The sequence below is a fragment of the Physella acuta genome, unplaced genomic scaffold, assembly GCF_028476545.2.
Source record: "Physella acuta isolate Inbredline_101_S28 unplaced genomic scaffold, ASM2847654v3 ptg000176l, whole genome shotgun sequence".
Taxonomy (NCBI): Eukaryota; Metazoa; Mollusca; class Gastropoda; family Physidae; genus Physella; species Physella acuta.
The window spans coordinates 206887-278975 of record NW_026731695.1 but is presented as its reverse complement, the minus strand read 5'-3'; the positions used below and the strand labels follow the sequence as shown (position 1 = coordinate 278975).

General features: G+C 33.7%; 1 protein-coding gene across 1 annotated transcript; it reads right to left on the bottom strand.

Moving 5' to 3' along the window:
- Nucleotides 1-32560: 32560 nt before the first annotated feature.
- LOC131936355 (cAMP-specific 3',5'-cyclic phosphodiesterase-like) lies at nt 32561-57018 on the bottom strand. The gene is given in 18 exon segments (XM_059293291.1): nt 32561-33551; nt 33623-33805; nt 33913-34035; nt 34345-34499; nt 34672-34771; nt 34849-35013; nt 35109-35207; nt 35321-35395; nt 35398-35510; nt 35595-35688; nt 36602-36675; nt 36678-36713; nt 38320-38420; nt 40285-40332; nt 40334-40384; nt 41519-41707; nt 45706-47097; nt 55868-57018. Coding segments are annotated over 17 exon segments (3348 nt in total). The 5' UTR covers nt 47070-47097; nt 55868-57018; the 3' UTR covers nt 32561-33173.
- Between the last annotated feature and the right edge of the window lie 15071 nt (nt 57019-72089).

Sequence of the window (72089 nt, the reverse complement as noted above, 5' to 3'; positions counted from 1 at the left end):
ATGATTACGGTTGTGGCTAAAAAATATTGAAACAGAATGCGATATTTATATAAAATGTAAAATTTTGAAACTTGTCATCACATTTACAAAAATTAACAAAAAAATCAATTCACTTATTAATTATCTATGTAATTAGGTTCTGAATGAAATTTGTTCATTTCATATTGCTTTTGGTACATTTAAAGCATATGTCGAAGGAAATGTTTCATACATTTTTAATGGTAATGTAGGGCATTTTTTCCAAAAAAAATAAAAATAAAATAAAAAATAAAAAAACAGGAACAAACAATACAATTGATTTAATAACATGGCAATCATTTTTCTTTTGTAATTTTCACAAATAAACACAAAACACAAGTATATTTTCTATCGGATCCAAATGTGCTATTACAATGAGCCAAATAAAATAATATTTTGAAAACGAAAGCTTAGTCATTCATTTCACTACTACTAGATTCTAGTAGTGAAATGAATGACTCGTATAATTGTAGCCTACTAGAATGTAATGACAAATCTGCGCTACTTTGTAAAGTTCATAAAATGTGTTTAGGTTAGTAGTAGTTGCCTACTGTTTTATGTTTACTGATTAAAATTCACCACAGAGATCTATATTATATGAAGAAGTGGACAATTACTAATCTAGTCTAGAGGTATACATTACGTACATGCTAGTTATTGTCGATAGTTTTTTTTACAGTAAATATAAGTAACAAATCTTACTTTAATAACTACTTTGGTATTATATACTAAACCTAGTAAACGAGCCTACAAGTGCTGCTTTATTCTTGTTATTCTTTTACTACTAGAAATATGCATTTAATTACATATGCATCTCTGTTTGAGTACATTTCGATAGTTAGTTAACAAAATAATATTTATCGAAAAATTTACAAGGAATCATTAAAAAATGACCGTGTGCCCTGCCCTGATGGTACTTACAAGTACTTATATATATATATATATATATATATATATATATATATATATATATATATATATATATATATATATATATATATATATATATATATATATATATATATATATATATATATATATATATATATATATATATATATATATATATATATATATATATATATATATATATATATATATATATAGGGTAAGCCGGGGTAATTCCACACACTTTATACTGAATACTCTCTATTTTTAGTGGGAGTAAAGTTTAATTAAAAGTTTCTATTCCCTGTTTTTAGAGGTAATTTCTTGTACTTTTTGATACTGTTAAAGAAGCATTCATCTACAATCAGAGCAATAATTTTAATTATATTTGCATCTATCTTCAAACATCCTACCGTAAGTACAACTCCTGCACTTTTTAAAAAAAATAATTCATTTTGTCTTATTTTTAATTGTTGTCAATTATTTATTGATTTTATGAAAGCTTAATCATTTTTGTTAATAGTAACAGTTAATGATGCTAGATTCAGCCTTTAATTTAGAACAGGAAAGCATATTTTTTCAATAGGATGTGTGGGCTATTCCACACATGGTATGGGGCAATTCCATACACTATAGTTTGCTTTTTATACTCTTAAGAGGGTTTTGCTATTATTTTAAACCATTTAAAATGGTTGTGGCTAATTCTGTAATTCACAACTCATGATTTAATCTAAAAAATAATTAAATAGTACTACATCTTGGACTATTTTTTTTAAAAAGACTGCTATTAAAGTTAAGTAAAATTGTCACAGACTTCTTTTATTTCTATATATCTATTTTTATTTTTACTGTACCTATATTTTTTATTATAAATTATGCAATATTTAGAGCTAAACATTCCCATACACACATTAGTAATTAGACTTTTTAACATTTAATTTTGTTTTTTATTTCAGAATGGTCCACAATTATAAACGAATACCTACGGCCTATGACAGATGAGAGCAGAATTCAGGAGGAAAAAATTGAGGCTTTCCAGTGATGAAGAGTGGTTGCCCACAAGCAAAATAGTTTCCAATGGGAAAAATGTTTTTTTTACACATTTTTCAACTCATGAATTTTAAAATTTTCATAATGTGTAAAATTGCCCCACATGCCATGTTTTTGCAATAAAAGTGAAATATTTAAAAATTGTATTTTATTTTGAGAATTATCTATATTTGTTTGCCATCAAATAAGTAATGCATGTCTAGTTATACCCTCAATATTATATAGAGTCCTTTCATATGACGTCACGTCCGTTCGTGATACCTACGCCCGCCGCCACAGTGTCTACTTAAACTCTAAACGCAAACAGTATTACTAACAGAATATTTATTTAGAAATTTCGGCCACATATTTATATTATCCACGAAACTGTCAAACAGTATAAGGATCTTCAATTCCTAAGAATTCAAGTTTTTTAACGTATTTTTCCTTTTCCGCGGGTGCCGTTCTTTTCATACAGTGAACGCGTCCAGCGCTGGTGAACGCGTCCAGCGCTGGTGAACACGTCCAGCGCTGGTGAACAGCTGATTGTATTTACGTCCGATGTACACCACTGTGGCGGCGGACGCAGGTATCACGTGATTTAGGTCACGTGTTTGCAAGGACTCTATTGTGGTAGTGGTCTCGGTCGCAAACCGTCTAACTCCGAAAATGTAAATTTTAAAGGAGAGACAAAAAAAAAAACTGATTATTACATTGTTGATCGCTCTAATACTTTTAAAATAGGACATGTGCGAAGAATTTCTCTACCGAGTTTTGTTGATATTTACAAAATTATAGCAGGTTTTAAAAGATAGCCGGTTTGCTCGGTCTAAAACTATAGCTGCCGTCAATCTGTGCGCGCGCAGATTTGGCCGCGTTCGTTCGTTTTTACCAATGAACATGATTTAGTTATGTTTATGTTTTTAAGTTATAATTAACACTTCATAATATTTAGATTATAGTTTTGGGCTCATGTTTTTTTTATTTTAGTGTATTCTACTTTATGGGGTCAGTTTAATTTTATTAGAGATGTTTTTAAGTATGGCTTAATCGCTTTCGACTGTTTATTCATTATGGCTTTATTTAGCAATACTTCTTAACTATTGAAGGTTTTGCTTTATTTATTAAATCTTTTTATTCTAACAGTTTATTTTACTAAATCTGATTGGTGCTGGGTTTTTCGAACGATAATATAAATTTTATTGTCAGATCTATTCTGACTTAATGTTTACTTATTTTACAAAATGTAACTAAAATGTGTCTTTCTCATATATACGAAATGTAGAGAAAGTCTTGCAATCGTGCAAAAATAAATCGAGATTTTTGCAAATTTCTAAGTTTTAGGGCTCCCTGAGTCGGAAAAACATAGTTTTGCAATCGTGTGTATATGTGTATTTGTGTATGTGTAAACACGATAACTGGAGTACCGTTATAGCTAGGTTGATGAAATTTGATAACTATGAATTATATTAAAATCGTAGATCGGTATAAATTTTTGAGCGATTTCCGTTAACCGGAAGTGGAACTTTTTCTACTTGGAATTTTTCAAACTTGAGTACTATTTCAGATAAAGTAATGAAATTTCACATGTAAGTAAAGGTGCCTTGTCAAAACGGCCCGGGCCATCAAAGCGGCCCCGTTAATATGATGTCGTCAAATCAACCCTCGACAAAACGACCCAGTCAAAATAGCCCCGTCAAAAGGGCCCCGACTTATTGGCTCCCGACAAATAGGCTCAGGATATAGTGGCTCCCGACAAAGTGGCTCTTGACATATTGGCTCCCGATCATTTTGTCCTACCTTCACTACTACTATAACTAGCGGTTGTCATATTCAACGAGACCGCTTTGCCGGGAGACTTAGTCTCTACAGAAACGGTATTGTCTGGAACCAAATTGACAGGAGCCTTTTTGTCGTGAGCCAAAATGGCGCTAGCCTATATTTCTGGAGCCAAAATGACGGGAGCCTATTTGTAAGGAGCTTTATTGACTGGAGCCCTTTTGTCGGGATCCTATATAACATGAGCCTATTTGTCTGGAGCCTAAATGACGGGAGCCTATTTATGAGTGAGAAATAATTCAGTTTAACATTATTATTATATATTTTATATTTTACATTTTACATATTTTTGTTACCACCGCGTGACGCGATCGGATGCGATCTGACGAAATGTTAATTGTTAATCACAATTCGTCTGCTGTTTGTGTTTTTAACGCTAACATTTTAGTTTTTAGTTTTTTTTATTTTAGTTTTTATAGTGAAAACCAACAATTATGCGGTAAATTATTTTACTACAAAAAAAATCACTAGTAGTCCCAGCAGCTAATGTCATGGTCATACAGTTGCATAATGTATCAAAATTGCTACATGTCGTATATTATCAGCACAAAAATAACAAAACTTATTTTTAGGTAAAATTACCTGAGATTAGTACATTTTTTCAAGAAGATTACATATGTTTTTGTCCTAAGGGGTCGTCCATAAATGACGACACTCTTAGGGGGGAGGGGGTCCGTAATTTGGTGACGGTTTGTGATGAGGGGGAGGGGGGGTTCAGATGGTGCGACGTCACCCTTTTGCATTATAAAAAAGGCTATGTTAGAAAACGAATTTTTAATGATAAATTATTATTAATAATAAATTTTGCTTTATTTTGTTTTTATATTGAAGTTATTCAGTTTGCCAGCAAGATTGTAATTTTTATCTTTAACAGGTAAACACAGTTTACGGAATAAGCCATTTATTTGGCGTTACCAAAAATAAGTAATAATGTAATTGCATAATCCTGATCCAAAAAGATTCTTTGGGTTTAAAAAATAAAAAAAAAATAAAAGGTCAACTAAAATACACTATAGTAAAAAAAAAAAACAAGTATATTGTAGATGCAACTTCGATGGACATATCTAAGCAATGTACTTTTTTTTTACTGTTACAATAAATCAGGGATAGTCAAGTTATTATTTTAAAAGACATTTATTTAAAAATTAAAAGAAATAAGTAATAGCACGTAGGGCTTGCAGAAATGTCGGCGACTATACTAATTACACACAGCGTCATGATACGGACAGATGAGATATGTGCTGGATTTGATGTACTCCAAAATGAAAACAAGATGTGCGCGAAAAAATAACAAGCGAATTTTAATAAAATAAGAAAAACAACTTACATTATGCCTGCTATAATTTTGTAAATATTAACACATTTCAATAAGCCATAGTATAGTCGGTAATTTCTTTGCATATAAAAGAATTTTTAATTAGAGTGAAAGAGTCTCCGCTGAAAAAAATTTACAGTTTGGAGATGCGGGTTTGCCATCGATATTTTCTATAGGACATATTGTTACAAAATGAATGGTAGGACAACCATGGTTGTCTGAATATAATAATTAAAAAATGTTTTTGATGAATATAATCTGTAGCCTAGTTTTAAAATAAAGAGCCTAAACCATAGGTAGGTTAAATCTACTAGATCTAGATTTACATTTAGATTTACATTTAACTCTAGAAATCTACATTGACTAGAGAATTTCTTTTAGTATCATTAGAAATCTAGAGTAATAAATAGTAAATAAGTTGGCCTGAAAAAAAAAGTCTGAAAATACTGTCCTGACTGCTGTGTGTAGTCACCGCTATTGTTGATCGTACCCTGTTTCCGATTTCGGTTCTTCGTGCTGCGGCTGTTGAGCTCGAATGATTACCAATGACACTGCTGTAGATACAAATTGCAATGGTATGAGTACTCAGTGATGCAATAGTGGGTACTGAGTTTTGAAGCCAAGTGTACTGAGTGCTGAAGCTGAGGGTACTGCAGTTGGTTCTTGATGTCACTACTGTGGGTACTCAGCGCTGGAGCTGTTGGTAATCGATACCTAAGTATTAAGCCGCTAATGTGGGCATTCAATAGCCCTACAGTGTATTTTTGTCAGTATTCAACCGTACTGTAGTTATTATTGTAAAGGTCACTGGTCCTTTCTTTAGTTGTATTCAGGATACTGGTCCACCATCTCAATTCCTGTTGTCCACTTATTTTTTGTTCTTCTTATGCTATTTAAAAGCTAAATTCGTTATATCCTACACAGCAACATGATCACATTATTCCAGCATCGCACTCCCCATACGCAAACCGTAACTTTCTAAAGTGCCTAAGATCATATTGTAAATCCTTTACTTATTTATGATTATACTTAAATGACCTGCTTGGCACCCAAGTACCAATTTATGACATTGCCGGATGTCGCGAAAAATTGTTCTTATGTGATTTATACTGTTGATATACATAAAAGAGTGAATTTAGTAATAATAATCGATGTAAAAAGGCTGAATTCAAGAAGTAAAAAAATTACGTTGCGCGTGAGTCAAGAGAGTGTGTTATAAATTCCAACTTGAGAAAGTAAACATTGGTACAGATACAACCGTCTTGATGTACCCAAGACTGTCAAGACACAACGACCGGCAGGAGTAGAATAAATGTACCTATGCGCATATGCTATGCGCTAAATCGGTATGTAACGAAAACGCAACAGTCGGCGTTCAGGGGTTAATTTTCGTGACAGCTTTTCTCTCCTTTTTTAGTTTCCTAAATTTTAGTTTTTAAAATAAAACTAGTTTAGCAAATTAGTTTCTTTCTTTCATAATATTGTAAATATAACAGAAGACAAGTATTATTAAAATTAAACAGCTGCAATCAATAATCAGTTGTGAAACTAAAAGCCACATGATATCTCAAATTTTACTCGCCTCAAAGCAAAATATTATGCTCGTATTTTAAAAATCTCGTATGTCGAGGCAATAAAATGTAACACGATCTACAATGTATTGAAAGAAAATATAATCTATTTTAGAAAAGTCAATCAATTTTACGTATGGGTATGAATGGTGGAATCATTCTGCAAATCAAAGAATTCATCTTGCAATTCATCAAGGGAAGTAGAGAATGGGTAATGCGTCAATCAGATTCATCTACCACACTGCATAGTTTCTTAAATTTTCAATATTTCCAAGATTTTTTTTTCTTCGCCAATTTTGCAGGTTTGATAAAAATGCCTCGAGATTATGTGATAATATTCGTTAATTTTCCTTGAAGCTTCAGGTTAAGCGTATGTTGATGTTCGAATATATCTGCTAGGTATGTCGTTTTAAGTAGGGCCTATACCAAAAGATCTTGTTTTCTTTTGCACTTCCAAGAATAACTTGATTTCAGATTTCAATTCAAAAACACGATTCACAACTTTTCGTTTGACAGCCAGCGTACTGTAGTGTAGAAAAAGCAGACCCTCGTGTTCTAGATTTATCTATATTAATGTCGTTGCTCAGTTTTTTTAAGGCTCCGGATTAAATTTAATTTACGACTTTTACTAGCAATGGAGTCTTGATACTGATGAATAACTTTTCTGTTTTCTGAAAGCCCGATTTTGACCTAAACAGAGATGACGCTGCCACAGCCGTTTTAACCCATTTTAATCATCCCGTTTAAAAAAAAAGTATTTATTTTCTCCATGCTATCTTCACAAAATAGCAACTCTTCTTTGCTATCATCTGAATGAATATAGAAAAAGACAAGCATCTGCGAATATTGAATTTTACGTCTGTTGATTTATCATGGTGACAGCTTGAGTTAATTAAAAATGTGTTATTTAACATCTACGGACGTGTCTGCTGTAAGCCGCTGAATAGTATTATTAGGCTGAGATATTTGTTGCATCATTACTGCACTGGAGTCCTCAAAATGTAAATTCACCATCTTTAACATGCAGGATTTGATGAGATTTTCTCCTATTGTGTTTTTTTTTAAATTTAAATTGTTTAAATTTTTTTTTTGCTTGGTGTTTCCTTAGTGAAAACTGCCTGTTTAAACAAATCTCTGAGGTTTGCAATTAGCTTCACGAGGACGAAAGAACTCCTTATCTTTTTTGGTGTGTTCCGAATGACTCGTCTCAAATGACGTTTTAGTTTTGAAGATTTCATAGACTCATGACTGAGAACAACTGAACAGTACGCATTGCTTCTTCTCTATTCCATTTCCAGTGATGTCAGTAAAGCCGAATATTAGATATTCTTCAAAATATTTATGTTTTGTTTCTCATTGCTAAGGTTTAGTATACCAGTTGGTATAGGCCTATAAACTCATAATCTGTTTAGTAAATTTGGTTAACACTATTTCGTTACAAATCGTCATATAATTTCCACACGTCCGCAATAATGGCGAAGTCAATATAAAATCATCAACGACGACTCACTCTTCAGACGATTTTGCACCCAACCACCCTTCTCTAATTGTAACACATTTTCAAAAAAAAAGCCACTTCCCCCCCCCCCCCCACCCCTCACCCTCCCTTTAAAAAAAAAACATACCTCAACATATAACCCCATTCGCCTTCTGCATTTTCTGTTTTAAAGATTCCTTTCTATAATAATGTAATAAACATTTAGTTAATCAGTGAATTAATACAATCAGCAGTCTTTTCTATCATAAATTTGCAAAAAAATGCGTTACACTTTCTGATCACCGATTCCCATCAATCAAAAAAGTCTGAACTCCTTCCTACAAAAGGGTGTCAGACTGCATTCAACTTTTATTTTTAGGTACCGTATATTGAGAAAAGCAGTTTCATGGCAATCGTATGAATTTTTTTTTCCGCAGAAACCTACTCGGGGGTATTCTGATCAAGTACCCAAAGTTTCATTGCTCGATGACCGTATGTAGAGAAACAGCGTTTTTCGAAATGAAAAAAAAAGACTTATGCAGAAAACTCCCCTGGAGGCGATCAGATGAACGATTTGAATCCGCATATCGTTTTTAATTTTATATACTGGATATAGATAGGAATCGAATACCTGAGAATTAGAAATATTTTTTCCACAATATACCTCAACAATTTCCCAAAGTTTCATGCCAATCGGATGACAGACAGACATACAGACAGACATACAGACAGACATATAGACAGATATACAGACAGACAGACAGACAGACAGACAGACAGACAGACAGACAGACAGACAGACAGACAGACAGACAGACAGACAGACAGACAGACAGACAGACAGACAGACAGACAGACAGACAGACAGACAGACAGACAGACAGACAGACAGACAGACAGACAGACAGACAGACAGACAGACAGACAGACAGACAGACAGACAGACAGACAGACAGACAGACAGACAGACAGACAGACAGACAGACAGACAGACAGACAGACAGACAGACAGACAGACAGACAGACAGACAGACAGACAGACAGACAGACAGACAGACAGACAGACAGACAGACAGACAGACAGACAGACAGACAGACAGACAGACAGACAGACAGACAGACAGACAGACAGACAGACAGACAGACAGAAAGACATATGTAGATTTATAAAGTAAAGTAATTTTGTGATGGTGATTTTTATTTAACAATCATAGTTTAGGAATACAACAATTTGCAAGTACACAGTCTTTATGTGTTTATTTTCTATGATTACATTACAGTGTTAAGTAACAATCATTATTTATAAGCTAATGAGATCTATTGTTTCAGTACTTAACAGCGTAATTTAGTTCTAAGGCGGTTGAAGTTTTATTAATTGTTTGATTGGATTGCATTAGTAATTTATTTTTGGGGTTATTGAAAAAGTTTTAGTCGTTGTTACTTATTAGTAGTCATAACTTCAAAGTTAATAGGACAGAAATAATTTATTTAAAAACAAAATTAGTAGTTAAAATACAATTATTAAGGAAACAAAAATTAAACATTTCGTAAAATTGTATTTGTGTCTACAAAAGGTTTTATTGGAAAATCACGACTTATTAGCGAGATAAAAGCTGATAATTTTTAAAGTTATATTTTGTGCTATGCTATGCTATGCTATGCTATGCTATGCTATGCTATGCTATGCTATGCTATGCTATGCTATGCTATGCTATGCTATGCTATGCTATGCTATGCTATGCTATGCTATGCTATGCTATGCTATGCTATGCTATGCTCTGCTATGCTCTGCTATGCTATGCTATGCTATGCTATGCTATGCTATGCTATGCTATGCTATGCTATGCTATGCTATGCTATGCTATGCTATGCTATGCTATGCTATGCTATGCTATGCTATGCTATGCTATGCTATGCTATGTTATGTTATGTTATGTTATGTTATGTTATGTTTTTTCTGGAGCCTAAATAACGGAATCCTATTTGTTTGTCGTCTATTTTACCGTTTTGTCGCTGGCAGTTATGATTGTATGTATGAGTGTGAGTATGTATGATTATGTGTATGTAATTCTGAATATGCTCGTGGTTCATTAGCAACTATGTATGACTGGCTGTATGGCTGGGTGGCTGACATTAAATGTTTAATTTAATTATTTTTTTTATCACAGCCAGTGCAACTACATGATTTGAATAACACTACGGTATTTGCAGTTATAAAAAATATAACAACTTAAATTTTTACATAACTCGTTTTTTGTTTTTAATTTTCAATTTTGTTTTGTCATACAAATTAAAAAAAAAACTTTTCCAAAAAGAATAAGCGTATTCTTATCAACGAATATGCAAATCTCATCACATGCTACAGTTCAATTGTTTCAGAGATCTCCGCATATGAATGGATAGTATTTCCTGATCTTAAGTAATCATTAGTTCATTAGAAAACTCAGGGACGTCGAATTCTGGGATTTACCCTTAACCACTCAATAACACCGTAAAAAGCTCGAATTCATATAAAAAATTTAAATATCGTCCTACACCAGTAGTCGGCAACCTGCGGCACGCGAGCCGCATGCGGCTCTTTTGATGTCAAGGTGCGGCTCTCCAGCTCCTTGCACAAATATTGTTATATTATTTCATTTTCGCAGAAAATATTATACTGTAAATAAACTCAACTTTAAACAGGATAAAAAAAACCCTTCAGTGAACAGTGAGAATAGATGCAGTAGAAAGTATACGGACAGCTGAGAGTCACTTGGATATCAGGACGTCCCACAATCGTGTTGCGGCCAGCTCCGTAACGTAGTGTTTTAGTTATTAGCTTCCCACTGGACGGTGGGGTTCGAGTTTACCATGCGTTCAGTGGGGTGGTAGATAAGCCTTGTGAGAATCAAAAGGACAGAAGCGGCCAATGCACGATAATCAAACCAAGACAGTCGGTGTTTGTCGTGTTGAGGCCACCTGACTAATGGGAGACACCTCCTGAACCGGGAATATCGGTCAAGAAAGAAAAAAAAAGTTAACAGCTTCAATAGTGGATTGGGAGAGTCCTGTAGATTATTTGATTAATAAGGTTATTATTCTAGCAAAACATGTGTAGGTTTTTATATGAACAAATATTATTTCATATTAAAGGGTACTTATTTTAAATTACAAATACAATTATTTACCTAATCAAAATCAAATAGTAAATATTGAAAGAAAATTCTAGTGTCTCTTTAAAAACTGGGAAATTTTGAAAATTCTTCCATCTCAAAAGGTTGCCCCTGTCCTACACCATTTTAAGATATTCATTTTAAAAAAATTAACGTGAAAATTTGACCTTTTTACACGACCTCATAATAATGAAATTAAAATTAGCCACACTTTTAGGTAGCCACATGGAGGGGGGGGGGGCCGGGTAAATGGTGTTCTAGACGTTTTAGACGCTTCTGAAATGTAAATATGTTCAGGAACTCTTATGATTACGGTTGTGGCTAAAAAATATTGAAACAGAATGCGATATTTATATAAAATGTAAAATTTTGAAACTTGTCATCACATTTACAAAAATTAACAAAAAAATCAATTCACTTATTAATTATCTATGTAATTAGGTTCTGAATGAAATTTGTTCATTTCATATTGCTTTTGGTACATTTAAAGCATATGTCGAAGGAAATGTTTCATACATTTTTAATGGTAATGTAGGGCATTTTTTCCAAAAAAAATAAAAATAAAATAAAAAATAAAAAAACAGGAACAAACAATACAATTGATTTAATAACATGGCAATCATTTTTCTTTTGTAATTTTCACAAATAAACACAAAACACAAGTATATTTTCTATCGGATCCAAATGTGCTATTACAATGAGCCAAATAAAATAATATTTTGAAAACGAAAGCTTAGTCATTCATTTCACTACTACTAGATTCTAGTAGTGAAATGAATGACTCGTATAATTGTAGCCTACTAGAATGTAATGACAAATCTGCGCTACTTTGTAAAGTTCATAAAATGTGTTTAGGTTAGTAGTAGTTGCCTACTGTTTTATGTTTACTGATTAAAATTCACCACAGAGATCTATATTATATGAAGAAGTGGACAATTACTAATCTAGTCTAGAGGTATACATTACGTACATGCTAGTTATTGTCGATAGTTTTTTTTACAGTAAATATAAGTAACAAATCTTACTTTAATAACTACTTTGGTATTATATACTAAACCTAGTAAACGAGCCTACAAGTGCTGCTTTATTCTTGTTATTCTTTTACTACTAGAAATATGCATTTAATTACATATGCATCTCTGTTTGAGTACATTTCGATAGTTAGTTAACAAAATAATATTTATCGAAAAATTTACAAGGAATCATTAAAAAATGACCGTGTGCCCTGATGGTACTTACAAGTACTTATATATATATATATATATATATATATATATATATATATATATATATATATATATATATATATATATATATATATATATATATATATATATATATATATATATATATATATATATATATATATATATATATATATATATATATATATATATATATATATATATATATATATATATAGGGTAAGCCGGGGTAATTCCACACACTTTATACTGAATACTCTCTATTTTTAGTGGGAGTAAAGTTTAATTAAAAGTTTCTATTCCCTGTTTTTAGAGGTAATTTCTTGTACTTTTTGATACTGTTAAAGAAGCATTCATCTACAATCAGAGCAATAATTTTAATTATATTTGCATCTATCTTCAAACATCCTACCGTAAGTACAACTCCTGCACTTTTTAAAAAAAATAATTCATTTTGTCTTATTTTTAATTGTTGTCAATTATTTATTGATTTTATGAAAGCTTAATCATTTTTGTTAATAGTAACAGTTAATGATGCTAGATTCAGCCTTTAATTTAGAACAGGAAAGCATATTTTTTCAATAGGATGTGTGGGCTATTCCACACATGGTATGGGGCAATTCCATACACTATAGTTTGCTTTTTATACTCTTAAGAGGGTTTTGCTATTATTTTAAACCATTTAAAATGGTTGTGGCTAATTCTGTAATTCACAACTCATGATTTAATCTAAAAAATAATTAAATAGTACTACATCTTGGACTATTTTTTTTAAAAAGACTGCTATTAAAGTTAAGTAAAATTGTCACAGACTTCTTTTATTTCTATATATCTATTTTTATTTTTACTGTACCTATATTTTTTATTATAAATTATGCAATATTTAGAGCTAAACATTCCCATACACACATTAGTAATTAGACTTTTTAACATTTAATTTTGTTTTTTATTTCAGAATGGTCCACAATTATAAACGAATACCTACGGCCTATGACAGATGAGAGCAGAATTCAGGAGGAAAAAATTGAGGCTTTCCAGTGATGAAGAGTGGTTGCCCCCAAGCAAAATAGTTTCCAATGGGAAAAATGTTTTTTTTACACATTTTTCAACTCATGAATTTTAAAATTTTCATAATGTGTAAAATTGCCCCACATGCCATGTTTTTGCAATAAAAGTGAAATATTTAAAAATTGTATTTTATTTTGAGAATTATCTATATTTGTTTGCCATCAAATAAGTAATGCATGTCTAGTTATACCCTCAATATTATATAGAGTCCTTTCATATGACGTCACGTCCGTTCGTGATACCTACGCCCGCCGCCACAGTGTCTACTTAAACTCTAAACGCAAACAGTATTACTAACAGAATATTTATTTAGAAATTTCGGCCACATATTTATATTATCCACGAAACTGTCAAACAGTATAAGGATCTTCAATTCCTAAGAATTCAAGTTTTTTAACGTATTTTTCCTTTTCCGCGGGTGCCGTTCTTTTCATACAGTGAACGCGTCCAGCGCTGGTGAACGCGTCCAGCGCTGGTGAACACGTCCAGCGCTGGTGAACAGCTGATTGTATTTACGTCCGATGTACACCACTGTGGCGGCGGACGCAGGTATCACGTGATTTAGGTCACGTGTTTGCAAGGACTCTATTGTGGTAGTGGTCTCGGTCGCAAACCGTCTAACTCCGAAAATGTAAATTTTAAAGGAGAGACAAAAAAAAAAACTGATTATTACATTGTTGATCGCTCTAATACTTTTAAAATAGGACATGTGCGAAGAATTTCTCTACCGAGTTTTGTTGATATTTACAAAATTATAGCAGGTTTTAAAAGATAGCCGGTTTGCTCGGTCTAAAACTATAGCTGCCGTCAATCTGTGCGCGCGCAGATTTGGCCGCGTTCGTTCGTTTTTACCAATGAACATGATTTAGTTATGTTTATGTTTTTAAGTTATAATTAACACTTCATAATATTTAGATTATAGTTTTGGGCTCATGTTTTTTTTATTTTAGTGTATTCTACTTTATGGGGTCAGTTTAATTTTATTAGAGATGTTTTTAAGTATGGCTTAATCGCTTTCGACTGTTTATTCATTATGGCTTTATTTAGCAATACTTCTTAACTATTGAAGGTTTTGCTTTATTTATTAAATCTTTTTATTCTAACAGTTTATTTTACTAAATCTGATTGGTGCTGGGTTTTTCGAACGATAATATAAATTTTATTGTCAGATCTATTCTGACTTAATGTTTACTTATTTTACAAAATGTAACTAAAATGTGTCTTTCTCATATATACGAAATGTAGAGAAAGTCTTGCAATCGTGCAAAAATAAATCGAGATTTTTGCAAATTTCTAAGTTTTAGGGCTCCCTGAGTCGGAAAAACATAGTTTTGCAATCGTGTGTATATGTGTATTTGTGTATGTGTGTAAACACGATAACTGGAGTACCGTTATAGCTAGGTTGATGAAATTTGATAACTATGAATTATATTAAAATCGTAGATCGGTATAAATTTTTGAGCGATTTCCGTTAACCGGAAGTGGAACTTTTTCTACTTGGAATTTTTCAAACTTGAGTACTATTTCAGATAAAGTAATGAAATTTCACATGTAAGTAAAGGTGCCTTGTCAAAACGGCCCGGGCCATCAAAGCGGCCCCGTTAATATGATGTCGTCAAATCAACCCTCGACAAAACGACCCAGTCAAAATAGCCCCGTCAAAAGGGCCCCGACTTATTGGCTCCCGACAAATAGGCTCAGGATATAGTGGCTCCCGACAAAGTGGCTCTTGACATATTGGCTCCCGATCATTTTGTCCTACCTTCACTACTACTATAACTAGCGGTTGTCATATTCAACGAGACCGCTTTGCCGGGAGACTTAGTCTCTACAGAAACGGTATTGTCTGGAACCAAATTGACAGGAGCCTTTTTGTCGTGAGCCAAAATGGCGCTAGCCTATATTTCTGGAGCCAAAATGACGGGAGCCTATTTGTAAGGAGCTTTATTGACTGGAGCCCTTTTGTCGGGATCCTATATAACATGAGCCTATTTGTCTGGAGCCTAAATGACGGGAGCCTATTTATGAGTGAGAAATAATTCAGTTTAACATTATTATTATATATTTTATATTTTACATTTTACATATTTTTGTTACCACCGCGTGACGCGATCGGATGCGATCTGACGAAATGTTAATTGTTAATCACAATTCGTCTGCTGTTTGTGTTTTTAACGCTAACATTTTAGTTTTTAGTTTTTTTTATTTTAGTTTTTATAGTGAAAACCAACAATTATGCGGTAAATTATTTTACTACAAAAAAAATCACTAGTAGTCCCAGCAGCTAATGTCATGGTCATACAGTTGCATAATGTATCAAAATTGCTACATGTCGTATATTATCAGCACAAAAATAACAAAACTTATTTTTAGGTAAAATTACCTGAGATTAGTACATTTTTTCAAGAAGATTACATATGTTTTTGTCCTAAGGGGTCGTCCATAAATGACGACACTCTTAGGGGGGAGGGGGTCCGTAATTTGGTGACGGTTTGTGATGAGGGGGAGGGGGGGTTCAGATGGTGCGACGTCACCCTTTTGCATTATAAAAAAGGCTATGTTAGAAAACGAATTTTTAATGATAAATTATTATTAATAATAAATTTTGCTTTATTTTGTTTTTATATTGAAGTTATTCAGTTTGCCAGCAAGATTGTAATTTTTATCTTTAACAGGTAAACACAGTTTACGGAATAAGCCATTTATTTGGCGTTACCAAAAATAAGTAATAATGTAATTGCATAATCCTGATCCAAAAAGATTCTTTGGGTTTAAAAAATAAAAACAAAATAAAAGGTCAACTAAAATACACTATAGTAAAAAAAAAAAACAAGTATATTGTAGATGCAACTTCGATGGACATATCTAAGCAATGTACTTTTTTTTTACTGTTACAATAAATCAGGGATAGTCAAGTTATTATTTTAAAAGACATTTATTTAAAAATTAAAAGAAATAAGTAATAGCACGTAGGGCTTGCAGAAATGTCGGCGACTATACTAATTACACACAGCGTCATGATACGGACAGATGAGATATGTGCTGGATTTGATGTACTCCAAAATGAAAACAAGATGTGCGCGAAAAAATAACAAGCGAATTTTAATAAAATAAGAAAAACAACTTACATTATGCCTGCTATAATTTTGTAAATATTAACACATTTCAATAAGCCATAGTATAGTCGGTAATTTCTTTGCATATAAAAGAATTTTTAATTAGAGTGAAAGAGTCTCCGCTGAAAAAAATTTACAGTTTGGAGATGCGGGTTTGCCATCGATATTTTCTATAGGACATATTGTTACAAAATGAATGGTAGGACAACCATGGTTGTCTGAATATAATAATTAAAAAATGTTTTTGATGAATATAATCTGTAGCCTAGTTTTAAAATAAAGAGCCTAAACCATAGGTAGGTTAAATCTACTAGATCTAGATTTACATTTAGATTTACATTTAACTCTAGAAATCTACATTGACTAGAGAATTTCTTTTAGTATCATTAGAAATCTAGAGTAATAAATAGTAAATAAGTTGGCCTGAAAAAAAAAGTCTGAAAATACTGTCCTGACTGCTGTGTGTAGTCACCGCTATTGTTGATCGTACCCTGTTTCCGATTTCGGTTCTTCGTGCTGCGGCTGTTGAGCTCGAATGATTACCAATGACACTGCTGTAGATACAAATTGCAATGGTATGAGTACTCAGTGATGCAATAGTGGGTACTGAGTTTTGAAGCCAAGTGTACTGAGTGCTGAAGCTGAGGGTACTGCAGTTGGTTCTTGATGTCACTACTGTGGGTACTCAGCGCTGGAGCTGTTGGTAATCGATACCTAAGTATTAAGCCGCTAATGTGGGCATTCAATAGCCCTACAGTGTATTTTTGTCAGTATTCAACCGTACTGTAGTTATTATTGTAAAGGTCACTGGTCCTTTCTTTAGTTGTATTCAGGATACTGGTCCACCATCTCAATTCCTGTTGTCCACTTATTTTTTGTTCTTCTTATGCTATTTAAAAGCTAAATTCGTTATATCCTACACAGCAACATGATCACATTATTCCAGCATCGCACTCCCCATACGCAAACCGTAACTTTCTAAAGTGCCTAAGATCATATTGTAAATCCTTTACTTATTTATGATTATACTTAAATGACCTGCTTGGCACCCAAGTACCAATTTATGACATTGCCGGATGTCGCGAAAAATTGTTCTTATGTGATTTATACTGTTGATATACATAAAAGAGTGAATTTAGTAATAATAATCGATGTAAAAAGGCTGAATTCAAGAAGTAAAAAAATTACGTTGCGCGTGAGTCAAGAGAGTGTGTTATAAATTCCAACTTGAGAAAGTAAACATTGGTACAGATACAACCGTCTTGATGTACCCAAGACTGTCAAGACACAACGACCGGCAGGAGTAGAATAAATGTACCTATGCGCATATGCTATGCGCTAAATCGGTATGTAACGAAAACGCAACAGTCGGCGTTCAGGGGTTAATTTTCGTGACAGCTTTTCTCTCCTTTTTTAGTTTCCTAAATTTTAGTTTTTAAAATAAAACTAGTTTAGCAAATTAGTTTCTTTCTTTCATAATATTGTAAATATAACAGAAGACAAGTATTATTAAAATTAAACAGCTGCAATCAATAATCAGTTGTGAAACTAAAAGCCACATGATATCTCAAATTTTACTCGCCTCAAAGCAAAATATTATGCTCGTATTTTAAAAATCTCGTATGTCGAGGCAATAAAATGTAACACGATCTACAATGTATTGAAAGAAAATATAATCTATTTTAGAAAAGTCAATCAATTTTACGTATGGGTATGAATGGTGGAATCATTCTGCAAATCAAAGAATTCATCTTGCAATTCATCAAGGGAAGTAGAGAATGGGTAATGCGTCAATCAGATTCATCTACCACACTGCATAGTTTCTTAAATTTTCAATATTTCCAAGATTTTTTTTTCTTCGCCAATTTTGCAGGTTTGATAAAAATGCCTCGAGATTATGTGATAATATTCGTTAATTTTCCTTGAAGCTTCAGGTTAAGCGTATGTTGATGTTCGAATATATCTGCTAGGTATGTCGTTTTAAGTAGGGCCTATACCAAAAGATCTTGTTTTCTTTTGCACTTCCAAGAATAACTTGATTTCAGATTTCAATTCAAAAACACGATTCACAACTTTTCGTTTGACAGCCAGCGTACTGTAGTGTAGAAAAAGCAGACCCTCGTGTTCTAGATTTATCTATATTAATGTCGTTGCTCAGTTTTTTTAAGGCTCCGGATTAAATTTAATTTACGACTTTTACTAGCAATGGAGTCTTGATACTGATGAATAACTTTTCTGTTTTCTGAAAGCCCGATTTTGACCTAAACAGAGATGACGCTGCCACAGCCGTTTTAACCCATTTTAATCATCCCGTTTAAAAAAAAAGTATTTATTTTCTCCATGCTATCTTCACAAAATAGCAACTCTTCTTTGCTATCATCTGAATGAATATAGAAAAAGACAAGCATCTGCGAATATTGAATTTTACGTCTGTTGATTTATCATGGTGACAGCTTGAGTTAATTAAAAATGTGTTATTTAACATCTACGGACGTGTCTGCTGTAAGCCGCTGAATAGTATTATTAGGCTGAGATATTTGTTGCATCATTACTGCACTGGAGTCCTCAAAATGTAAATTCACCATCTTTAACATGCAGGATTTGATGAGATTTTCTCCTATTGTGTTTTTTTTTAAATTTAAATTGTTTAAATTTTTTTTTTGCTTGGTGTTTCCTTAGTGAAAACTGCCTGTTTAAACAAATCTCTGAGGTTTGCAATTAGCTTCACGAGGACGAAAGAACTCCTTATCTTTTTTGGTGTGTTCCGAATGACTCGTCTCAAATGACGTTTTAGTTTTGAAGATTTCATAGACTCATGACTGAGAACAACTGAACAGTACGCATTGCTTCTTCTCTATTCCATTTCCAGTGATGTCAGTAAAGCCGAATATTAGATATTCTTCAAAATATTTATGTTTTGTTTCTCATTGCTAAGGTTTAGTATACCAGTTGGTATAGGCCTATAAACTCATAATCTGTTTAGTAAATTTGGTTAACACTATTTCGTTACAAATCGTCATATAATTTCCACACGTCCGCAATAATGGCGAAGTCAATATAAAATCATCAACGACGACTCACTCTTCAGACGATTTTGCACCCAACCACCCTTCTCTAATTGTAACACATTTTCAAAAAAAAAGCCACTTCCCCCCCCCCCCCCCACCCCTCACCCTCCCTTTAAAAAAAAAACATACCTCAACATATAACCCCATTCGCCTTCTGCATTTTCTGTTTTAAAGATTCCTTTCTATAATAATGTAATAAACATTTAGTTAATCAGTGAATTAATACAATCAGCAGTCTTTTCTATCATAAATTTGCAAAAAAATGCGTTACACTTTCTGATCACCGATTCCCATCAATCAAAAAAGTCTGAACTCCTTCCTACAAAAGGGTGTCAGACTGCATTCAACTTTTATTTTTAGGTACCGTATATTGAGAAAAGCAGTTTCATGGCAATCGTATGAATTTTTTTTTCCGCAGAAACCTACTCGGGGGTATTCTGATCAAGTACCCAAAGTTTCATTGCTCGATGACCGTATGTAGAGAAACAGCGTTTTTCGAAATGAAAAAAAAAGACTTATGCAGAAAACTCCCCTGGAGGCGATCAGATGAACGATTTGAATCCGCATATCGTTTTTAATTTTATATACTGGATATAGATAGGAATCGAATACCTGAGAATTAGAAATATTTTTTCCACAATATACCTCAACAATTTCCCAAAGTTTCATGCCAATCGGATGACAGACAGACATACAGACAGACATACAGACAGACATATAGACAGATATACAGACAGACAGACAGACAGACAGACAGACAGACAGACAGACAGACAGACAGACAGACAGACAGACAGACAGACAGACAGACAGACAGACAGACAGACAGACAGACAGACAGACAGACAGACAGACAGACAGACAGACAGACAGACAGACAGACAGACAGACAGACAGACAGACAGACAGACAGACAGACAGACAGACAGACAGACAGACAGACAGACAGACAGACAGACAGACAGACAGACAGACAGACAGACAGACAGACAGACAGACAGACAGACAGACAGACAGACAGACAGACAGACAGACAGACAGACAGACAGACAGACAGACAGACAGACAGACAGACAGACAGACAGACAGACAGACAGAAAGACATATGTAGATTTATAAAGTAAAGTAATTTTGTGATGGTGATTTTTATTTAACAATCATAGTTTAGGAATACAACAATTTGCAAGTACACAGTCTTTATGTGTTTATTTTCTATGATTACATTACAGTGTTAAGTAACAATCATTATTTATAAGCTAATGAGATCTATTGTTTCAGTACTTAACAGCGTAATTTAGTTCTAAGGCGGTTGAAGTTTTATTAATTGTTTGATTGGATTGCATTAGTAATTTATTTTTGGGGTTATTGAAAAAGTTTTAGTCGTTGTTACTTATTAGTAGTCATAACTTCAAAGTTAATAGGACAGAAATAATTTATTTAAAAACAAAATTAGTAGTTAAAATACAATTATTAAGGAAACAAAAATTAAACATTTCGTAAAATTGTATTTGTGTCTACAAAAGGTTTTATTGGAAAATCACGACTTATTAGCGAGATAAAAGCTGATAATTTTTAAAGTTATATTTTGTGCTATGCTATGCTATGCTATGCTATGCTATGCTATGCTATGCTATGCTATGCTATGCTATGCTATGCTATGCTATGCTATGCTATGCTATGCTATGCTATGCTATGCTATGCTATGCTATGCTATGCTATGCTCTGCTATGCTCTGCTATGCTATGCTATGCTATGCTATGCTATGCTATGCTATGCTATGCTATGCTATGCTATGCTATGCTATGCTATGCTATGCTATGCTATGCTATGCTATGCTATGCTATGCTATGCTATGCTATGCTATGTTATGTTATGTTATGTTATGTTATGTTATGTTTTTTCTGGAGCCTAAATAACGGAATCCTATTTGTTTGTCGTCTATTTTACCGTTTTGTCGCTGGCAGTTATGATTGTATGTATGAGTGTGAGTATGTATGATTATGTGTATGTAATTCTGAATATGCTCGTGGTTCATTAGCAACTATGTATGACTGGCTGTATGGCTGGGTGGCTGACATTAAATGTTTAATTTAATTATTTTTTTTATCACAGCCAGTGCAACTACATGATTTGAATAACACTACGGTATTTGCAGTTATAAAAAATATAACAACTTAAATTTTTACATAACTCGTTTTTTGTTTTTAATTTTCAATTTTGTTTTGTCATACAAATTAAAAAAAAAACTTTTCCAAAAAGAATAAGCGTATTCTTATCAACGAATATGCAAATCTCATCACATGCTACAGTTCAATTGTTTCAGAGATCTCCGCATATGAATGGATAGTATTTCCTGATCTTAAGTAATCATTAGTTCATTAGAAAACTCAGGGACGTCGAATTCTGGGATTTACCCTTAACCACTCAATAACACCGTAAAAAGCTCGAATTCATATAAAAAATTTAAATATCGTCCTACACCAGTAGTCGGCAACCTGCGGCACGCGAGCCGCATGCGGCTCTTTTGATGTCAAGGTGCGGCTCTCCAGCTCCTTGCACAAATATTGTTATATTATTTCATTTTCGCAGAAAATATTATACTGTAAATAAACTCAACTTTAAACAGGATAAAAAAAACCCTTCAGTGAACAGTGAGAATAGATGCAGTAGAAAGTATACGGACAGCTGAGAGTCACTTGGATATCAGGACGTCCCACAATCGTGTTGCGGCCAGCTCCGTAACGTAGTGTTTTAGTTATTAGCTTCCCACTGGACGGTGGGGTTCGAGTTTACCATGCGTTCAGTGGGGTGGTAGATAAGCCTTGTGAGAATCAAAAGGACAGAAGCGGCCAATGCACGATAATCAAACCAAGACAGTCGGTGTTTGTCGTGTTGAGGCCACCTGACTAATGGGAGACACCTCCTGAACCGGGAATATCGGTCAAGAAAGAAAAAAAAAGTTAACAGCTTCAATAGTGGATTGGGAGAGTCCTGTAGATTATTTGATTAATAAGGTTATTATTCTAGCAAAACATGTGTAGGTTTTTATATGAACAAATATTATTTCATATTAAAGGGTACTTATTTTAAATTACAAATACAATTATTTACCTAATCAAAATCAAATAGTAAATATTGAAAGAAAATTCTAGTGTCTCTTTAAAAACTGGGAAATTTTGAAAATTCTTCCATCTCAAAAGGTTGCCCCTGTCCTACACCATTTTAAGATATTCATTTTAAAAAAATTAACGTGAAAATTTGACCTTTTTACACGACCTCATAATAATGAAATTAAAATTAGCCACACTTTTAGGTAGCCACATGGAGGGGGGGGGGGCCGGGTAAATGGTGTTCTAGACGTTTTAGACGCTTCTGAAATGTAAATATGTTCAGGAACTCTTATGATTACGGTTGTGGCTAAAAAATATTGAAACAGAATGCGATATTTATATAAAATGTAAAATTTTGAAACTTGTCATCACATTTACAAAAATTAACAAAAAAATCAATTCACTTATTAATTATCTATGTAATTAGGTTCTGAATGAAATTTGTTCATTTCATATTGCTTTTGGTACATTTAAAGCATATGTCGAAGGAAATGTTTCATACATTTTTAATGGTAATGTAGGGCATTTTTTCCAAAAAAAATAAAAATAAAATAAAAAATAAAAAAACAGGAACAAACAATACAATTGATTTAATAACATGGCAATCATTTTTCTTTTGTAATTTTCACAAATAAACACAAAACACAAGTATATTTTCTATCGGATCCAAATGTGCTATTACAATGAGCCAAATAAAATAATATTTTGAAAACGAAAGCTTAGTCATTCATTTCACTACTACTAGATTCTAGTAGTGAAATGAATGACTCGTATAATTGTAGCCTACTAGAATGTAATGACAAATCTGCGCTACTTTGTAAAGTTCATAAAATGTGTTTAGGTTAGTAGTAGTTGCCTACTGTTTTATGTTTACTGATTAAAATTCACCACAGAGATCTATATTATATGAAGAAGTGGACAATTACTAATCTAGTCTAGAGGTATACATTACGTACATGCTAGTTATTGTCGATAGTTTTTTTTACAGTAAATATAAGTAACAAATCTTACTTTAATAACTACTTTGGTATTATATACTAAACCTAGTAAACGAGCCTACAAGTGCTGCTTTATTCTTGTTATTCTTTTACTACTAGAAATATGCATTTAATTACATATGCATCTCTGTTTGAGTACATTTCGATAGTTAGTTAACAAAATAATATTTATCGAAAAATTTACAAGGAATCATTAAAAAATGACCGTGTGCCCTGATGGTACTTACAAGTACTTATATATATATATATATATATATATATATATATATATATATATATATATATATATATATATATATATATATATATATATATATATATATATATATATATATATATATATATATATATATATATATATATATATATATATATATATATATATATATATATATATATATATATATATATATAGGGTAAGCCGGGGTAATTCCACACACTTTATACTCTCTATTTTTAGTGGGAGTAAAGTTTAATTAAAAGTTTCTATTCCCTGTTTTTAGAGGTAATTTCTTGTACTTTTTGATACTGTTAAAGAAGCATTCATCTACAATCAGAGCAATAATTTTAATTATATTTGCATCTATCTTCAAACATCCTACCGTAAGTACAACTCCTGCACTTTTTAAAAAAAATAATTCATTTTGTCTTATTTTTAATTGTTGTCAATTATTTATTGATTTTATGAAAGCTTAATCATTTTTGTTAATAGTAACAGTTAATGATGCTAGATTCAGCCTTTAATTTAGAACAGGAAAGCATATTTTTTCAATAGGATGTGTGGGCTATTCCACACATGGTATGGGGCAATTCCATACACTATAGTTTGCTTTTTATACTCTTAAGAGGGTTTTGCTATTATTTTAAACCATTTAAAATGGTTGTGGCTAATTCTGTAATTCACAACTCATGATTTAATCTAAAAAATAATTAAATAGTACTACATCTTGGACTATTTTTTTTAAAAAGACTGCTATTAAAGTTAAGTAAAATTGTCACAGACTTCTTTTATTTCTATATATCTATTTTTATTTTTACTGTACCTATATTTTTTATTATAAATTATGCAATATTTAGAGCTAAACATTCCCATACACACATTAGTAATTAGACTTTTTAACATTTAATTTTGTTTTTTATTTCAGAATGGTCCACAATTATAAACGAATACCTACGGCCTATGACAGATGAGAGCAGAATTCAGGAGGAAAAAATTGAGGCTTTCCAGTGATGAAGAGTGGTTGCCCCCAAGCAAAATAGTTTCCAATGGGAAAAATGTTTTTTTTACACATTTTTCAACTCATGAATTTTAAAATTTTCATAATGTGTAAAATTGCCCCACATGCCATGTTTTTGCAATAAAAGTGAAATATTTAAAAATTGTATTTTATTTTGAGAATTATCTATATTTGTTTGCCATCAAATAAGTAATGCATGTCTAGTTATACCCTCAATATTATATAGAGTCCTTTCATATGACGTCACGTCCGTTCGTGATACCTACGCCCGCCGCCACAGTGTCTACTTAAACTCTAAACGCAAACAGTATTACTAACAGAATATTTATTTAGAAATTTCGGCCACATATTTATATTATCCACGAAACTGTCAAACAGTATAAGGATCTTCAATTCCTAAGAATTCAAGTTTTTTAACGTATTTTTCCTTTTCCGCGGGTGCCGTTCTTTTCATACAGTGAACGCGTCCAGCGCTGGTGAACGCGTCCAGCGCTGGCGCTGGTGAACAGCTGATTGTATTTACGTCCGATGTACACCACTGTGGCGGCGGACGCAGGTATCACGTGATTTAGGTCACGTGTTTGCAAGGACTCTATTGTGGTAGTGGTCTCGGTCGCAAACCGTCTAACTCCGAAAATGTAAATTTTAAAGGAGAGACAAAAAAAAAAACTGATTATTACATTGTTGATCGCTCTAATACTTTTAAAATAGGACATGTGCGAAGAATTTCTCTACCGAGTTTTGTTGATATTTACAAAATTATAGCAGGTTTTAAAAGATAGCCGGTTTGCTCGGTCTAAAACTATAGCTGCCGTCAATCTGTGCGCGCGCAGATTTGGCCGCGTTCGTTCGTTTTTACCAATGAACATGATTTAGTTATGTTTATGTTTTTAAGTTATAATTAACACTTCATAATATTTAGATTATAGTTTTGGGCTCATGTTTTTTTTATTTTAGTGTATTCTACTTTATGGGGTCAGTTTAATTTTATTAGAGATGTTTTTAAGTATGGCTTAATCGCTTTCGACTGTTTATTCATTATGGCTTTATTTAGCAATACTTCTTAACTATTGAAGGTTTTGCTTTATTTATTAAATCTTTTTATTCTAACAGTTTATTTTATTTTACTAAATCTGATTGGTGCTGGGTTTTTCGAACGATAATATAAATTTTATTGTCAGATCTATTCTGACTTAATGTTTACTTATTTTACAAAATGTAACTAAAATGTGTCTTTCTCATATATACGAAATGTAGAGAAAGTCTTGCAATCGTGCAAAAATAAATCGAGATTTTTGCAAATTTCTAAGTTTTAGGGCTCCCTGAGTCGGAAAAACATAGTTTTGCAATCGTGTGTATATGTGTATTTGTGTATGTGTAAACACGATAACTGGAGTACCGTTATAGCTAGGTTGATGAAATTTGATAACTATGAATTATATTAAAATCGTAGATCGGTATAAATTTTTGAGCGATTTCCGTTAACCGGAAGTGGAACTTTTTCTACTTGGAATTTTTCAAACTTGAGTACTATTTCAGATAAAGTAATGAAATTTCACATGTAAGTAAAGGTGCCTTGTCAAAACGGCCCGGGCCATCAAAGCGGCCCCGTTAATATGATGTCGTCAAATCAACCCTCGACAAAACGACCCAGTCAAAATAGCCCCGTCAAAAGGGCCCCGACTTATTGGCTCCCGACAAATAGGCTCAGGATATAGTGGCTCCCGACAAAGTGGCTCTTGACATATTGGCTCCCGATCATTTTGTCCTACCTTCACTACTACTATAACTAGCGGTTGTCATATTCAACGAGACCGCTTTGCCGGGAGACTTAGTCTCTACAGAAACGGTATTGTCTGGAACCAAATTGACAGGAGCCTTTTTGTCGTGAGCCAAAATGGCGCTAGCCTATATTTCTGGAGCCAAAATGACGGGAGCCTATTTGTAAGGAGCTTTATTGACTGGAGCCCTTTTGTCGGGATCCTATATAACATGAGCCTATTTGTCTGGAGCCTAAATGACGGGAGCCTATTTATGAGTGAGAAATAATTCAGTTTAACATTATTATTATATATTTTATATTTTACATTTTACATATTTTTGTTACCACCGCGTGACGCGATCGGATGCGATCTGACGAAATGTTAATTGTTAATCACAATTCGTCTGCTGTTTGTGTTTTTAACGCTAACATTTTAGTTTTTAGTTTTTTTTATTTTAGTTTTTATAGTGAAAACCAACAATTATGCGGTAAATTATTTTACTACAAAAAAAATCACTAGTAGTCCCAGCAGCTAATGTCATGGTCATACAGTTGCATAATGTATCAAAATTGCTACATGTCGTATATTATCAGCACAAAAATAACAAAACTTATTTTTAGGTAAAATTACCTGAGATTAGTACATTTTTTCAAGAAGATTACATATGTTTTTGTCCTAAGGGGTCGTCCATAAATGACGACACTCTTAGGGGGGAGGGGGTCCGTAATTTGGTGACGGTTTGTGATGAGGGGGAGGGGGGGTTCAGATGGTGCGACGTCACCCTTTTGCATTATAAAAAAGGCTATGTTAGAAAACGAATTTTTAATGATAAATTATTATTAATAATAAATTTTGCTTTATTTTGTTTTTATATTGAAGTTATTCAGTTTGCCAGCAAGATTGTAATTTTTATCTTTAACAGGTAAACACAGTTTACGGAATAAGCCATTTATTTGGCGTTACCAAAAATAAGTAATAATGTAATTGCATAATCCTGATCCAAAAAGATTCTTTGGGTTTAAAAAATAAAAACAAAATAAAAGGTCAACTAAAATACACTATAGTAAAAAAAAAAAACAAGTATATTGTAGATGCAACTTCGATGGACATATCTAAGCAATGTACTTTTTTTTTACTGTTACAATAAATCAGGGATAGTCAAGTTATTATTTTAAAAGACATTTATTTAAAAATTAAAAGAAATAAGTAATAGCACGTAGGGCTTGCAGAAATGTCGGCGACTATACTAATTACACACAGCGTCATGATACGGACAGATGAGATATGTGCTGGATTTGATGTACTCCAAAATGAAAACAAGATGTGCGCGAAAAAATAACAAGCGAATTTTAATAAAATAAGAAAAACAACTTACATTATGCCTGCTATAATTTTGTAAATATTAACACATTTCAATAAGCCATAGTATAGTCGGTAATTTCTTTGCATATAAAAGAATTTTTAATTAGAGTGAAAGAGTCTCCGCTGAAAAAAATTTACAGTTTGGAGATGCGGGTTTGCCATCGATATTTTCTATAGGACATATTGTTACAAAATGAATGGTAGGACAACCATGGTTGTCTGAATATAATAATTAAAAAATGTTTTTGATGAATATAATCTGTAGCCTAGTTTTAAAATAAAGAGCCTAAACCATAGGTAGGTTAAATCTACTAGATCTAGATTTACATTTAGATTTACATTTAACTCTAGAAATCTACATTGACTAGAGAATTTCTTTTAGTATCATTAGAAATCTAGAGTAATAAATAGTAAATAAGTTGGCCTGAAAAAAAAAGTCTGAAAATACTGTCCTGACTGCTGTGTGTAGTCACCGCTATTGTTGATCGTACCCTGTTTCCGATTTCGGTTCTTCGTGCTGCGGCTGTTGAGCTCGAATGATTACCAATGACACTGCTGTAGATACAAATTGCAATGGTATGAGTACTCAGTGATGCAATAGTGGGTACTGAGTTTTGAAGCCAAGTGTACTGAGTGCTGAAGCTGAGGGTACTGCAGTTGGTTCTTGATGTCACTACTGTGGGTACTCAGCGCTGGAGCTGTTGGTAATCGATACCTAAGTATTAAGCCGCTAATGTGGGCATTCAATAGCCCTACAGTGTATTTTTGTCAGTATTCAACCGTACTGTAGTTATTATTGTAAAGGTCACTGGTCCTTTCTTTAGTTGTATTCAGGATACTGGTCCACCATCTCAATTCCTGTTGTCCACTTATTTTTTGTTCTTCTTATGCTATTTAAAAGCTAAATTCGTTATATCCTACACAGCAACATGATCACATTATTCCAGCATCGCACTCCCCATACGCAAACCGTAACTTTCTAAAGTGCCTAAGATCATATTGTAAATCCTTTACTTATTTATGATTATACTTAAATGACCTGCTTGGCACCCAAGTACCAATTTATGACATTGCCGGATGTCGCGAAAAATTGTTCTTATGTGATTTATACTGTTGATATACATAAAAGAGTGAATTTAGTAATAATAATCGATGTAAAAAGGCTGAATTCAAGAAGTAAAAAAATTACGTTGCGCGTGAGTCAAGAGAGTGTGTTATAAATTCCAACTTGAGAAAGTAAACATTGGTACAGATACAACCGTCTTGATGTACCCAAGACTGTCAAGACACAACGACCGGCAGGAGTAGAATAAATGTACCTATGCGCATATGCTATGCGCTAAATCGGTATGTAACGAAAACGCAACAGTCGGCGTTCAGGGGTTAATTTTCGTGACAGCTTTTCTCTCCTTTTTTAGTTTCCTAAATTTTAGTTTTTAAAATAAAACTAGTTTAGCAAATTAGTTTCTTTCTTTCATAATATTGTAAATATAACAGAAGACAAGTATTATTAAAATTAAACAGCTGCAATCAATAATCAGTTGTGAAACTAAAAGCCACATGATATCTCAAATTTTACTCGCCTCAAAGCAAAATATTATGCTCGTATTTTAAAAATCTCGTATGTCGAGGCAATAAAATGTAACACGATCTACAATGTATTGAAAGAAAATATAATCTATTTTAGAAAAGTCAATCAATTTTACGTATGGGTATGAATGGTGGAATCATTCTGCAAATCAAAGAATTCATCTTGCAATTCATCAAGGGAAGTAGAGAATGGGTAATGCGTCAATCAGATTCATCTACCACACTGCATAGTTTCTTAAATTTTCAATATTTCCAAGATTTTTTTTTCTTCGCCAATTTTGCAGGTTTGATAAAAATGCCTCGAGATTATGTGATAATATTCGTTAATTTTCCTTGAAGCTTCAGGTTAAGCGTATGTTGATGTTCGAATATATCTGCTAGGTATGTCGTTTTAAGTAGGGCCTATACCAAAAGATCTTGTTTTCTTTTGCACTTCCAAGAATAACTTGATTTCAGATTTCAATTCAAAAACACGATTCACAACTTTTCGTTTGACAGCCAGCGTACTGTAGTGTAGAAAAAGCAGACCCTCGTGTTCTAGATTTATCTATATTAATGTCGTTGCTCAGTTTTTTTAAGGCTCCGGATTAAATTTAATTTACGACTTTTACTAGCAATGGAGTCTTGATACTGATGAATAACTTTTCTGTTTTCTGAAAGCCCGATTTTGACCTAAACAGAGATGACGCTGCCACAGCCGTTTTAACCCATTTTAATCATCCCGTTTAAAAAAAAAGTATTTATTTTCTCCATGCTATCTTCACAAAATAGCAACTCTTCTTTGCTATCATCTGAATGAATATAGAAAAAGACAAGCATCTGCGAATATTGAATTTTACGTCTGTTGATTTATCATGGTGACAGCTTGAGTTAATTAAAAATGTGTTATTTAACATCTACGGACGTGTCTGCTGTAAGCCGCTGAATAGTATTATTAGGCTGAGATATTTGTTGCATCATTACTGCACTGGAGTCCTCAAAATGTAAATTCACCATCTTTAACATGCAGGATATGATGAGATTTTCTCCTATTGTGTTTTTTTTTAAATTTAAATTGTTTAAATTTTTTTTTTGCTTGGTGTTTCCTTAGTGAAAACTGCCTGTTTAAACAAATCTCTGAGGTTTGCAATTAGCTTCACGAGGACGAAAGAACTCCTTATCTTTTTTGGTGTGTTCCGAATGACTCGTCTCAAATGACGTTTTAGTTTTGAAGATTTCATAGACTCATGACTGAGAACAACTGAACAGTACGCATTGCTTCTTCTCTATTCCATTTCCAGTGATGTCAGTAAAGCCGAATATTAGATATTCTTCAAAATATTTATGTTTTGTTTCTCATTGCTAAGGTTTAGTATACCAGTTGGTATAGGCCTATAAACTCATAATCTGTTTAGTAAATTTGGTTAACACTATTTCGTTACAAATCGTCATATAATTTCCACACGTCCGCAATAATGGCGAAGTCAATATAAAATCATCAACGACGACTCACTCTTCAGACGATTTTGCACCCAACCACCCTTCTCTAATTGTAACACATTTTCAAAAAAAAAGCCACTTCCCCCCCCCCCCCACCCCTCACCCTCCCTTTAAAAAAAAAACATACCTCAACATATAACCCCATTCGCCTTCTGCATTTTCTGTTTTAAAGATTCCTTTCTATAATAATGTAATAAACATTTAGTTAATCAGTGAATTAATACAATCAGCAGTCTTTTCTATCATAAATTTGCAAAAAAATGCGTTACACTTTCTGATCACCGATTCCCATCAATCAAAAAAGTCTGAACTCCTTCCTACAAAAGGGTGTCAGACTGCATTCAACTTTTATTTTTAGGTACCGTATATTGAGAAAAGCAGTTTCATGGCAATCGTATGAATTTTTTTTTCCGCAGAAACCTACTCGGGGGTATTCTGATCAAGTACCCAAAGTTTCATTGCTCGATGACCGTATGTAGAGAAACAGCGTTTTTCGAAATGAAAAAAAAAGACTTATGCAGAAAACTCCCCTGGAGGCGATCAGATGAACGATTTGAATCCGCATATCGTTTTTAATTTTATATACTGGATATAGATAGGAATCGAATACCTGAGAATTAGAAATATTTTTTCCACAATATACCTCAACAATTTCCCAAAGTTTCATGCCAATCGGATGACAGACAGACATACAGACAGACATACAGACAGACATATAGACAGATATACAGACAGACAGACAGACAGACAGACAGACAGACAGACAGACAGACAGACAGACAGACAGACAGACAGACAGACAGACAGACAGACAGACAGACAGACAGACAGACAGACAGACAGACAGACAGACAGACAGACAGACAGACAGACAGACAGACAGACAGACAGACAGACAGACAGACAGACAGACAGACAGACAGACAGACAGACAGACAGACAGACAGACAGACAGACAGACAGACAGACAGACAGACAGACAGACAGACAGACAGACAGACAGACAGACAGACAGACAGACAGACAGACAGACAGACAGACAGACAGACAGACAGACAGACAGACAGACAGACAGACAGACAGACAGACAGACAGACAGACAGACAGACAGACAGACAGACAGACAGACAGACAGACAGACAGACAGACAGACAGACAGACAGACAGACAGACAGAAAGACATATGTAGATTTATAAAGTAAAGTAATTTTGTGATGGTGATTTTTATTTAACAATCATAGTTTAGGAATACAACAATTTGCAAGTACACAGTCTTTATGTCAGTCTTTATGTGTTTATTTTCTATGATTACATTACAGTGTTAAGTAACAATCATTATTTATAAGCTAATGAGATCTATTGTTTCAGTACTTAACAGCGTAATTTAGTTCTAAGGCGGTTGAAGTTTTATTAATTGTTTGATTGGATTGCATTAGTAATTTATTTTTGGGGTTATTGAAAAAGTTTTAGTCGTTGTTACTTATTAGTAGTCATAACTTCAAAGTTAATAGGACAGAAATAATTTATTTAAAAACAAAATTAGTAGTTAAAATACAATTATTAAGGAAACAAAAATTAAACATTTCGTAAAATTGTATTTGTGTCTACAAAAGGTTTTATTGGAAAATCACGACTTATTAGCGAGATAAAAGCTGATAATTTTTAAAGTTATATTTTGTCATTTACAATTATAACAATACCTTATAAACGTATATATATATATATATATATATATATATATATATATATATATATATATATATATATATATATTATATATCACAGTAAGAATTTGCAAGATTTCAAATTACAAATATAATATATAATATCATTGACAGTGTATTTTTCACCACTCATGATTAAATATGTTAGTACCTCCATAGTTTTTTAACTGAGATTTTGGTCTGAAGAGGATGATGTTGAAAGAGGCGGCACATTCATAGAATCAATATTCGTAGTTGTGTGGGATTGTTCAAACAAATTTTTTTTTAAAATAATGGGAGAATCTGCTTGTACTCGAATAACGGACTGTTCGCTTTCAGCGCTACTTTGGCTCTGCGTTTCACCTTCTTCTTCTACGCTGTAACGGAATTTGTCGCCCTCTTCTATTTTACTACAGAAACTTGAAGATGGAGAAATAGGAATAGTTGCATGATACCAATCTCTATTGTCTTCTAGTGTTTCAATGATTTCTTGTGCATCAGGATAAACAAGGTCTGCCCAAGTCTCCCACAAAGGATGAACAATATAATCAATAAATCCCACCTGGAATCAAAAGAAAATAATAAATATTCTTTTTACATTTCTGATTGAATTTTTGTTTTCACTAAACTTACTTGTGATTTTTCCACAGTAGCTATTTGTCTGTCACACATTGGACTTATATCAAGACCCATTTGTCGTTCCATATCTCCTTGGCGAAAGAATTCAGCCATTACTCTATCCACCCATGTTTTATATATTTCTAATGGTTTCGTAGGATTGCTGAGGTCAGAACAGTGCACCATATTTTGCAGTACCTGAAATAATTTTGTAAATTTAAGAACCTCCATTCATTTTAAACATTCAATGTTAAATTTTGGGTATTATTTTTGAAAGTTTAAAATTTAAAAATAAATTCCAATACTTGAATTCTATCCTGGTAGTTGTCTAATAATAAAACTCCCGATCCAGCAACTTTCTTAGTTTCAACCATTGTCTTTAAATCAGCTAAGAGAGTCATGTGTTTTGACATATCTGTAGCCAAAACCTATAATATAAATTGATTGAGGTTTTAAAGCAGCTGCTAAGAACATACAAGTACCTTATTTTCTTATTGCTAATATAACTTTGGGTATTATGTTTCGAATTAACGTTTTTTCTATCTCATAAATTATAAAGCTACCATTTCTATAAAATTATAATTCAGGGCTACCCTAAGCTGCCTCTTATATTAAAAAAATAGATTGTCAATTTCTTGCTAATGTACATTTTGAATTGGTAATAGCAAATTAAATTAGGCTCATCATGGTAGATAAACATTTTCCAATTTTTTTATAGCGAATAGAAAATGCCTTACCATATCAATGACCATTTTACGAAATGATTGTCTTTGTTTGTTGCTTAAGTTTGCAAGAATATCACAGTTTTCTTCTTGTAATAGCTTAAAAGCTACAGCTAAATGGTGATTTTCAAGAACAGACTCATCGTTGTACATAAGCGCAAGTTCTGAACCTAACAAAAATGTAAATTGCTTTAAATTTAAATTTGCAATTTAAATTCACAAAACAAAGAGTCCATTAAAGTGTTGATTAATTGTAATAAAATATTTTATTGTAACTGGCCTTTAAATAAGTTTTTAGCATGACATAAGTTTTTTTCTTCTAAAAAATAGCTTTTAACTTACTAGTATTTACAAGATACTGATTAGTCAGACCAGGGTGATCAACATCATGAATTGCACACGAAAATATTGCTGCTAAAATTTCAAGATCTGTAAAAACATTCTGCAAAACAAGACAAAAATTTAATGAAGAAAACGTTTATAATTATCTTTATAGCTAAATATATAGTCTCTACTTGCCTCAAGGGCTGTTGCTGAAAGTAGAACATGTGTCGATTGTGTAACGTCAGCAGCATGGATAGCATTGTGATAAGGTGTATCTCGATGATAATGATCTTCAACGTGCATCATATACGTTACAAAAGTATGTGATGATATTTTAAATGTCTTTAACAGTTCACGTTCCTATTTAGAAAAAAACAACATTTTCTTGTTCTTTTTAAATATTCTAATTGATAAAAAAATTACCGTGGCTAATGTACTCATAGTCAAATGAATACCTGAAATATTGTGTAAGTTACACAAGTAAGAGGTCTGTTGTTTGAGTATTCGTTGATTTTAAAAATATCTACACCCCACTTATTAATTTGGTTGAGAACCTATAAAGAAGAAGAATGTACATTCATGTAAAGGTAGAAATATTTTTTCTTTCGGTACATACAGGGAATTTAAACAGTATTTAAATTTTAGATTCATTATTTATCAAAACTACTTTTGAAAGATCGTCTTTGTATGGTGTTTCAACTCCGTGAGCAGGTATCATTCCCGTGAAACTGTTTGCGTGGCGTTAGTTTTCGAAGGCCTGATATCTGAACACATTGGCCGTGTTTTATCTGTAGCCTTTATTCCGTGATCAATATGTTCCACTTTTAAAGATGGTATATCTAGTTCTTGTTGCTTATCTGGTGGATTTAAAATAAAACAAAATTAACCAAACATTTTAAAACAAATTTTACCATCGACAATTAAAATGACATCACATTTACCTAAATAAGTACTACAGATGTATTCAGCAATCTGATTTCCTGATTTGCTTGACTCAGCAAAGTGACTTAGTTCTCTGTTCAGCATTCTTTTAAACTGTTTAATAAAAATTATTTAAGTATAAATGTAGTAGATTACTCTGAGGTAAGAGCTATTTGACACTATCATTTTCTTTCTCAATACTACAAAAACGCTCATTTTTTCTAAATTTGTCAAATTCTAAAGTTTTTCAAAATCTGAAATAAAGTTAAGGTGCAAAATTTCATTTACTTAAATTGAACAGTACTCAAGTTATTTGAAACCGGAAAAATAATACTACAAATCTAAGTTGTCTTTTCTCATTAAAATAAGTTACCGATTTCGTCAGTGGAATTTGTTCTAAACCTGTGTCTTGTAAATAAAATTTCTTAATTTCTTAATTTCTTAAATGAAATTATCGGCTTTTGAGAAACAACGTTGAGAGCTGCCAAAATATGCAGTTCTTTTCGTATTTGAACTACGCATTTATTATAGCTTTGTTAAATTATATCATGGTTACAGCTTTTTTAAAAAGCATAATATAAATAATGATTCTGTCAGTATTTGAAAGTGTTATGATGAATCAAATCTTTGAATATGCGCCTGGTAAGAAATTTCTATTTAAATGTAAATAATTGTTAAAAATGTTAATTCCCAAGCTAAATGATTGGCCTAAGTACTCTTTAAAACAGAGGAGGCACTTTAAATTTCGGAAAGGGGGTGTTTAAGTAAAATTTCCGGGAGGGGGGGGGGGTTGAATTTATCGCTGAAAAGAAAACCATGATTAAAACACTTTTTTCGATACTTTTTTTTTAAAAACAGCTTTTTAAAACTGTTAAAACGGTGATGTAGTGAATTCTTTTTGAAAAGAGGAGGTTATCAGATGAAGGGTTTAAAAAATGCAAACAAACATGGATTAAAAGTGAACATACGTAGTAATTTTTCTAGCAATATATAAGTGAAAATCAATAGCTGAATAGTTTTGAAATACCTTACTAGACGCCATATCACTAACTGATCGATGAGTTTGAATGGTTTCCAATTGTTCCATACACCAATCCAGTCTTCAAGAGTCTCTATTGCAAGTTTCATGTACGTATCTTCTGTATATATATATATATATATATATATATATATATATATATATATATATATATATATATATATATATATATATATATATATATATATATATATATATATATATATATATATATATGATATATATATATATATATATATATATATATATATATATATAAATATATATATATATAATATATATATATATATATATATATATAAACAATAAGCTACATGCATTTACAAAGTAAACACACCCATTTATATGTAGGGTAACCCGGGGTAATTCCATACACTACTTTTCTAAAAAATTTGTAAAAAATCTAAAATCAACACTACCACAATATAATAATGAGGGTAAAACTAGACATGCATTACTTATATGATGGCAAACAAATATAAAGATAATTCACAAAATAAAAACAATTTTTAAATATTTCACTTTTATTGCAAAAACATGGCAAGTGGGGCAATTCCACACACATTATGAAAATTTTAAAATTCATGTATTTAAAAATGTGTAAAAAACATGTTTCCCCTTGGAAACAATTTTGCATGGGGGCAACCAGTCTTCATCACTGGGTGAGGAGAAAGTCTCAATTTCTTCCTCCTGAATTCTACTCTCATCTGTCATAGGCCGAAGTTATTCGTTTATAATTGTGGACCATTCTGAAATAAATACAAAATTAAATGTTAGAAAGTCTAATTACTAATGTGTGTATGGGGATGTTTAGCTCTAAATATTGCATAAATTATAATAATATAGGTACAGTAAAATAATAATAGATAAAGAAATAAAAGAAGTATGTGGTAATTTTACTTAACTTTAATAGCAGAGTCTTTTTAAAAAATAAATAGTACTAGATCTAGTATAATTCCTGTTCTAAATTAAAGGCTGAATCTAGCATCATTAACTGTTACTATTAACAAAAATGATTAAGCTTTCATATATTCAATAAATAATTGACAACAATTAAAAATAAGACAAAAAAAATATTTTTAAAAAGTGCAGGGGTTGTACTTACCTAAGGATTTTGAAGATAGATGCAGATAAAATTAAAATTCTTGCTCTGAATGTAGGTGAACGCTTCTCTAACAGTATCAGAAAGTACAAGAAATGACCTCTTAGAAACGGGGAATAGTAACTTTTAATTAAACTAAACTCTCATTAAAAATAGAGAGTATCCAGTATATAGTGTGTGGAATTACCCCGTGTGTGGAATTACCCCACCTTACCCTACACGAATATGCAAACAAATATTTATATTCAGTAGTCTTTTCTGAAGCCAGAATATTTCTGTTATTTTTTGCAAAATAATTTCCTCGGCTGCTTAAAATAAATTTGGCGTTGTAGTCAAAATATAACTGCTGAATTTTAAATTAATGGCAATTGCTTAAAAGTTCACACATTTTTCTAGAAATTATAAGAATATCTAATGATAGGGCATAAGGTTGAAATGAAAACAATCAACAGAACCTCAGAACAAAAGACTCAACATCTTAAACTATTCGTACTCGCACACTTAAATTTAAAAAAAAAAACACATTTCATCAGCACATTTGCAAAACGTAACGTGAAGTACATTACGTGACATTACCTTGTAATTAAAAAAAACACACCACTACCTGAAGCTTTATTCGATCCTGGAGAGAGTTGCTGTGGCGAAATCAAGTTTTGTGAATTTAAAAGTCCATGCGGATGTCTTTCGGATGATCCACGGCGTGGTCTTTGAAAATTTATATATATATATATATATATATATATATATATATATATATATATATATATATATATATATATATATATATATATATATATATATATATATACATATATATATATATATATATATATATATATATATATATATATATATATATATATATATATATATACATATATATATATATATATATATATATATATACATATATATATATATATATATATATATATATATTATATATATATATATATATATATATATATATATATATATATATATATATATACATATATGAAGGTCACATTTGGCTAAACAACAAAAAACGTAATTTAGTATTTGCAGACTGTGTTACATTTTTATTAAGATTAGTTTTTTTAATGAAAATTCAATTTGATATGTATATGTATTCATTTTGTTACCTGGTTAAACCACATAAAAAAAGAATGTTTTTAAAAAACTTAATCTTGCAGAATTGAGCTGGGTTTTTAATTCCATATCCATATACAAGAGCGATATGAACTGTCTTTTGTACTGCACAAAAACGACGAAAGCTAAAAAAAAAATATTTAAGTGGAAATCTATGGTTTAAGCCCGTTTGGTCTTCATATATATGTTGCGGTCAAAGTGTGGCCAAAGCCCGCATTGGCAGGCCAATGTGCGCATTGACCGGCTCTCTTGGCCAAAGCCCGAAGAGCTTAGCACTAAGAGCGTATTTTGTAGATTGGCCAGCCAATGCCGGGTCAAACTGGCTAAAGTCCGAAGACCTTTAACTTACAGCGTATTTCCTACATTGGCCGGACAATGTGCGCAACTGGCCGGGACGAGATGGCCAAAGTCCGAAAAGTTTAAAATTGACAAAGTATTTCATATATTGGCCAGCCAATGCGCTCACTGGCATGGGATGTTCTATAGACTAAGTTGTAATCGCGTTTTCATTATTTTGAGTGCGGTTTCAGTGTGAGTAACGTATTGTTTGTATGGCATTCTATATGAACTGCGACATGGACCAAAAGGGCCGTCAGACCAAGTGACAGACATACCAGATGGCTGCCAAAATAAATAATCCAAATCCTAATGGAAGAGAATTTGTGAATCAAGTTTTTTCTGAATTAAAGAACATGTGGCCTGAACTTAAACTAGTTTACGGAAATCCAAGGTTTTTTTCATCAAGGAATATGAAGTCTTGTTCGGATGCAAAAAAAAGTGGGACCTAGCACTTCAAATCTACCAAGAGAGGCTTTCGATAATTTAGTTACTGAGGAAGATATTGAGAACATTGAACAAGAAATGGAGGTTGCATTTATAAGCTAACAAATGATGCCGTGGCGGAACATCCAGACCAGTTGCGTGACAATAATATGGTCAATAGATAATGTGTAATTTGTGAAAAATGTTGTAGTGATGCCCATTCTTGTGGATCCCGTGGCAACGATGTCAAACGATGTAATTCTAAATGCCATAAATGTTCAACGTTGTAACAAGTGATAATATTGATTGAGAGTTTAGTGCAATAAAATAATTTGAATGTTTCTGTTATTTACTTTAATTAATAATCAATAAAGACTAAATTTCGTGATCCTTACGGTATGAAACAACCTTAAATCTGCTCATGATCTTCTAATTGGTCCCTAGCCAGATGATCTTCTAATTAGGCCAAAGGCCGAAATCATGAGCCATTTCAAGAGCCATTTCCATCCTGGTCAATGAGAGGCAATATTAGCCAATGCGCGCATTGGCCGGCCTTTATATATATATTTATAAATCACCATTGTATTGTCTGAAGTACCATTACATTTGTAAAAAAAAAATTATTATCGAATATCATATCATATCCAATAAAATAATATATTTTTGTTTTAAATACCTTTCTTTGTTCGGAACATTTGTTAAATTTATGTAATTTGCCCTCACAAAGGCTGGCAAGAATTTGAGCAAAAGGTGTCACAATTAAGTCTTCAGCGTGCCTGATAAAAAACAAAGAAAATACATTTACATAAAACAAATATAAATAACCTTAATAAAAAAACGAATAAGTTATGAAAATAAGAAAATAAAATAAAATAAACTTGCTTTTTACTTTCAAATATACATAGTATTTTCACAAATCTCGACGTTTTACACCACCATGAGTCGGAAAAACATAGTTTTGCAATTTTGTCAGTATGTCTGTGTGTATGTATGTGTGTGTGTATATGTGTGTATGTCAGTCAACACGATAACTTGAGTACTTGAGTACCGTTACAGCTAGGTTGATAAAATTTGATATATGTATTATTTAAATGTGTAGTTCTGTACCAAGTTATCAGCGATTTCCGGTAACTGTAAGTGGCACATTATTATATACATATTGTTTGCAGTTCACTTGATGCGCAATTCTTTTTCTACGAGATTCTATTCAGTTTTAAACAATTTAAGTAATTAAAAATGAATTAAAAATTCCGTTGTCACCCCAGTAGTGTTATATAAGAATATTCGAGAAAGTTTAAAGAAGATCACTCCCACTTTATTTTCAATACAGCAATTGGCGCTTTTGAGATCTCATATATAATATATATCTTAGCTTTTATTAAATAAAGTGAGTTTTATTTTCTTAATATCAAGATTAATCATATTTGTTGTATTTTCCACTTTATACAATATATTAAATTAATTTGACACCACATAAGCTACGACAAAAATATTTGCGTTAAAACTCGATCACTGTACCCTGCAATCTCTAAATAAAACAGTCATCTACCACCGTGTTAAATTTAGACATTTTTAAATTAAACGGTATTATTAAATTATTATAGTTATTGAAGAAAAACGTAGACTAAATAACAGCCCCGACAAAAACATCCCCAACAAAACGGCCGGCGATAAATGAAACCCGTCATAAAATCATTTTACAAAACAAAAATATACAGTTCTTCTGCACCGCATATTTTCCAACTAAAAAAAAATAAAGATGGAATTTTTAAAAATATTAGTTAGGGTCTTCTCAAACTTTTTTTAGAGGTACAGGGAAATTTTTTTTTTAAACTCGTGTACACCAAATTCTGTAAATAAATTAATTGAACTGAAGATGTAGGCCTATTAACTTATAGATGTTCGCTTACTGGGTTGCCTCACTCTGCATCGATGAATGTCTTGACATTGATTTAGGAGACAATTCATAATCACTATCTGAACGGTAAAGAAACGATTCACGGCGTTGTGGAAGATTCTGAAGTACAAGTGCTGACGAAGGGCTGCCGCCATCCAATGGAGATCGGCTTTGAATGCTTGGTCCATTCTCAACATCGAAGCTACCAAAAGATGAAATAAATTAATACAAACTCATCTATATAACCCAATATCTGAATTTGCTTTGAAAATTAATCCACAGTAGGTGATAGACAAACAAAAGAACAAAAACTAAAGCAAAACCAACAACATCAGATGACGTAATGAGTCCTCGGGTAAATTAAGTTGAATATTCAACCAAAAAAACTGGTTTTCTCATAGCTATAAGCAAAATAAGACAAAATGATACATTAATAAACATTTAATTACAAAAAAGCAGCAACAAAAAAATAAAAATATAAAAAAACCCCATAAAGGCGACATTACAGGTGCTGTTGCGGTTCCACCTATAAGCACTAAAAATAATGTAAAAAAATTAAATTAAAATCAAACGACCAAACTACAACATGAAAAACAGAAGGCTAAATACTAACAAGCAACGTTACATATATAAAATTAAAATATATATATATATATATATATATATATATATATATATATATATATATATATATATATATATATATATATATATATATATATATATATATATATATATATATATATATATATATATATATATATAACACAACAAAATAACAACTAAAACTAATATCTCTAACTGAAGCTCTAACTCTAAACACAACTAGGCCTACATGTAAAACTAAAACCAGAGCTACAACTAACATTAACATTAACACTAGCAGTAGCTTAACTGTAGCTTTCACTATTATTGTAGTCGTAATTACAATCTCACATTTACCGTAACCTTATTACTGACAAAAATAGAAGAAACTCGCGACACCATCGTTTTGGCAGATGTTTTAGATTGAACGTAGATATATGTTCTTTTCCTGTATTATGAATCTATATAAAACAAGCTGTAAGCGCGTCTTGCAGTCCCCTCTCTTCATCTCTAGGAAGTCTGGTGAGCTGGGGTTCACGCTAAATGTTTACAATCGTAGAGCCGGGTTTAGTGACGGCTATTAGGGGCAGATAATTTAGTTTGAAACAATTTTAAACTTAGGGGAGGTAGCTAAGAGGAGGCTGCTTTCACGGGGGGGGGGGGGGTTAGGGGTTGGGGGAAAGGAGGGGAGGGGGGTTTATCGCCCTTAACGACTAACTGATAGTGTTTTAAAGCAAATATTTTTAGTGACAGCAGTGTTACTGTCGAATTCACAAATTATGAATTACTGAAAAGTAGAAAATAAAACAACTAAATAACTAAATAGCGGCGTATGACACGCCGCGGGTCTTCTCACTAAAAAATCCACTAGCATAATTAACTCATTCTTAAACGATATGACCTCCTTAAGCATATTATCTAGATCAGTTTTGTTTGAGTATTTTATGAATTAAGAGGCCGTCTTTAAGCGACGTCAAAATGAGGGGGGTGGGGTGGAGGGGGGGGGGGGATTAGGGGTCCAAACTTTTGTGACGTTTGGTGAAGAGGCGCCGGAGGAACTTAGAGTGCCTCATTTATATTTCTCTATATATGGTATATAAAAAATGAAAGTCAGATGCGGTTCGACACCGTTCATCTGAGAGTAATGTCCACGTTAGCAAAAGCGACATCCTCTCACCAATTCCAAAAAGTTGAAGGAGTTTTTAACTATCAATGTCTCTTTACAGTTTTAATTTTGGTAAAGAGCCGTGTATCAGTTTTTTAGTGTGTAACTCAGTAATGCAACTTTTTTTATGCCTTTTATTTTTTTAAAACCCCGTTTGGTACACCCCCTCCCTTCCGTTCTTCCTTATGGCATACGGTGACTATGAACCTTTACATTTTGAAAAGTTACATAAGAAGCTGAATTTATTTCACGTTTCTAAAATACTTTTCGTAAATTTAATAAAAAATAACCAGTATACTCAATGTTTACCGTGCTGACTGAAAATTTTAGAAGAATTTAGAATTTATATTTTGTGGGGGTGATGATGGTAGGCTAAAGTGACAGAGGACGGAAAGGGGTAAAGGTAAAATTTGTTGTAAAAGCGTCTATGGATGACCCCTGACTTACACGCATACCCGTTTACTTTAATGGTGATTCTTAATTTTAAATTTTTTTTTTCAGTTTTTCCTATTTCATAAAACACAAACGTAACGTTATTCCTTTTGTTTAACAAAAAATATTTGCAATATTTTACTCAATGTTTTGCGATTTTGCTTTAAATATGTTTTGTTCAACTATTGTTGTTAGAAATATCACGAACACGTTCAGAAATATTAGGACATTCATGGTAAAAAATTTATAGTTTAGAAATATGGGAACTAATCATGATAATAATATTTTTAAAAAAAACCCCACCTTACCAGCATAGTTCTATAGATGACATTAAAAGAGCAAGACAAAACATAATTACTAAGCCCCGCTCAGTGAGAGAAAAAAATCGATACCCCTGTTGTGGCATCAATACAGCGTAATGTAAACATTCTAAATTTATTTTGGTAACAATAAAGCTGATAATGTGGATTTAAAGGCCAATTACATTATGTAAAAAGTAATTCTGTATGAATAAAGATACCGTCATAATAATTTCATAGCATGTATAAATTCAAATTGTAATAAAAAATCATTATTCGTGCTTATAAAGCCTAAAATATACTTTCGAATTACCCTGTCAGGGCAATTGAAAATGGTGTAAATATTAAAAACATTTCTATTGCATTGTATAAATATTGTATATATATATATATATATATATATATATATATATATATATATATATATATATATATATATATATATATATATATATATATATATATATATATATATATATATATATTAACATCTTCAACACAGTTAATTGCGCTGGCATAAAAAATCATTCCTACTCACTTTATATCTCTCTCTCTCTCTATATATATATACAAAAATGTGTACTTAATTGATTAGCTGATAAACATTATAGTACAATAACATTACAATACGGTTACAATAGTAAGCACGATACAAATGCAGGACACACAAACTTAACGAGTTATAACGTTAAACTGCTGCTGTTTAGAATTAGAATGTTGAAAAACCTATCAAATTTACTTTTGCTAACCTTTAACGGACAACAATTTAGGCGCAAATTATTCAATATTAATTGTCTGCTGGAAGGACGGGTGGGGGGGGGGGCAAAGGGAGAGAAGGGAGGAAGGAAAAGGAATGAGGGTAAGAAAGGAAAGGAATTTAAATAAAAAGAAGGGAAGAAAGGAATGAAAGGAAAAGGAAATGAATGAAAGGGAATGGAGGAAAGTAATTGAAGAGAAGGAAGGAAAGTAAGGAAAGAAAGGAAAGAAAAGAAAGGAAGGAAAGTAACGAAAGAAAGGAAAGAAAAGAAAGAAAGGAAAGTAAGGAAAGAAAGGAAAGCAAGGACAGAAAAGGATAGAAAGGAAAGGAAAAAGGAAAGGAAAAAGGAAAGAACAAAAGGAAGGAAATGAAAGGAAGGAAAGGAAGAAAAGGAGGGATATGAAGGAATAGAAGGAAAGGAAAAGAAGGGAAGGGAAGGAAAGAAAAGTAAAGGAAGGAAATAAAGGAAGGAAAGAAAGAAAGGAAGGAAAAGAAGGGAAGGAAGAAAAGGAAAGGAAGGAAATCAAGAAAGGAAGGGAAGGACAGAAAATGAAGGAAAGGAAGAAAAAAACGAAGGGAAGGAAAGAAAGAAAGGGAAATGAAGGAAATGAATGAAAGGAAGAAAAAAAAGAAGAAAGGAAAAGAAGAAAAGGAAAGTAAGAAAGGAAAGGAAGGAGAGAAGAAAGAAAGGAAAGAAAGGAAAGAAGGAAGGAAAGAAAGGAAGGAGGGAAGGAAAAGAAGGAAAAGAAGAAAGGAAAGAAGAAAGGAAGGAAAGGAAGGAAAGGGAGGAAAGGAAGGAAAGGAAGGGAAGAAAGAAAGGAAGGGAAGGAAGGAATAGAAGGAAAGGAAATTGTATAGGATAAAGCAATTGAAAAAATAGAAGCAATCAAAAGTATATAAGATGCATTTGTTCACTTCACAAAGATCTTACTTTTGTCATTACTTTTTATTTTACACATTACCTTTCATTTTCTTTAGTCTCAGTCTCTTCTATTTTCTTTTCCAAAACCTTTTTCCTTTTCACAGAAATTCTTCTTGTTACACCCCACAGATTTGTGGGTTTTCTTAGCTTGCATCCACCACTATTTCCAGGCTTTTCATTGCCTATGGCACTGGTGTTAGTACTTAAACTACTTGAAACAATAGTATTTTTATGCGCATTTCCAAGATGCATGTCATCCTTACAGATATAAGTACTGCCAAGATTAGAAATCTCTACTAGTGTGTTAGAGACAGATCTTGACCAAAAGAAAGAATCATCAATTGATTCTATATTTAGAACAATTGGCCTAGTTCCTCGGCTAAACTCTCCTGCTGCTCTTTTTCGTCGTTCCCAAATGCTCATGGCCTCATTGTCTGGCTTTTTTAAAATTTCGCAGGACTTAGTGCGCGATATACATGATGAATCATTAGCAACGATTTCTATCGATGACTTTTGATTATTTATAATATCTAGGAATTTCTCAAAATTGCTTTGCTCTTTAGTAATGTTCAGAGTAGGTATAATGGAAGGTCGTCTTTGATTTAAACTAATTTCACATTTTTCAGTAATCAAATCGTCTTTATATTGATAAGGTAATTCATTACAAAACTTTAGGTTATCGTGGTTATTTCCGAAGTCTGAAACCTGTCCTAGAGAAAGGTTTGTCCTATATACTCTGTTTTCGTTGTATTCATCTTGCTCTGTTAATAATTCAATATTTCTGCAATCATTAGAATCACGCAAGCTTAGATTAGAATCTGAACGCTCTTCAGCTTCGTTAACCTTCTCTAGATTACTAGGATTAGTATATTTTTGAATTGAAGTGCAAGCAAATAAAGGTTCCCCATGGTCAGCATTTTCTTCACTTTCAACTTTTGCGTCAATTTCACTGTGTATGTTATCGTGTGGATTCATGACGTTGAGCGAATCGTCTGTTTCTTTAGTAGACAGTTCTTTTATTCCTAATAGATTAACAGTTTCCCATTTACACAAACGTTTGCCAGCAGAAAAATACGTCGAATCTACTTTTGAAGAACGTCTGCATTCGGAATGAAATAGTGAGTAATTTTTTGAATCGTCTGAAAAACCTTTTCTTAAAACTATTCCACGTAAACCGGTATCAGAATCACGTCTTCTCATGCTTTCATCCCAAGAACTTCGAGTTTCAGGAAAAGGTCGACAGTGATCGGGCGCTAAATTTGTTCGTTTTACCCAGCTTCTTGTTTTGCCGAAATTCGGAAAAACACTGCCTCGCCTACCATAATCATACAAAGAATTTTTTTTTTCCTCTTCTTCCTTACTGTCTTTCCGGATTAAAGGCTGGATACTGTACCTGCGATCCATCTTTAATTCAATATACTATATAAAAAAGCTAGAACAGAAAAAAAACTGTTACAAAAAGTAGTATTACACATAGGCCTACATCTATAACAGGTTTGGATTATATTCCAGTAGTAAATTTTTATTATAGTACGGTAAGTGTAAAAATATTGTAAAATTAATTTCAAATCAACAAATATTACATGAATAAAATGATATATATATATATATATATATATATATATATATATATATATATATATATATATATATATATATATATATATATATATATAATAAAATCTACAAACATTTATTCTCTTTCTCTCTCTCTCTCTCTTTATATGTATATATATATATATATATATATATATATATATATATATATATATATATATATATATATATATATATATATATATATATATATATATATATATATATATATATATATATATATATATATATAAAATACAAACCTTTAACAAAATATCGTATCACTACACTAGCTGCATGGAGAATGTTTGCTTAAAATATAACGTCTAGTGAAAAAAATCGGTTAGGATAAATCAATAAAAAAAAACGCTGCTATTGCCAACTCTCGTCATTTTTCTCCAATACTATTGCTAGCAATAAACCCATCGTTTGATATATTGTAATGTACATCAATAAACATGGACTCGAAAACACAGATGCACTTTTGAAATAAATAATAAGGAATCTGTCCGAATATTCGTTAAATAAAACCCTGCTCTCATTACATATTTAATGACTCTTGAAAATGAAACAAGTTAAGGTTACTTGAATGCTTGCGAACAGTATGATGTCTATATTTCGGCTTAGCCACTGACAACGATAACCTCGACCAAAAACATTCAACTCAAACCTAAATCAAAACCATATATTCATCTCAAATTAAAAAACGAACGCATTATCTACAACTACTAAAAAATCAAACGTTTTAATTTCAACATTCGTTCGTCATTCTCAGCTTTGATACAATTTTATGGATGGGTTTAAGAATAAATGCTGCTATATGTAACTATTAAATGATAAATTAAAGTATTAAAGCAAATTTATACATTACGTTAGTAACATATATGTGCGGGTACGTACACTTGTCTGAGAAACATTAAAAGCATTATGAATTATATTACGCGGTTGAAGCACATGAGACTGAGAGCAGTCCATTTATAATTTAATAAGATAAATACTATTTTTTGTCAATATTAACTTGTTTCAACGTAATCCTTTTCTGATTAATGTATGTTTTTTTTTAAAAAAAAACGAGATACTGTTTTTTTTACAGTAACCCCTTTAAAATGAATAACGTTAGCTGTAGAAGTAGGCCTACATTGTTTTTTTTAATTACTTGCGAGGGCGGTAAACCATATATATATATATATATATATATATATATATATATATATATATATATATATATATATATATATATATATATATATATATATATATATATATATATATATATATATATATATAAATCAATGTCATTCCGTCCGTCCGTCCGACCGTCCGTCCGTCCGTCCGTCCGTCCGTCCGTCCGTCTGTCTGTCTCTATATAGGGCCTACGGTATATAAAAAATGAAAGTCAGATGCGGTTCGTCGCCGAGCAATGAAACTTTGAGTACTTGATCAGAATACCCCCAAGTAGGTTTCTGCGAAAAAAAAAAATCAAAATTTCTTATGGGCGGCACCAGGGAGGGTGCACTTTTTGTCAATACACGGTTCGGCGCCTAAAGTTATAGGGCGGCTACCTTAGCAGTTGGTATTCGCTAATTGGGCGTCCTGCATAGTGGGAAAAGGATACTACTATTTTCAGCGGAAAAAGATTGCAACAGACGCAGCCGCAGTATCCCCGGCTATTGCGTGACCTGAAGCGCCTCGGTCTCCCATATGAGCACCATGGCGCCTACGTTCGTTTTAAAATCAGGATATACACTAAAGTCTTGATAGGTAAACAATAATCGTTGACTATATCGAATCCGGCGCGTCCTCCGGCGCCCCTGCATGGTGCGAATCGGCGCCTTGGGCTTTCCCGCGAGCGCTATGGCGCCTACGTTAGTTTTAAACAGTGCGATAGACTATGCATAAGATGGTTTATAGAGTCGATCATTAAACATAATTAGGCGCGTCCGCCGGCACATCGACAGGGCTGGATTTAGCGCCATGCGCTATCCTGTGAGCACTATGGTGTCTACGACAAGGCGGTGCACAACATTCCTGCGGTAGTGTAATTAAAGGCTCGCGAGAGTGCAATTTGCCCCCCCCCCCCTCTTCGGGTTATTATGGCGCCTACGTTCGTTTTGTAACAGTGCGAAAAGACTATGCATAAGATGGGGTATTAGAGTAGTTCACTAAATATAATCAAGCGCGTATCCCGGCGCCACGACAGGGTGCGATAGACTTTGGATAAAAGGGGGCGTTAAAGTCGTTCACTATATTGAATCAAATGCGTCCGTCGGTGCTCCGGCAGGGTGCTATTTGGCGCCCTGGGTTATCGTGTGAGCGCCATGGCGCCTAAGTTAGTTTTAAGGAGCTAGGAGCCGTGTAATCAGGGGCTACCCGGAGCGCCCCTCGACGTCCCTGAGACCTGGGCGGTCACGGTCACTGAAATGTGTTCTACCTCACTATTACGGCGAGTGATTAATGTACACTAAAGGTAAACCATTGCCCCGATAAATAAGATCATTACATCACAGTTTTAGAAAACAATGTCACACGTCTTAGAATATAGGATTGGTTACGCATTAATATTCTTCTTCTTCTTAATTTTAGTGTTAGAAGGGACCCCCTCCCCCCAATACAATTAAGTATACATGTCACTGTCAACCGGTTATTCTCCATTGATTTCAGCCTGCTTATCTTTTTGGATTTGCTTCCATAGCCTTTGTCAAATCAAGAAAAAACTACGAGTCAGCAATTGGTTGGTTTTGGAGTTGTCTCTCCTAGAGAGAGTGGCCGTCCCCAGCTAACGAGCCTCATCTGCCCGATGGTTCGAACTCCAAACTTTTCAATTTAGCAACCATGAGCTTTACCGACTCGACCACGCCGACTCCTAACCCTCCTACCATATTTCGTCAGACTTTCTTCTAGCGGTAACGAACGGGGACGGGTATGCTAGTATATATATATATATATATATATATATATATATATATATATATATATATATATATATATATATATATATATATATATATATATATATATATAATATATACGCGGGCTGGTAGTGTGTCAGTCCTTCCTTCTGTCATCGCTATAGATTTTGGAAGTAAACATCGCACCAGTGCTTTTCAGTGCATCGCAGTGTCTTATTACAAATATTAGAGGAGGGTTTGTTTATATAACGACATAAAGTTATTTTATAGTTGTAACTGTTTTTACTCTTTTGCATAACATAAAGAAAATATTAAATACACGCACATTGCTAAAACATATTAAAAGAATCAACGTCAAATATCATTTTCGTTTATATTTCCCTGAAAAAGTGGATACATTTTAATGACATAATAATAGTAGGGTAGAAAAATCTAATTAAACTGTTTAGTAAGTTTGCCAAGGGAGGTAATTTAAAAAATGTGAATGCAAAATCTCCAAGATGGAATTGTTGTTGGAATAATATAATTGGCAAAATGTGAATGCAAATTATGCAGACGTGTAAGAGTACATTATTGTTGGAATATTATAACTAATATTGATTGATAAAAGGCTATCTTTTATTTATTTTATTTACTGAACGTACTGTTTACTAATTATAATTTTTAATAAACTATTCCCCATTATTATATAAAGTCATCACGTTCATTAGGTGCGCAACAGTTTTAGTTATGAAACGTTATTGTAAATTTTTAAAAGTACTGGAAAAAATGCATGAATTTATAAAGTGCAATATGGTCAGTAAAACACGAATATTCTAAATACTGCCTGTAATTTATTTTATACACTGGACGTACTGTTTACTAATTATTATTCTATCTTTCGGTTTGCGGACAAGCTAGGGGTTCTATAGCAGAGGCGTAGCGAGGGGGGGGGGGGTACATATGTCTCCGGGCGCCGACCTTAGAGGGCGCCAAAATGGGTAGGAAAAACAAATTGAAAATTTGCGGGGGCATGTGCAAATCGAAAGTGTGTCCCCGGGCGCCGGGAAGGGTCGGTACGCCTCTGTGGGGGGGGGGGGGGAAATGACACCATTAAGTGCCGCACCGGGTGACACCCGCCATAGCTACGCCACTGGGATCTATTTATGTGATTTAAATTTTTAATGCTGAAAGGCTCTCTTTGGGCGCGGACTCATAGGAAAGCGTGTTGTTCGGTGGTAATTCTAATGTTGTGGTTGAGTTGTAGTTGTGTTGTGGTTGTGTTGTGGTTGTGTTGTGGTTGTGTTTGTGTTATGGTTGTGTTTGTGTTTTTGTTTGTTTTGTTCTGTTCTCAAGTTGGTACATTTAAAAATGATTTACCGTGGCGGAGCATGGGTATGCAGCTAGTATATATATATATATATATATATATATATATATATATATATATATATATATATATATATATATATATATATATATATACATATACATATAAAGAGAGAGAGAGAGAAAGAGAATAAATGTTAAATCTTTTTTAAATGTACCAACTTGGGAACAGAACAGAACAAAACTAAACACAACACTAAACACAAACCAAACGCAACACAAACACAGCACAAACACAACACAAACTTAACACAAACACAACACAAACACAAAAGAAAACACAAACACAAACGCAACAGAAACACAAAAGAAAACACAAACACAATGCAAACAAACACAATGTAAACAAAAACGAAAACACAAACGCAACACACAAACACAAAAGACAACACTCATAAATTTGCATTCACATTTTGCTAATTACTACTTGCAACAATAATTCCCTCATTAAGGTCCGTAGAATTTGCATTCCCATTTTGCTAATTATATTGATGAAACAATAATTCCTTCTTCGAGGTCCGTAGATTTTGCATTCACATTTTTTGTTAGCGTGAGTTGAATTTATTTATTACCTCCCTTCGAAAATTACAAAACAGTTTAATTAATTTGTATTTTGACCCTATAATTATTAAAATGCATCCACTTTTTCTAGGAATCTAAACGAAAATGTTCTTTGACATTGATCCTTTTAATATGTTTTAGCAATGTGCATGTATTACATTTTTTATTTACGTTATGCGAAAGAGTAAAACCCGTGGCAACTATAATATAATTTTAAATCGTTATATAAACAAACCCTACTCCATCACTTATAATAAGACACCGCAGTGCAAATAAAAAGCACGACATGTGATGAGTTTACTTTTATGATTCCATCCTTCTGTCCATCCTTTCATTCTTCTATCCATCTAACCGTCATGCCGTCTGTCGTCCATCCATCCACCCATTCTCCATTTATCTTCCATCAATGTATTTTTCTATAATGTAGACCACTGTCTTTTCAGCTGTTCATGTTTTCGTCTGTCTGTCTGCCTTGTCATGTCTGCCTGTCTCTCTCTCTCTCTCTCTCTCTCTCTCTCTATATATATATATATATATATATATATATATATATAACAGACACAGACAATAAATAAATAAATATGTATATATATATATATATCTATATCTATATATATATATATATATATATATATATATATATATATATATATATATATATATATATATATATATATATATATATATATATATATTACAAAACACATTCCATGTTAATTGTTAATTTAGCATCCGTGCTGAATTCGCCCTAAGTTCCCAAAATGGTTCAGCATTTTATTACTTTTACAGCACTTTCACAGTTTTGCTACCGGTATCAGTTTAGTTGTCTGTTTATGATCGTGTTAAGGACCCTTAATTCGGATTTTTTGAAACTGATGAATCTATTTTTATAATAAAAAATGTTTGCAGTACTTTTATTCAGACTGATAGATTGATTGGGAGCCGGAACATTGGGGTTGTGCGTTGGGTTTGACAGAATGTTGTTTTGACGAGTGGGCGTGGGTTGGTCAGACAAGTGCAATAAGTAATCAATAAGTCACGGAAGTCGTAAAAAGGTTTGCCAGTTTTTACGTTCTCGTATACAGAGTAGGCTATAGAGGAAGAATTGTAATCTTGCACAAAAATCACATGAAATTTTGACTGTTTTTACCGTTTTACACCTTAATGCTTCATCATATAGGCCCTACGGAGTATAGTGGACTTATTTTAATCGGGCGAAAATTCTAAATCCTGATTTATCAATATCTCATCGTTTAGCGCGTCATCGAGTGGAAAAACTGGACTTTGCAATTATGTCCGTATTTTTATGTTAGTTTCTGTCTGTGTACACAATAACTTGAGTACCGTTACAGCTAGGTTGGCGAAATTTTAAATGTAAGTATTATATCGAATTTGTAGTTCTGTATCAACATTTCAGCGATATTCGGAAAACGGAAGTGGAAATTATTCTACTTACTGTTTTTCAAAAACTTGGGTACTGTTTCAGTTAGATAGACGAAATTTCACATATAAGTAAAAGATCTAACTCGCTGTTTTCTGTTAAATTTTGAGTAATTTCCTGTGACGGGAAGTAGTACTTGACGCTATTTCCGATTCCTCAAGAAACGCATACGAATTTTTTTTTAAAAACTATTTTTCTGTTTTTCTTATGTCCGTCATGGTGGGAAACTTGCGAAGAAAGTTTTTAACTTTTCTACCGGACCGAGTCATTTTAAACTTTTCACGTAGGTTAAGACTCGAAGACAGTGTATTGTGAAATAAAATACTACTTAATTAAATGAAAATTAATCAAGGTTTTCTTTCAAAGAACTGTTCATTTGATGCCGAATTAATTTTTATGCTATTCTATCCTGTTTAAAAAACTTACGTATTTTAAAAATTGATTTAAAAAAGATGTCCATATCCTGATTACATGGGAGTTTGGGGTCATCCATTTACGACTTCCACGTTCAAAGTCATTGTGGACGTCTACAAAATACTTATATTTTTAAAAATAAAACTGCACATGAAATATAGGTTATACATGTGTTGAATATCCGCTGCACAACGGGTGAATACACGTATCAGAAATTTATCTGTATACCGCCCGCTTAAGAACAAAAGCTGGATATTTTGTTTTTTTTGCAATCGGGAGGGGAGAGGGGGCAGTGACCGGGGCAATTATTTAATTTACGGTATTTTAAACATTTCAACAATTAAAACATACGTTTAAAAACAATAAGTTCTAGACTCCGATCACGTAACTAAATCGTAGTCTAAATCATTAATTAGTGTCAAAGCCTAAGACGATGCAGATGAATATTTTTTTTTCAAGTAAAAAATCTCAAAATAACCACTTTCCAATTAGATATTTAAATAACTGCGTGTATAATGTGCTCGCTTGGTCAGGTGTTTAGAGCTCACGGTCAGCGGGAGTTCGATAAAAAAGGGGGAAAGAGAGGTGGTACGTTATGGAAATACGTGTAGCCTAAAGTTGAGTAAAGTGTTTGGTCCACAGCATCTTCAATTAAAAAATAGGGTTTATAATATAAGGCAGAAAAATACTATTAAATACAAAATCAAATGTTTAATATTTTGCAGTTTTTGTTTGCCATTTACAAAAACATTTAAATAAAGCAAGCGCTAATAACATAGGGCCTAATTTATACTGAATCGCTTGAAACATACTTATTATTTTTCAACACTTTCTAACCTCAACTTTTAATATTGTTATATTTAGGCCTAGTAATATTTGTTACCGAAAATATTATATCCTACATTACATTAGCAAAAATAATGTAGCAAAGTGGACGCGTGTGGACGAGCTAAGGAAGGTGATCTAAAATTCAAAATTTTTGTGGACGTCATAAATGGATGACTCATTTCCAACAAACTGTTAAGAATATTCCAGAAATTATAGGGGAGATCACTCCCGCTTCATTTACGATACCGTTAGTGTGGTGGTTTTTTCTTTATAGTTTCTTTATAGTTCATAAAGTAGAAGCAGCAGCGTGGGTTGGTGACTCTTGAATAAGTGTAATTCAACCATATCTATAGTATATGTGTTTATATAATCACTATAAAGGCAAAGATATACAAAATTAAATAAGAATTTTTAAAATTGTATTTATGGTCGGCTGTAGGCCCCTAAACGGCATCATCTTACACAGCATTGCGGCAACCCCGCATTGCGGGATCCGGCAGCAGGTATTTCCGTCATGCTTTTAACATGCTTAAAAGAACTTGTTTTATATATTGACTCTCTCATTTAAAAGGATGATTTTCTAAATGTATGTCTGTACCGAAACCAAACCTCGATTATTCATTAGTCAGCTTCGATCTTAATTTTGAACGCCGAACTGAAAATATACTCATTTTGAGGGCTAAGCAAGATAGTTAGATCTATGTGCCAAGGAAAAGAATTAGCCCAACGGTCGAAGTAAAAAAAAAGAATGTTTAGCAAAATCTTCATGCCAGTGAAGCAAATATGATTGATATCAGGAGAATAGAGAATCAAAGTGACTTAGACTTATAATTATCTTCAATTGTTTCAACTGCTCTGCTTGAAAAAAAACTCTATTTGTATTGATTTAATAAACAGGAATAATACATTCCATCTTTTAAAAATAACTAGTTAAATTTTTTTGTCACCAGCAAACATCTATTTTTTGTAATTAGCTAATTCATACAAAGACGTTTAACTTATTTAGTCTAATAGCTGTTTTATCAACTATAATTAGTAACTATAATAGCTACATTTTTATGTGCTAGTAAAATAATTGATCATACCTGACAACAGGTTTCCTTCTACGTCGAGGGATGACCATTTTCTTGAACTTTTTATACATAGCAGCCATTTTTATGGTAGTAACATCGGTCATAGAGGACTTAGATTCCAAACTCGGACTCCAAGGTCCGTGCCCCATGTTACATCCACGATCCAGTTTGCATTGTTTGATGTATAAGAAATTTAAATAACTTCCAACATTTCAAACACAGATCAAACCCATTATGCAGTCAATGGTTCATGTTATCATTTAGATAACACGTTTATTTATACTACACACAAAATAAAAATCCGTATTATTACATTTTATGACGAAAATCGCTTTCAATTAAACTATCTATATCATACAAAGCTATGCAATTCTTCTTATGCCACATCATACAAACTTGCGACTAATCTTGTATCTGCATAGATTCCGAGAATAACACGCCAACAAGTAGCCCTATAAAGGATCAGGAGAGAAAATTAACAACACAGAAGCAGCTAGTCAACAAGAGTGGCCAAAGTTGAAATCACAGGGACGGACTGTTCCGCAGCGAGAAAAATCAATTGCCCCTACACAAATCTTCATAAATATCGCTTACTTTCAATGGCTTCAGGGTAAAGCCCATAGTGCGTGCAAATTCTGAAGGAAAATTTACACTGAAAACATGGCCAAGAATTCAATACAATTTGAATATTTTATTTTACAGATTGCCATAGTTCATAAAGTAGAAGCAAATATAAACATTTAGGTCTAGTAATTCTTCAAAATTTTCACTAATAAAAAAAAACAGTAAAACACCGTAGACAAAATTGGGCAGTATCATTAGAAACAAGTTAAAGACAAATTACCATAAGTTAAACATTATTACCATAGGCTGCTGACAAACTGCCTCATTTGTCAAGTTAATATGATTTAAGCTAATAACTCTTAGCTACCAATTGTGTATTTATTATCAAAAAAGTAATTTAATAATGATGAAATAGATGTGTGGATACGGTACTTATTGCCTATGGGTAATTAGTTAGAGACATTTAAAAACAGATTAACATTAAAACAGAGACTGGTCGAGACCGACAAAGACAGACAATTATAAAGTGTATAAATACAAAACCTGATTTATTGGATATTTAAGAGAGAAAAAATATAATTATTACATTATAAAGGATTTTTTTTTAGTTTTAAAGGATTACGAAATTAAATTTAAAACAATGTTGCTTCTAACAACTATTGCCAACGCTCTCAAAAAAAAAAAAAAAAAAAAAAAAAAAAAAAAAAAAAAAAAAAACCCACTGTAAAACTACAAGCTTTATTTAATCAGAGTTTAACTTACAGATTGCGTTATGGCACGTAAAAACAGTATTCCCTGAAAACACAAATTCCTATAAGCGTAAAACACACGATAGATTGATCGGAAGACAACTAAGTAATAAACATAATACAACGAATTTAAACATTCTCATATATATATATATATATATATATATATATATATATATATATATATATATATATATATATATATATATATATATATATATATATATATATATATATATATATATATATATATATATGCGAAAAACGTGTTTTCATCTGTGTAGTACCTAATGTGAAACGAAGAAGAAACCTTGGCTTTGTAGGAATAGAAAATTTCATACTTTTGCATGCAGCGCCAAATGTTGCTGGCACCAAATCAAGTATTTCCTAACTTATTTGTAAACCTAAGTTTAGCACAGGTATGTTCCATCGTCTCAGTTCCAGTTATGTGCACAACATACGTTTTACTAAGGTCTGATTATTACACTAACCCATTTCACTCCTCCTAAAATTATTGTTAAATAACTTCTGCGCGTTATAGTTGTAAAGTTTGGTAAAAAAAAAAGAATAGTATTTTATTTAACTATTTCAACAAACTACTTAAGGAACAGTATAAATAAAACCAACATTTTTTTTACTTTCTCGTATATACGAAGTATAGAGAAAGTCTTGTAATCTTGCACCAAAAAAAAAAAATCGAGATTTTTTTTACAAATCTCGACGTTTTACACCTCACTGATACGGGAAAAACATAATTTTGCAATCTTGTCCGTATGTGTGTGTGTGTGTGTTTGTGTGTGTGTGTGTGTGTGCGTAAACACGATAACTTGAGTACCGTTACAGCTAGGTTGATGAAATTTGATATATAAGTATTTTATTAAAATCGCAGAGAAATGTCATCTTTTGAGCGATTTTCGATAACCGGAAGTAGTACTTTTTCCGATTTCTCAAAAAACGCATGTGAATTTATAAAGTACTAATAATATTCCGCACTATTATACACATCTTTATTCGACGTTTGCTTGGTGCGCAATTCTTTTTTTAATGAGATTCTATTCTATTTTAAAAAGTTAAGTATTTAAATTGGATTAAAAATCATAACTATATCCCGAGTTACCATCCCCTGTTGTTTTATATAAGAATATTCGAGAAAGTTTATGGGAGATCACTACCGGTTTATTTTCTTTAATCAGCAATTATTAAACGTAAAAGAAACATTCCTATAATCTTTGATAAGGATTTATGTTTATAATTCGATTATTTAGTCCTTTTTGCCCTGTTCCATCACGTTGTTTGTGAGTATGTGGGGTTTATTTGTACTTTTAGCTTTGATTGAAAAGGGTGAAACATGCTATTAATAATTTGCTTGAAAAAGATCTGTATTGTGGTATCTTTAACCCTAACCCTACAGGCGGATAAGAAGTTGTTTTATGCATTTATTCAAATGTATCGACAACAAAAATAGGTTAGAAGCGGCCCATACACTTTTTGCATAGTAGCAGGGTTTATATTGATACACAATGTAGGTTCGATGATTTTATTTACAAGCCAAAAACTAAAACACAAAAAACCCAATAGACCTCCACAGTCTGTAAATAAATCGACACAAGAAAAGGTTAATCATCACAAGCTATTCTTACACTACAATATCCTATTAACATACCATCGTACATTCGTACACAACATTCACAATGTATCAACTAACAATGTACTTTAAGACAACACTCACAAATCATACACAACATTCACCTCGTATAAACTAACAACGACAGCTAAGTGGGCTACAATCTCACTCACCCCGAAGTCTTGTTACAGCAAACACGCTCGTTCTATTATCTTCAACTTGGTTTGGGTTTATGCTTACGCACCAGCACCGAAGTCTAATGTACCGTCTCTGTGTTTTCTGGTCGTAGTGACCGGTCGTGTTTCGTTGTGTCCGTATATATATGCTACCCCTAGATTCTTAGAATGTTCCTGAAGGTCATATCCTAGCTGTAAAAGTGTCAGTCGTCTTCCCCGTAGGTTACCTGTTGCTATTCCCGGCCCCGCATCCTATTGTCCCGCCCCGGTCAGTTACAGAAAGTTTAGAGTGTCGTAAACTGTTACGGTCCTGTAGTTCGCGAACATGCCTTTGTATTCAATTTTATTACTTGCCCAGTACAATGCTGTCAGAGATCGTCTACCGCAGAGGCGTAGCGTACGGTCCCTGGCTACTTAAAACTAACATAGGCGCCATAGTGCTCACAGGATAACCCAGAGCGCCACATAGCATTCTGAAACAAGGATGCAGATTGCGTCATTCGCTAAAGTTACACAAATCAAAATGATTTTTTTCACGTAGAAAAAACACTTTATTTGTCGTGTTGCTAGCGTTACTAATGGTGTATTATTAGAAGCTCGATCTCAATTTCTGATTGGATCGTCTAAAAATAGATGCTAATGGCATCATTCGCTAAGTGACGAAACTGTTTGGATTTTTTTACTGACTAAAGGAAACAACCCAGTTAATAATCTAACAATGGTTAATTTTTGTGATTATTTAAAAAAATGTATCACAGAGCACACAGCAGCATATGTTAACATTTGGGGGCCGAAACTGAAATTTTTGTTCGCAGCCAAATTGCTTTCACACTATTTAGAACGAACGTAGTCGCCATAGCATTCACGGAAAGACCAAAACACCAAATTGCATCCTGCCGGGGGCCTCATGTGCGAAGTTAAATCCCCCCCCCCTAAAGTTTTATGGCACTCAAATAATCGGAGTCGAATCGCAATGGACTTTTATTTTTATATATCGTATATAGAGTAAAGGGCACCATTCCGGGGTGCCGCCCTTGCGAAATTAAAAAGATTTTTTTACGGAAACCTCTCTTGGAGTGTCCTAATCAACTCCCCAAAGTTTGATAGCGATCGGATTAATGGTCTCAAACCACAATCAATTTTTATTTTTATGTACACATGTACAGTGCATTGAGAAAAAACAAATCGCGCCATACCGGGGCGCCACCCCTTCGAATTTGCATTTTACCCCCGCAAAAATCTCCCCAGGAGTATCCTTAACAACTACCCAAAGCTTGATGGCGATCGGATGAACGGTGTCAAGCCGCAATCGACTTTTATTTTTATATACCGTATAGAGAGAAAAATCGCACCCTCCCGTGGCGCCGCCCTTGCGAAATTAAACAAAAAGAAATTTTTTTTTACAGAAATCTCACCTGGAGTGTTCTTATCCACTCCCAATCGGGTGAACGGTGTCAACCAGCAATGTTCTTCTTCTTCGTTCTTAATTTTTAGTTTTGGATGGGATCGAGCCTTATCTGCCAGAGGGTTTGAACTCGAATTTTCGAATTTATCAACCATGCACTTTTGCCGGCTCGACCACAATTAAGGATACTTGTAAACTGATTATGCGCCATTGAGGTCATTGACTCCGATTTCAGACTGCTTTTCTTTTTGGATTTGCTTCCATAGCCTTTGTCCAATCAAGAACAAACAAAAACGCAGCAGTTTTATTTTTATTTTGGAGTTGTCTCTCATAGAAGAGTGGCTGTTCTCAACTAACGAGCCTTATCTGCCCGAGGGTTCGAACTCGAGACTTTTTCGTTTAGCGACCATGAGCTTTTGCCGACCACGCCAACCCCAGACAGCTTTATTAAATATATACCGTATATAGAGAAAAATCGCAACCTCCCGTGGTGCCGCCCTTGCAAATTTAAAAAAAAAAGAATTTTTGCAGAAACCTCGCCTCCACAAAGTTTTATTATGGCGATCGGATAAACGATGTCAAACCGCATTCGATTTTTATTTTAATATACCGTATATAAAGAAAAATCGTACCCTCCCGGGGCGCCGCCCTTGCGAAATTACAGAACCCTTTCCTGGAGTGTTCTAATCAACTCCCTAAAGTTTGATGGCGATCGATTGAACGGTGTCAACCAAGCTCGTTTTTTTTTTTTAAATTTGTATATACCGTATATAGAGAAAAAACAAATTGATTTTTTTTTTCGCAGAAACCTCCCCAGGAATATTCTCAACAGCTTCAGAAAGTTTCGTGGCGATGTGATGAGAGGTGTAGTAAAGCATAAAAGACAGAAAAACAGACACACACACATGCACACATTGCTTTATATATATAAATAAAAGTTATATATAAAAAGTAGCTCGTCTTCAATATGCAAAAATATCAAATGTAGAATTAATGCATGCTAGTGTATATATATATATATATATATATATATATATATATATATATATATATATATATATATATATATATATATATATATATATATACTAGCGTGCATTAATTCTAAATTTGATATTTTTGCATATTGAAGACGAACTACTTTTTCCCCCATCATTTTAAGTTTTCTCGCTTTGAAATCTATAAATATTCAGGATTTGAAATGTAGGGCGAGTATTTAAGTGAAGTCTTGCTATAGCGTTATCTTTTTACACTATGGTGATCAACTTAGGTAAAGCATTATATTTATAAGAAAAGCGAGCAAGTGGTATTACGTTAAGATGTATAAGAGTGGCATTTGTAGGAAAATTATAGGGAAAAGTGGGAGGGTAGGGAAAAGCTAAGGCTAAGTCAGGCTGTGGATATTGTTTCTATGCTTCAGGTACAGGTGAGCTGTGGTGCATCGGTTGGGCGGGTAATCGCGGAAACCGTAGGGGGGGGGAGGAGATGGAAGATTCTGAGTGCAGGGAGAGTATAAGGGAGGGAGTGTTGCATAAAAGTAGCGAATTAGCTGTAGGTCATGGGTACTTTTAACAATTCTCTATTAAAATAATTTAAAAGACAAATGGGATAAGTAAATTCTATCTATTTATTGGAACACGCGTTTGAGATCCAGACTTTCTAGCTAAGTGGAAAAAAAAAACTTGACAACGGTGTTGTAAGAAAAGCTCGTGTCTAGATAGAGCCATCTACATTTGCTGCCATCTTGGCTTAAATGCATTACTTGGTCAGTTTCTGCCCGTATAAGTTAAATTGTTGCTCTTTTCGATTCATGTGGACTTTCAAAACTGGTATCTAGATCAGGGGTCTCCAAACTTTTCAGCCCGAGGGCCGCATTGACTATCAACTATCAGTTCGGGGGCCAGAGTTTCTTTAAGGCAGCTCTTCAGGCGCCCCTTCCCCCCCCCCCCTCCAAGAACGTCTACCGCCCCCCCACCCCAACGAAATATAATTTATATAGAAATATTTACAAATTTCAAGTGTCCACCCCCTCCCCCCCCCACCCGAGGTCTACGTTTGCTCTCAAATTGTTCTTAACGTATTTCATTCTTGAAAATGTTTGTTCACACAGCATGTTGTTCGAAAATTTGATAGGTATTTTGATGCAAAAGTTTTAATGTTAGGAAAGTCTTCCTTGTGCAAAAACGTATGAAAACCCATCCGCCCTTCTTTTAGCTTGTCTCTAAGGAGGTTATTTTCTTGCAATTCAATGACCTCCAGCTGCAGTTCATCTTTGCAACTGACCACATTTGCTTCAAATGGGCTTTGAAACAGTCTCACTTATTCTGCCTTTGAATCCAAGTCAGAAAACAACTACTGAAACTGCAGCTGGAGGTCTTTAATGATCTCGTATCTAAATGACGTGGGGAACTCAATGGTTGCTTCAACCGTAAAGACATTGCACTGCTGAAAGTGTGTAAAGTTGTTAGCCTGTACATGTTCCAAAAACATGACAAGTTTGTATCTAAAGGCCTTTAGATGGGTGTATAGATCAGAAACTAGATTTCACTCTCTTGCCGTTTTAGGTTCCGACAAATTAAATGACTAGCTATGCCTGCAGCAGAGGCAAATTTCTATACCCACTCTTAATCAGACAATAATGGGTGTGACTTGCCTTTACAATCAGGAAGTCACCTATTTATTTTCTTAGATACTCTGCTCAGAATTTTCTTGCAAAATTGGCAATCTTACTGATGTGAAATATGGTAAATCTTGCGATTTCGTGTTTGTATCTGAACTATCTATGGTCAGATATCCTCTTTGGTAACAGTGTCGTACATTATTTGTAGGGAAGCCAGCTCTTGTGTTATGCTCATGTCTTCATCCACACCTCTAATGAACACAAGCAGCTGAGAGGTGGAACAGCTGTCAAGCGACTCATCCATTGCAATTGAAAAATGGCGAAATTTGCTTTAATGTTTCGCTATTTGAGTCGCAATGTTTTCATCAATGTCTGCAACCAGTGTTTCTTCCAGACTTTTTTCTCCGGGGGGGGGGCACTTGAAATTTTCGGGGGGGGGGCGGTAAACTTTCTTCGAGGAGGCGGACACTGTTAAAAGTGTATATTTTCTATATAAATGATATAAATTTCATTTCGTTCGGGGGGGGGGGGGGGCGGTAAAAAATTTTCGGCGAACCCCCCCGAAGAGATGCCTGGAAGAAACTCTGTCTGCAACACGGCGAGTAATTGTATTTGCCAACAAATCTACATTTTCAAATTGTTATGAATTTTCTGTGCAAAGCTCCTCAGCCAACAAACATTTATTCAGTGGACAAAAAGATCGTCGCGGGCCGGATAAAATGACCTCGCGGGCCGCATCAGGCCCGCGGGCCGTAGTTTGGAGACCCCTGATCTAGATGATTGCTGATCATATATTCTTTTTGCTACAGCTGTTGCCATTTTAAATAGTTTTAGCTTAGAAACCATCAGTTTGATAACACAAAAGTACCAATTAATTCAAAAGTGAGATAACTTTGTTAAATGCAAAATAGAAAAATTTAAAGTACTAAACATATATTATTTAATGTACTCGAATAAGCTTCCTGCTATGTAATTTATTTATGAAAAAAAAAATGAGTTAACACGAAGCAAGAAAAGTTTATCATCAATTTTTTTTTTTTTTTTTGCCTACATATTGAATGATGAAAATCATTGATAGTAATCTATATGTTTGCCAGAAAAAAATCGCCAAATCTGGGAAAAATATGTAAATCGGTCAAAACTGACCAGTCCTATTTCCCAATATAATCTTTGTAATTTACGTGGAAAACAGAGGGTAATTTAAACAAAGATTCAGGGTACTTACCCAGAGGCGTAGCGATGGGGGGGGGGGACATATGTCCCTGGGCGCCGACCTTAGGGGGCGCCAAAATTGGTTGTAAAACAAATTAAAATGTCATTTCAGCTGCATTTTTTGCAGTTTTAGGGTGGGGAGGGGGGGGGCGCAAAACGAAAGTTTGAGGGGGGTGCAAATCGAAAGTTTGACGGGGGTGGAAATTGAAAATTGAAAATTTGCTCCCGAGGGGGGCGCCAAATTGAAAGTTTGTCCCCGGTCGCCGGGAAGGGTCGCTACGCCTCTGTACTTACCCTCTGTACATCCGACTAAATTTTTGCATGCATCTCGATTAATAGTTAGGCAGTATAAAAAAAGTGTCGGTCAGACTCTAAGCTCTCGAAGAGGGCAACAAAAATTACCGCGAGTGAAATTCTTCTTTAAATATATAAGCCATATATCGAAAAAAAAAAAAAAACTTTTGCCGAACGACTAATCCTGATAGACCAACCCTGGAGGTTAATTATTTAACATTCTAAAATAAAAACGGGATTGAGGTTTTACTTAATTTAAAAACAGTTTATAAGCGCTCTAAAGCTGCATTGATTACAAATTATAAATGACTAAGATAAATGGCCCGTTTGTCGCATTCGGGCAAGTGTCCATTAAAGAAAACGACTTCGTGAAAACGGGATTCGGGCAAGATTCGTAGACCCGTTTGGAATACGTTAGGTATACATTTACCTGTCTGTCTTCTATCTTTTATGCATTACTACACCTTTCATCCGATCGCCATGAAACTTTAAGAAGTTGTTGTGAATATTCCTGGGGAGGTTTCTGCGAAAAAAAATTTTCAAATTCGCAAGGGCGAATATATATGCGGTATATAAAAGTGAATTGCAGTGACACCGTTCACACGATCGCCATGAAGCTTTGGGAAGATGTTGAGAATACTCCTGGGGAGGTTTTTGAGCAAAAAACATTTTCAAATTCATAGGGGTGGCGGCCCCGTAGGGCGCGATGTGTTTTTTCTCTATATACGGTATATAAAAATTTAAGTCGATTGCGGTTTCTCACCATTCATCCGATCGCCATCAAACTTCGGGGTGTTGATTACAACACTCCAGGGAAGGGTTCTACAAACTAATCTTTTTTTAATTTCGCAAGGGCGGCGCCACGGGAGGGTGCGTTTTTTTCTCTATATACGGTATATAAAAATAATAAAAGTGAATTGCGGTGACACCGTTCACACGATCGCCATGAAACTTTGGGAAGATGTTGAGAATATTCCTGGGGAGGTTTCTGCGCTAAAAACATTTTCAAATTCGCATGGGTGGCGCCCCGACAGAGCGCGATTTGTTTTCTCTCTTTATACGGTATATGAGAATAAACGTTGATTGCGGTTTCGCGGCGTTATTCCGTGTCCTTTTAGTGAATGACGCAATCTTCATCATTGTTAGCAGGAGACAAGGGTCGTACGGCGCGCCTATGCGGTAGTGTAACCCGGGGGGGGGGCTCTTGAGAGCGGGCCTCTACGTCTGTGACACATTAGCGGTCACCGAAGTGTGTTCTACCATATTATTTCGGTGAGTGATTAATGTACACTCAAGGTTTTCATGCGGTAGTGTAGGTAAACCCATGTCCTGATATTTATGATCCAAGCGCAGGCATTGTTTACATTTAAATAACTCATTTTTAGAAAAGAAGGTGACGCGTCTAAGAACATGATTGGTAACGCGTTGGTGAAATCATTCTAATATATTTCGTCAAACTTTCTTCTATCCCCGCGGCAACGCGCGGGGGGCGTGTACGCTAGTAATATATAAAAATGGCTGTAGCGTTACTCAAGTTATCGTGTTCACCAACACGCAGTCAAAGACACAGACACACACACACAGACCCAGACACAGGCAGACAGACAGACACAGACACACATACAGACAAGATTGTAAAATCGGGGTGGAGGTGGTTTGTGTTGTGGAAAAACATGTAGCAGAAGTCAGTAAAGTTGAGTAAAGTAATATAAAAAGCCGTTATGTAAAAACAGAAAAGCTACATCTCTGCTATAGTCATACTGGTAATGTTATTTTATTGCACAGACGTCTTTACAAGTTTCCTATAATTTAGAATAGTTTTTTTTGCAGTGGCGGGGGTTAATGTTTGATGGGCTTATCTGGACGAGACCCAAACGAAAATATAAAGGTGTTTTGTTGATTAATGTATATATATATATATATATATATATATATATATATATATATATATATATATATATATATATATATATATATATATATATATATATATATATATATATATATATATATACAAAAATAAAACGAAACAAAAAAATAAACGCAAACACAAACAAAAACAAAAACGCAAACACAAAACAAACACAAACGCAAACACAAACGAAAACACAAACGAAAACAAAAACCCAAACCCAACAGAAAACCAGAACACAAAAACAAACGCAAACACGTACGCGAACGCAAAAAACACAAACAAAAACATAAACCGCAAACACAAACGTAAACACAAACGAAAATGCAAACAATAACGTAATTACAACACAAACGCAAACACTAACAAAAACACAAGGGATACACAAACACAAACGCAAAGATTAAGCGCAAACAACAACGCATAACATTAATAACAAACTTAAAACGAACGTAGTTGCCGTAGCGCTAATGGAAATGCCAGATGCGATAGATAGCACCCTGTTTTAGTACCGGACGACGCCGGGATTCGAATTAAATTAGGACTATAGTAACCCTTCTCATCCATACTCTATAGCAATGTTTAAAACGAACGTTTTCAATTTGGTGAAAGAGAATTATACCCCCGCTTGTCCGCAAGTAAAGACAGAGAACATTTAGGAGCGGCTTCTAAACTGTTATAGATTAATAATAATATTATAAACAGTACGTTCAGTGTATAAAATAAATAAAAGGCAGTATTTAAAATCAGTGGCGGACCTAAAATAACCCAGCAAAACTGTATTGGGCCCCTATATATTATATGTATATGTATATATACATATATATATATATATATATATATATATATATATATATATATATATATATATATATATATATATATATATATATATCGCATGTATGTAGGCCTATATGTATATATAAGTAAATAAATCAATATATATATATATATATATATATATATATATATATATATATATATATATATATATATATATATATATAGACGGATAGACAGACAGATGATTAGGTAGGTAGGTAGGTAGGTAGGTAGGTAGGTAGGTAGGTAGGTAGGTAGGTAGGTAGGTAGGTAGGTAGGTAGGTAGGTAGGTAGGTAGGTAGGTAGGTAGGTAGGTAGGTAGGTAGGTAGGTAGGTAGGTAGGTAGGTAGGTAGGTAGGTAGGTAGGTAGGTAGGTAGGTAGGTAGGTAGGTAGGTAGGTAGGTAGGTAGGTAGGTAGGTAGGTAGGTAGGTAGGTAGGTAGGTAGGTAGGTAGGTAGGTAGGTAGGTAGGTAGGTAGGTAGGTAGGTAGGTAGGTAGGTAGGTAGGTAGGTAGGTAGGTAGGTAGGTAGGTAGGTAGGTAGGTAGGTAGGTAGGTAGGTAGGTAGGTAGGTAGGTAGGTAGGTAGGTAGGTAGGTAGGTAGGTAGGTAGGTAGGTAGGTAGGTAGGTAGGTAGGTAGGTAGGTAGGTAGGTAGGTAGGTAGGTAGGTAGGTAGGTAGGTAGGTAGGTAGGTAGGTAGGTAGGTAGGTAGGTAGGTAGGTAGGTAGGTAGGTAGGTAGGTAGGTAGGTAGGTAGGTAGGTAGGTAGGTAGGTAGGTAGGTAGGTAGGTAGGTAGGTAGGTAGGTAGGTAGGTAGGTAGGTAGGTAGGTAGGTAGGTAGGTAGGTAGGTAGGTAGGTAGGTAGGTAGGTAGGTAGGTAGGTAGGTAGGTAGGTAGGTAGGTAGGTAGGTAGGTAGGTAGGTAGGTAGGTAGGTAGGTAGGTAGGTAGGTAGGTAGGTAGGTAGGTAGGTAGGTAGGTAGGTAGGTAGGTAGGTAGGTAGGTAGGTAGGTAGGTAGGTAGGTAGGTAGGTAGGTAGGTAGGTAGGTAGGTAGGTAGGTAGGTAGGTAGGTAGGTAGGTAGGTAGGTAGGTAGGTAGGTAGGTAGGTAGGTAGGTAGGTAGGTAGGTAGGTAGGTAGGTAGGTAGGTAGGTAGGTAGGTAGGTAGGTAGGTAGGTAGGTAGGTAGGTAGGTAGGTAGGTAGGTAGGTAGGTAGGTAGGTAGGTAGGTAGGTAGGTAGGTAGGTAGGTAGGTAGGTAGGTAGGTAGGTAGGTAGGTAGGTAGGTAGGTAGGTAGGTAGGTAGGTAGGTAGGTAGGTAGGTAGGTAGGTAGGTAGGTAGGTAGGTAGGTAGGTAGGTAGGTAGGTAGGTAGGTAGGTAGGTAGGTATGGAAAACAAGGATCGCTCACATTTTTTTAATTTGCTGGAGTTCTTATGGACATATGTTTTTTTTTTGCCATCTGGTACACGAATGATTTCTGGGGGTCGCCAACTGGTATACTAAACCTTAGCAATAAGAAACAAAACAAATATTTTGAAGAATATCTAATATTCGGCTTTACTAACATCACTGGAAATGGAATAGAAAGAAGCAATGCGTACTGTTCAAAGTTGTTCTCAGTCATGAGTCTATGAAATCTTCAAAACTAAAACGTCATTTGAGAAGAGTCATTCGGAACACACCAAAAAAGATAAGGAGTTCTTTCGTCCGCGCGAAGCTAATTGCAAACGTCAGAGATTTGATTGAACAGGAAGTTTTCACCAAGGAAACAAAAAAAAAAAAACACAATAGGAGAAAACTCATCAAACCCTTCATGTTAAAGATGGTGAAGTTACTTTTTGGGGACTCCAGTGCAGTAAAGATGCAACAAATATCTCAGCCTAATAATACTATTCAGCGGCTTATGGCAGACACGTCCGTATATGTTAAATAGCACATTTTAATGAAATCAAGCTGTCACCATTGTTTGCTTTTAAAGTTGATAAATCAACAGACGTAAGTTCGATATTCGCAGTTGCTTGTTTTTTTCTATATTCATTCAGATGATAGCAAAGAAGAGTTGCTATTTTGTGAAAATAGCATGGAGAAAAGAAATACGTTTTTTGAAACGGGATGATTAAAATGGGTTAAAAAACGGATGTTGCTAATGACATAGGTTGGCGTTAACAAAAAATTTACAGCGAATGTTTAGTAAATAGCATGCAATTTTACTCATTGTATTAAAACAGTTATTAAGAGTAGTTCACATTGAAAGTCTCCTAGAAAATCTTATTTTAGTGCTTATTAATTTCCATACTAATATCGGCTTTTTAATTCTATGGGGGTCGCGGTTCACTTTTTATAAAAGGGGTCGCCACTCAAAGGGGGAACCACTGCTTTAGAGGTTTTCCAACACGCGAGCTGACCCATTCACTTTCCCAAGCGGCGTTTCTTCCAGCCTTTTTTCTCCGGGGGGTGGAGGGGGGCTTGATATTTTCGGTGGGGTTGACTTCATTTTCCGGGGGGGGGGGGGATGGACAATGATAAAAGTATATGTTTTCTATATAAATTCATTCTCGTTCGTTGTCCCCGAAGAGATAACTGGAAGAAATTCTGTTTCCAATTGAAAAGCACATAATCTATAAATCTAGTCCAACACACCCAACAGACTCCAATTTTTATGAATTTGTGAATTAAATGCGCCTAATACTAAGCAATTAAATTAATATTTGCTGACTAATGCCTGACAAAATGTGCTAAAGTGGTGAATGTAAGGTTAGGAAATAGTTCATAAACGATACATAAACGAGACTTGCTAGACTAAGAAAGAGGGGTGGGATAGGGGTCGGCTCGGGAAAAAACTAGAAAGAGACAACAAAGCGCCTATGTACGTCAGCATCGCCCATTATAAAACTTACTCGTGGGAGATCTCAAAGTATAGGCCCTAAACGTTTACTATGACATTTCTTGTAATTTCAAAATCAAGTAAAATTATATAAAACCGAAGTTTCTAGTATTATATTATCTTTGATTATTTGTAGGATACAGGAAAGTACAAGATAGTAGAGGATAGAAGTTCTACCAATATCACAAACACATATTAACATTGAAAAATGTACAATGGATTTCGGGCCCCGAACCAATGTCACAAAGAAGTACCGCACATTATGAAAGCCCAATAAATATCTAGCGGCTTCTCAAGCTATGGACTTGTTGTTTTTTGTTTTTGTTTTTTTTTTAAAGAATTTTGCCGTGTGCTTGATTGTAGGGACATAGAACTCGGCCTTGATGCTGGTTAAAAAATACAATATAATTATAAATAACTTTTTAAACATATAAATAAATTTGACGACAATTTTCCAGGACCCTATTAGGTCCCCACCCCGTGCCCCATCCGCCACAGTACACTTTGGAGGATCGGTTGAATAGTTACGTGTCCCCTATTTGGTTTCAAAGGGGCGCAACGAGTCACACAAGTCAGTAAAATTTGAAGTTTTGCCTATATATTACACTACAGTTTGTGTAATGGATATTAATTTGCGGAAGAGCGTGGTATAGTGAATGTGAAAAAGATAATAGTACCGCAGCTACAGTATTTAAAAAAAACAAACAACCAACCAAATATCAAGAAAAAAATGCACGAAACTTAATTTCAATTGAAAAAGATAATTAATTATGGTCGGATGTGGGCCCCTAAACGGCCTCCCCCCCCCCATTTTGCTTTTATTCAATTTACTTCCTGGTTCGTTTATCCGATGTACGTCATCGCTCGAAACTGGCGAGCAAAATTTCGACCACTTCTAACTGACCGATTTCTCTAAAACTTGGCTCGCTGGTCAAGACCCAATTACAATGCAATCTGACATAAAATGTAACTTAATTTGATGCTTAATTGTTTTTTTTAAGAATTAATTAAAATAACCTATATAAAGTACTATTTACCAAGCTAAAATATGCACTTTATTGTTCATTTTGTGCTGAATTGTTTTTAGTCATGAGACTCTATGGTATTTGAAATATTTTTTAAATTAAACCATATAATTAACCCTCTATCATCAAATTAGCAGAAAACCGTTAATTAAATGTATAAGTCCCTGTCGTCTAAATCGACACTTAAAAAACTACATAGACAGAAATACAACTGAACTCATATTTTAAAGTGACTCCGTGTTGATCCTAAGTTTGGAACCATTTCAAGTTTTTATGTAAACATAAATACACGAGAAAAATGGCACGTTGAGGAGGATACAACGGGCGCTAGGTTGATAGTGCTGTCTATTTTCTCTAAACTAAAACCAAAACCAAAATCACCACCTTAATAAAAATTTAACCGGAAACAAAAAATGACATTGAAAACGGATTTTTATCCAGAATCGGTTAGTAGTAGTCATACTCCCAAACCTTGCAACTAATCTCAATCATGACAAAAGTCTCATTTAGAGTTTCTTTTAGGCGAATCAACTTGCCCCCCCCCCCCCAGTTCCCCCCACACACACCTCAAAGCACATCTACCGCGCCATTCAATGAAATAGAATTTATATAGAAAATATACTTCACCAGTATCCGCATGGGCGAATAAATTTCGACGGGTCGGGGAAGGACGACAGTGGTAAAAGTATAAATTTTCTCTATAAATTATATTATGCCTTTTGGGGGGGGGGGGGGGGAATTAGACGTTCTACCGTGGGGTGAGGGGGGGGGGAAGGGGCTCTGCCCCTACCAGAAGAGAAACTCTTCACGCAAAACACTTATAACATTAGACACATAATTTAGGCAGTAATGTCAGTATTTTTATTATGGAGTCTCGATGATGTCATTTATTTGAGGAGGGAGGGGGGGGGGGGGGGTCGGCATAGACGATCTACCGGGAGTCGGCATAGACG